The sequence below is a fragment of the Cupressus sempervirens genome, chromosome 5 (assembly GCF_028749045.1).
Source record: "Cupressus sempervirens isolate cs-2001-9-10 chromosome 5, ASM2874904v1, whole genome shotgun sequence".
Classification (NCBI taxonomy): domain Eukaryota; kingdom Viridiplantae; phylum Streptophyta; class Pinopsida; order Cupressales; family Cupressaceae; genus Cupressus; species Cupressus sempervirens.
In genome coordinates, this window is record NC_143122.1 from 925,305,904 (window position 1) to 925,377,992 (window position 72,089).

Genomic DNA, 72,089 nt, shown 5'->3' on the forward strand with positions numbered 1-72,089 from the left:
TGATGGTCCTGATGGTGGCCACTATTTAGCAAGAACCACTGCAAGGAAGATCATGAAAGTTAGTTACTACTGGCTATCCTTATTCCATGACTACCATAGGCATGTAAGGAAGTGTGAGAAGTGTTCTCAGGTAAACAGAGACTCCACTTCACCCCATCCAAGTCGATCAGCCTTTTGCTTGGTGGGGATTAGATTTTATTGGTCCTATTAATCTACCTTCTAGTTTTGGTCATAGGTGGATCTTGGCTACAATAGATTACTTTATAAGGTGGATAGAGGTAGTAGCCTTAAAAGATTCTATAGAGGCTTCAATCGTGGAATTCCTTAATGGAATTTTTACCAAATTTGGTGCTCCTTCCACTATAATATCAAACAATACAAAATCATTTGTAGGAGCTTAGATTTGTGCATGGACAATTGATCATGGCATTTACTTAAGCACATATTCTGATTACTACCCTCAAGGTAATGGTTTGGTTGAGTCATCCAATAAGAATTTGATTAGAATCATCAAGAGGACTATTGAAGATAATCTAAGGTGTTGGCATCAGAAATTGAGGACGACCCTGTGGGCTGACAAAATAATGCCTAAGAGGGCTATTGAAAATTCTCCTTTCATGTTAGTATATGGCAAGGAAGCTAGACTTCATATTTCATTGGAGTTTCCTGCCCTTGAGATGGGTCATCAATTAGAACTAATTGAAAATGATGTTATGTCTATAAGAATGATAGAACTAGTGGAGCTGGAAGAGAAGAGACATCAAGCAATACAGACTTTAGGAATACATCAGCAATAGATGAAGAGAAGCTTTGATAAGAAGGCTAAGGTTAGAAATTTCAAGGAAAGTGATCTTGTTCTCAAATGGGATGCAAACACAGAAAAAAGCAGGAAGGCACTCAAAATTTGATGCCTTATGGAGTGGTCCATATGTAATTATCAGTTGTAAATAGTTCAATGCTTTCCAATTAAGCAAACCTAATAGTGAAATTATGCCTATTCTAGTAAATGGAATATATCTAAAACCATGTTTTTAAAGAAAAGAGGAGGTTCCATGTACATAGTTAGAGTAGTTGCATTCTTTTTGACCTATTTTCCAAGAAGTGTCAAGCGTATGTTTTGTTGTAGAGAGTTTTGGTTCCAATTTTGCAGAGTTACAAAGGTAGAAGGGCATGTTTTATGGCTTAGAATGTGGCAAAGGTGATAAATTTAATGATTTTTCATGGTTTTAGAGACTCCATAGCCCAATGGATCTTTTAATGGTCATTGGTCATATGCCAAGCAAGTTTGCATCCCCTCTGATTTGCCAGAAATGTTAACCAAAATGCCCTCCCGCTAGAAAATCAAATTTAAATGATAATCCATTCAAAAGTCACCTAGGCTTTTTATGAAATAATTTAGCATTGGCTATATCCTATTTCATGTTATGTCTTAGAACATTTCAAGTTGCAACCATGTGATTTTCACAGTCGTGGTGGGTTAAGGCTCAACCAAGGTCAAGGTGGTGAAGGTGTGATTGTATTGTTTCGCAAGGTGCAGTAGGTTAAGAAGAAGCTAGGGTTAACCTTGTGATCTAGCAATTTTCTTTGTTTTGCTTGGTCGCAATGTAGTGCCTCTTGTGTTTGTAGTTTTTACCTTGTCTATTTTGATTCAAGAGATACTTGATACTTTTATTATATGTACTTTGAGATGACCTAAGGGTCAAATGTTATACTTTGATTCAGTATCATAGATACCTTACTATTATGTTGTTTAATTTATCATATTTGCATGTTGATTCCATTTTGAGATGACAATAGCTATGATGATATCTGATTATTTGGTAGTTGGACATATTTTCTAATTATGTTATGTGATGGATTTTATACTATGGTTATTTACTTCATTCTTGTCTCTTTATGTTTTATGCGAATGTGAGTGATGTAAATGGATTAATTTGGTATTTAATGCATTATTGCTTTGGCTATGATATTATATGCAATTGCACGTGATCACATATTTTAGTGTGCAGGAATTATATGTCAGAATGTGTAATTTCCCCCTCAAATGAAATGAAATGTAAAATAATACTAGAGGATTCTAGAAACTCTAGCTAGATTACCAAATAGGGTTAGGTAAAATTAATATTTAATTCTATAAAGTTCTAGAAGTCATTGTGTAGATAGGTCTAGAAAATTCTATTTGTTCTATGTTCATTAATTTAGATGTTTCTGGAAACAATCAAAGACCTCTATAAAAGAATGGTTTTTTTATTGATCGGGCAATGAAATCATTGTATAATTTCTATAAGTGCCTATAGTGTGTATTATGTGTTTAATTATCATTGTGGATGCAATCCATGCACCCCCATCAGTTTGGTATTAGAGTAGATTTAAGATCTTGGTCTACCTCCTTCAAATTGGTATCAGAGCTAAGGCAAGAAAATCTTGTCACTATTTGTGAGAAATGAATTAGAGTCAAGTTAATTGGGAGCATCTTGTCATTATTTTTTTGACAGAAGCAAGTAATCATTGGATAGTTGAAGAAGGAAGGAATTTATTTGTCACCATTTGTGACAACAAAGACAATTTTGTTTTTGGAGAGCAAGGTTATTTGGAGAACCCTATCACCATTTGTGATAGATGAAGCTATCAAGGGGTAGCTAAAATAAGACATGAATTTGATCAAGGTTACTAGTGAATCCTATCACCAACATTTGTGATAGATGAGGCAAGATTATTAGTGGATCCTGTGGAAAGAGAAAACCGTTGGCAGCCAATTGCTCACAAAATGTTTCTAGAAATTAAAAGTCGCAGCCTTGGGGGACACTATTAATGAAGAAATTAACAAATACGAAGATTATCAAAAAATGGCATTTTGGCATCAGGCAAAAGAAAGGATTTGGATTTGTATGGAACAACATTTGAGGTTGAAATTAGGGGGAATGTTGGAATGTGTAATTTCCCCCTCAAATGAAATGAAATGTAAAATAATACTAGAGGATTCTAGAAACTCTAGCTAGATTACCAAATAGGGTTAGGTAAAATTAATATTTAATTCTATAAAGTTCTAGAAGTCATTGTGTAGATAGGGCTAGAAAATTATATTTGTTCTATGTTCGTTAATTTGGATGTTTCTGGAAACAATCAAAGACCTCTATAAAAGAGGCACAATGTAATGGTTTTTTTATCGATCAGGCAATGAAATCATTGTATAATTTCTATAAGTGCTTGTAGTGTGTATTTTGTGTTTAATTATCATTGTGGATGCAATATTATATCCCTGACAGTGGCCTATGGAGTTAGTGATTCAGCTATTCACATTTTACCAATGTTGTCCCTATATGGTCAATCTCTCTATATTTAATTATTTAAATTAAACCTTTTAGTGATTATTAAATCTGAACTCATTTGCATTATGTGATTAGACCAGTAAGTGTGTCTGTACATTTAGAGGTTCACATCGTCGCGAAAATTGTTAAGTGATTTTTTGTGATTTTGAGTTTTTGGGCTTTAAATCTTATTGGATTTTATTTTTGGTAGCTTTGCCTTAGGTAAATTATCATTGCGAGGAATAACCTATTTTCATTTGGGTCGATTCAGAGTTTAGCTAGTCCAATTGGCTATTTGCCCTAATTGACTATTCACTTAAAAAGTGAATAAGTTTGGAAAGAGGAAATTAATTCCTCACTTTTCGATTTTACAATTGAGAAAATTGGAGAGCTTTTCTAAAATCCTCTTCTTAAAGGATTAGTTTTCTGCTCATTCTAAGAGCTGTGAGTGTGGGATTTTCACAAGATCAGTCTCATTGGATCCAACTCGTGGAGACCTTTCTTTATCGTGATTTTTGGCAGCAACAGGTGATTTATTTTATTGTGTTGTTTTCAGTTTCAACCCCTTTTGCTGTCAAGTAAGGCTTTCCCATTTTCTTGTTTTAGTTTTGTTTCAGGTTTTTTTTTTGGTAGCTATTTGTCTAAAGATTAAGAACTAGTGTTCTCTCCATTTCCATTTGTTGGTTCTGCCTAGTTGGTCGGGTATGAACATTTTTTCCTATTTTTGGGATGGGGGTTTGGGGTTTTGCACCATTATGTTGGTCATTTTTGCATATGGTGTCCGAACCCAAATATTATTGAATTTTTTGGAGGTTTTGTACCCAAAGGTCAAATGGGTTTTAATTTCAAAGTTTTCCAATTTTTGGAGTTTTTGCCTCATTTTGTGTGTTGTCCTATTTTCTTGATTTTTCTTGGCATGAGTTGGGTCGTGGACCTAGATTATTCGTTTGGATGTCGGTCAGACCTTTATTGCACTTTTATGTTGCATTGGGATGCATGCCATATCCGTCCTCCCAAGTTTTCTTTTCGGTTGAATGACTTTCTAGTTTGTGTTCTCATCTAGTCCTTGTGTTATAATCTTTGTGATGGTGGTGCACCACACATGAGTATGTGTGCGTACATTTCTCAAGTGACTTGCAAGGCCCGATCTTCCATGTTACTTTCAAAAGTTATGATCATTGGGGTTGGGTTGGGAATTTGCATGCCTATGGGCACTCATCGTTGGATGAGCATGGGTAAGGTAGGGTAGCATATGGAAGGGGCTTCTATCTCGCAACCTGGTGATCATTGTGCCCAGAGGGTTGGTAGAGGAAGTTGTTAATCAAGTGATAACTAAATAAAATACTGGGTGATAATAAAACTTAAGATAATAAAATGTGTGTGTGAGAGCCTTTCATTGAGGAGTTGAACCACATGATCCAAGCTTGGGCTTGTCGACACCAAGCAACTCTCTATGATGTCAACCCCTACTTAGTATCGCACTAAGTGTCTGACTAGGACCTATAGTTTATGCATTATCTATGTCTTGGTTTCAGTCATCATACTTTCTGGCGTGTGTGTTAGCCATGGATGTTTGCTTGTGTGTGGCTGTGGTTGGATCATTATCTCCATCAGCATGGTGGGAGTGGGCCTACAGGTTCCACGTGGTTGGGAGGCGTAGCTACCTATACTCCTGCTAGGGACCAGTGTACAGAGATGGTCTCTTGTCCTAGTGTGACATTACTGGATGTTTTCACTTGGTGCTTCGAGTTCTAGAGTATGATTTCTTATGATTTATGCTTTCATTGGGATGCTTGTATATCATGTTTAAATGGTGTTATTTATTGATGCATTTCCTTATTACGATTGTTAGCATATGATAGATGATGTTATCTATATTTGTAGGATTATCTTATGCTTTACTTCTAGCATGTTAGATTTTCTTATACTTATGTTCTAGCATGTTTTAGTATTGATGTCCTTATATGATAGTATCGATGATCTGATCGATAGCTTGGGATGTTATGTGTGCGGGATGGCTAAAGCACACAATGGTCTTATGATGCTATTATAGTTGGGAGGAACCGCATACTTAGTTTGGTTGTACTGTTCATTGCGATGTTATTTTTGTTTATTGCGATGTTGTTTTAGTACACTACAATGTTTCCTTTTGTACTTTCCCTTCAATGCTTGTTAAATGGTTAGATGTGGATTCTGTCTTTCAGTATTGTGTTCGAGTGTTTACACCTTGAAATGTGGATCTGGTACTCCCCCCTGTGGAGGAATTTCATTCCTTAGCTTTTTACCTTTTTGTTTTCTGGCTTTTTGTCTTGGGTTCTCACACAAAATTGTACTTTCTCGTGTGAGAATGTAAGATCTTGTGTGGGGTGTTGGGTTTCTTCACATGGCATTTGGCACTTTCTCGTGCAAAACCCAATGCCAATTTTAAGTGTCTTGGTTGTTTGGCCAAGCACTTTCTTGCACCATATGGTGCACATCCTCACGCAGAAGGTATTTCTTCGTGTGGCATGTTGCACATCTTCATGCAAAAATATATCAGTCTATGGTTCTCACACGAAAAATAGGGGGTATCTCCATTGATTTTCAAGGATCAATTTTTGGTGATTCTAGTACCCTTTTGGTTTACTTAATTTTTCATGCCTTGACAGATCTTTGATTCTTAGTATTCTTATCGTTTTGGATTTCTATTTCCTATTGTGAGTGTGCCAATTCGGATAGTGACATTTGGAGATTTGTTGGTTGTTGGGATGGTGGTTAAGTCTTCTGTTGCGATCTATGTGATCCATGTATGATGTTTTCATGTGCACTCATACTTGTTAAAAAAATTCTTGCCTTGTATTTCATCCTTGTTCCAAGGATCTCTGGGTGGGGCATTACATGCAAGGTTAGAAGGTGAACCCAAGTTCAAGATGGAAAAGGCACGACTACCTTGTGTTCGCATCGCCACAGGATTAGTTGGCTCAACCAAGGTCAGGGTGGCAAAGGTGCAATTGTATTATTTCTTAAGGTCACAGTAGTTAAGGAAAGATGTTAAGGGTGGGCTGCAAAGCAACGATAACCAATTGGTCACAATTTCGCAAGCAAGAACTATTATTGAAGAAAGGTGGTGGCAAAGTTGCAATCACAGGTGGTCAAACATAAGGTATAAAGTTGAATTTTGACAAAATGGTAGGATGGAAAGAGATGTTTGGTCCATGTGGCAAGGTTTGATGGTTGACTCCAGTTAACCGAATAACACAACTGATTTAGCGCACTTATGACAGCAAAAGCAACACCTTGAGGATGGATCCAATCTTTTTTATCTCTTGCAACCACTTTATCATTCCCTAGGTTTGATAAATGCAAATAGACACTCCATCGTCACCTATTGATTCATCTATTCAATTAGAGGGTTAATGGTTGTCATTCTTGTCCTCTTAGAGATTGTTTAGTGGATAAGTGATCTCGTGTCTAGATTTGCATTGTGATCAAATCTTTTCCAGTTTTCACAGTAATTGTTCACTATAAAGTTGAATGTAGTGGTTGAATTTTATCTTAGGGTGGAAGTTATCTGAGTTATGCTTACACTATAAAGGCATATGTTGTACTCTTTCTTAGAGTCAAATCTTCTTTGTTTCTCTAGTATTGCCTTGGCATGCTACTATAATTTCGCTCTTTGCCTCTGAATTATATGGCATCCTGTCTTATCTCCTTCAACCACCGATGTATTGTGCAAGCTTTGTCTGCCTCTCTTCGATGTATTGTGGATATCTATAATCTACATTTTTGTATCTCTTTTGGCCTATGAATGATAAAAAGTGAAGTCTTTTTCCTTGCGTCACTCATTTGGTTCTCTGATCTATATGTAGCTAATAGATTAAAGCAAATCTAAATCTTTATATCTTTGGATTGTCATGATAAATGTACTATACATGTATGGACAGAAATTGGTATGAACACCCTATTTTGGTGCATCAGCTCCTTAGAATAGATTAGGTAGTTACTTTCATGTATTCCTTCTTCCTTTCCTCTTCAAGATTAGTTTAAGTGCTTCCTGATAGTAAAGGAAGCCAACCTTCTCCAGAGACTAAACCTCATAGTTCAAGTCCCACAGCTTAGAGGTTGTTTCCATGTTTCACAAGGTTGTCCTTAAGTAAAAACTTTAGACAAGGGTGCAAGCTTTTGTGACAACAATTATCTAATTAACCTTAATGAAAATTTCTTCAAGAGTTACAGACAACTCATGCTAGGATAGGGAATTCAAATGAGTTGCGAAAAAGAGAGGAAAAATGTGACTAATAATTGGAAGTGGAGTAGCGAAATAATTATGAGATCTTTTTGCAAGCTTACAAACAAGACTAAGCAAGATCTTGTAAAAAATATTTTAATGGGATTCCAAATAAACCTCATGTTGCACAATCTTTAGGGAATGTTTGTATTTATGATTGATCAAAGAGGTAGCAATACACGTGTGGTAGCCTTGTGGACAAGGAATGAAAAATTAATGACCCTGCCTAGTTATAATTATGGCAACTTGAGCCCTTTTTAGAATGACGAATATGTAAGCTACTTTATATTGAAGAAGATTTAAAGTGTTATTTTTCTTTTGGCGTAAATATTTTAAGTCTACAAATCTAGAGTTTTTGATGTGCTCTAGTTCAAAGGAGAAATGGGTGGCAATATGGTTAGAGTCTAGCCCACTGACATTGAGGACAATGCAAGGAAGCCTTTCACCCGGATCATGTTGAAAGGAAGAAGGTCAATTCCCTTTATGGAAGCTATGGTGGTTTACAATGAGAATCACCCTGAGCAACTTGTTAGTTCCTATACGAATAGGAGAGTGACGATTATTGGGATTTCTTTTCAAGTGAATGAAGAGATTATTGCTATGGCAATAGGGCTTTCGATGGTAGGGAGAAAATGGCAAAAAAATGACTTAAGTATTAGACTTAATAGAATCTTCAGAGATAATGAGGAGCCGGTCAGACATACGGATGATTTCCTTTATGGAAAACTCCTAAAACCATGGAATGAGGTATGTCTAGTTATCATGAAGTACCTAACTCTAGAGGGTAGATTTGGGGTTTACTATTATTATCACTTTCCTTTGTTGGATCATTTATATAATCATGACATTTTATCTATTCCCTTTTTTCCTACTTCATGAGCTTGAAGATACGCTTTTAAATGTTAGAGAGAGAGAGAGAGAGAGAGAGAGAGAGGCCATGAATTATGTCATTCTCCATCAAGGTCTTATTCTTTGCATTTATAATTTCCATCCTTCTCGTTGCCCACCTAGGTGTGTCATTGTTGAGAATATCTTGACCATACAAAATCCTCTCAAAATTGGTTGTCTTGGAGAGTTTAGGGCCCCCACCCCCAGCCCTCACCTTCCTTCACCCTATCAAGTAACTCTAAGAAAAATAAACTTGTCATTTCTGGTAGCAGGTTGTTCATAAAAAATCCAATATTGAAAAAAAAATGTAGATGTTGATCTTGGGGATTTGGAAGAGGAGAGTGGTGGCGGAAGTAGAAGGTGAGGAAGATTAGCTAAAAGCTAAGCTAGACAAAAGTAGATAGTGAATAGGTATCTAGACATGGAGGAGGTGTCAGGCTCTAGAAATAGTGAGAACAAAAAACCTAGAATAAAGGAGAAGGCTAGAAGGAATTTACAAGGGAGGTGAAGAGGAAGAAAGAGATGTGAAAACTGGAGAGGAGACCTCGGAATTTGAGGTGAAACAAAAAATGAAGTTAGTTGTGAGAAATGATCCCACCCATGTCTTTGTTAGCTTCACTCTGAAGCCTTAAACCTTTGTCCCCGATTCCTACCTAGGTACCCGAGCCTCTAAAGATGTCTCACCTATGACTACCTCCTCTCCTAGGAGGAATGATAAGAAAGAAAAAGATAACTTTTTTTATAATCCCCCTATGTTGCTAGTAAAGGAGAATGATCCCTTAAAGGGGAATTGTGTTTTTTGCCTAAGTTTACCTAAGAATGTGATGGATAGCAGCAGTGAACTAACCCTGGGGTCCCATGGGGGGGGCTTGGGCTCTATATTTAAGGAGCTGCAGGTCCCATGATAATATTTTGGGGGGGCTAAAGCTTAATTTGAAATCTTTTCCTATTAACTAGGAGCCCCTACTTTTTAGTTGAGCGGATGCAAAAGGTGGGGGGCTGGAAATAGCCCCTACTGTTTAGGGAAGAATTTTGCCACTTGGCAAGAACCTACCTTCATTTTCCCTCGAAATTGAAATCATCCCACCAAAAATTCTAAAAACAACAATTTATATTTTTAATATTTCCTTCAATTTAGGAGCTAATTTTTTTACGCAAATTTATATGTAATGCCCATGAGACCGCTCCCCTTTAAATGTTCCTAAAAAAGCTCAGCAACACCCGCTCTATTTTTAAGCAAGCGGGTGCCCATGGGACCCAAGCCTAAATGAGCTCAAGGCTAGGTTCTTTGCTTTAGAAGAGAGCTTTAGAGCCCTCTCAAGCTTTCTTGTGAAGGTGACTCATGTTGTGGCCATTACCTTGCAGTTGTTACAACAAGAGAAGAGGATGGTCTTAAGATGGAGGACTCCAAGTTGTTGTATGGGTTCCTTGTTGAGGCTTGGGTCAAAGTGTTGTTGGTGGGAAAGGGGAAGAAGGCTAAGATTTAGGCATTTTCATGTTTATGTTTTATTTTGTGGTTACTCAATTATGCTTGTTCCAGCCTTCAAACTTTTTATTGGTCTATATGGGTTAATATGTTATGCTTTTAAGACTTCATGTGTTAAGTAGGTTAATGCGGTAGTGCTACTTTTGTAACTCTATTTATAATAATTGATGTTGGTAATGTGGATGTTATGTTTACTAGTATAGATATCTTATATAAATCTATTTAAAGAAATGCCAATAGATATCTATTATAAAAATGATTACAATTTAATTTACTAAATCCAAAAATAATTTTATTTTCATGTTATCTCGATTCTTTTTTTACTCAAGTTTCCTATTTTATTTTTTAAATGATTAGTTATATTAACTTTAGCAAATATTTTATGTAATATTTATTAAATTATTGTTAAGAAATATACCACATTTATAATAAGTATTAAAATTTTGACATGTAGATGGTTGTCAAATTCAACCTAAAAAGTAAATGTTAACATTAACACACTCACACCATCCCACTAGACCCTTTCTGCATTGTAGAATATATTATCGACATTAATGAATAACCTTGTGCTTGGGGTTCTTGGAGGGTTAATTATGTTTTCAATGCCAAGAGTTAAGTGTGGTTTGGTAATGTACTTTTAATCACTGGTAGTTTGTTATTTTGGACAGCTACTGTTTTGTTTAAGGGTCAGCCCCCTAATTTTGACTGCTCTAATATCAAAAACGTCTTTGGTGAAATCAAATGTATTAAATGTATGTAGCAATGTGGTGGATGAAACTTTTCAACAGATAATCATTAATCACTTTATAGGAACGCAGATGTATTGCTGTATTTACCAATTCTACCTTCCCTCAAAGCGTCATTATTTAGAGGCTTTATCATCGTCCTTATCAACTCTTGTTGAACTATCTAAAGGCCAACAAGGAGCTGGTCCATTAAATGAAGATAATCCAGACTTCCAAACACTTGGAGAAGAGCTTTCCACACACAAGGAGAATATCATCTCCAATCTGCTTGGTTTTCGTCCTTGTAAAAAATGAAGAAAAATTAAAATCGGTTATTTTCTTGTAAATCAAAAGGGGCCATCTGTGATTCAGACCATCGCCTTTAAAATGGGGCTAGAGAGAACCCCTCATTGAAAAATGCAGTATTTTGAACAGCTGTTTTTTTATCATTTTCTTGGTTTGACAAGAATTATGGTAATCCCCTTGTTTTGTTAATCATTAAGCCAATTCTTATGCATCTTAATCCTTTAACTGTACTGTACTCTGTGTATGGTTTTCCTTTAAACTTTGGTCGGCCACTATTTATTTGCGGCAATGCTATTGGCCATAATCTTCCATTGCCTAAAACGTTAGTTTGTTCAGTCATGCGGGGTAACCCATTACTTCAGTTGCAGTCAACTAACTCAAAATAATAGAGGTTCGTTTCTGAATTAAGCCTTTTCAGTAAACAGAAGTGTAATATGTATTTCGATTGGAATGTCTGAATTTTCACCAACCACAAAACGTTTCTCTGATCAAATTTAATACGACCTTGCTACATTGTTATTTAAACGCTTGACCTGATACAAAAACAGAAGTCAAAAATTATCACCAACTATTAGAGACTAATTATAAAGATGGCCATCAATTTTCTCAATAATAACTTAATTTGGATCACCAAAGAGAATAGAGAAGTCACTATCTGTCAACTAAATAAGTTAAATTAGAACACGGTTAACTTAAATTTCGAACTGAAATTCTCATGCAGCCAAGCATCATACAATCAGTATGTTGCAGAAAGTACTTCATGGTGGTGTTCTGCAATTTTGTAAGCCCAGCACAGATGAGGAGATAATATCTCTATCGCTTTATCAGCATTAGAGGAGCACATTTATATTTCTTGAATGACCTGCTTTCGAAATCCTGTGCAGCACTTGCCTCAAATTGTGACCATCACATTATCTGTCGGAAAGGTTGCAAGCTTAAATACTTTTAGGTTCATTGTTCATGCCTGCAATGAATCAATATTCTCTTTTGGAGCTTCTGTCATCCCAGCCTGAAAACCTTCTCGTGTCTCTTTCTTGCTTTGACATAAAGCATGTTCTTCCAAATATTCCTTGCTGTTCATCTCTGTCAATCTGCCAAGAGAGAAATATAACTTAATAACTAACTAGAACCTTAAGAATAAATCCCTTGGTCATCGTTCTTTGGCAGCTCCTACTTGTCTTTAATATTTCATTAACAAATCAAAGCAAGTGTAACTACGAGCCACGTACATCTTTCCCTATGAAAAAATTACTTGAATGTAATTAACTCCCAAATACAAAATGGTATGATGACCCTATAAGATAAGAATTTGAATTGAACTTATTTCCTTTGAACCAGAAAAGACAGGAAACATGTCTTGAAGAAACTAGTCATTTGATAAAATATCCATTTGTTACAAATTGGTCTAGTGATACAATAACCAGATGAGACAGCAAATGTCTGTTATCGTTGTGGAGAACAATATATATCACAATACAAAAAGGCACAATATAGGCATTCCAGTGTATTAGTATGGCAGCAATTTAGCATTGAATGGCTATAGTCATCAACTGAACCGTCAGATAAATCTAAGAGAAAATGACTCAAAACAAGGTTTGTTCCAACTAGTAAGATTATGAGCCTCAATTATGTCAAACGAGCAACTCAATGTCTCTCTTACAAGTGACCTGCAATCAAACTAATTTTCTAAGTTGATGTGTAAATATGAGTAATACAAACTTACATAGAGGCCTCATATTTTATTTCACAAGGATGAATCAGTATCGACCTTGCTGGAAACAATTTTTGTGAGACTAGAGATTACTAGAGGCAACTATGATCATGTGTACCATAGTTCACCTATATGTTGTTATAAATACTAAAATAGGTAAGAAAAGTCTGGACTTACCTGAGATATCAATTGGTGCAAAAAGCTTAAAATGTGTACCTGCTAATGGTTCGATCTTTTGCAAATCCCAATTCATTGTCAACACAGATATCGACATCATCATTCTTCCTGGAACGTGATGAAGTTCTCGGTGCAATCCTTTTTGCATCAGCAATTGTAACAACCCGATCAAAGAGTTCTATTGGAGATGCCTCGGCTGAGCAGAGAAATCTGGCCTTGTTTTCATACATGACCTGCATCAGATAACATGAAAAGTTAACCATGCCTGCAATTATACTTCTAATTAATATGTCAAAATATCAATCCAGAAACTTGCAGCCACAAAATGAAGGCATGTCTTAGTGAAGCCTTTTCTCCAGAATGCAGCTTTGTGCTATATGCCTTGAATTTCTTAGTTACCAAAACTGGTAGCTAATCTGCATTACTTGACATATCCCCAATCCTTGGTAGATGTACCCATATAATCAGTACCAGAGGCAACAAGAAATCTGTCGATGAATTCTACTCAGAGCTGAATTCATTTAAATTTTTAATTAAATTTATTTGTTTAAAATTGACTGTTCTGCATTTAATACAATGTGTGGTTTCCCAGACGATGCAACGTCTTAAATAAGAAATCTAGAATGGATTCCAATGAGTACTAGCTCTACTATTGCAGGCAATTGAGCACTAGACATACAACAGAATCAATTACTTCCGACATTTTTTACTTTTTTGAGAGGATAAATTTCGGCATTCTGGATGCATGCAAAGGTACAGGTACAATCATATACAAAAGGGCACAGATATGTATACATAGTCAACTGTACACACTCACAGCCAGAGTTATTGATGCACTCATGGCCAGAAATTAGACTCTGGTAAAACACACACTCATACCAAGCATACTCAAAATTCAAAAAAGACAAACCTTAATCCATAAGGCCATGCCCATCTACCCAGGTGACCATGGGATTCAGTTTTAGCCTTTAGGCATAAAAAGAGCTACTTGTGTCGAATACAATATGTCAAAGAATTGAACATGCATGGGCCTCCTTCCAAGATAATAAAAAAATTGATAAATACAGAGACAGGAGATCAATTAAAATCAAACAATTAGTCCAAACCAATTCATATGACCTAAAAGCCAAATGAGGTTAAACATTGTCAGTATCCTTCATCACTGCATTTTGCGTTTCATAGACATAATCAGACATATAGAATGAGCTCGTATTGTATGTTCAACTCTTCCGAGAAAGTAATTGCATTCAAACTAAGTCACAAGGTTTGAATTCGAATTCAAGTTCACAGATCATAAAATTCGGACGAAATTCAGCAACGGTAAAAAAATCCAGGAAAAAATCAATATAAATTTTAACTTTTATAAATTTATTTATTTTTAAATTTAAGTAATATATCCACAATATTGTCAAAAGAGTTTGACATTGCTAAACAATTAAACTAAATAACTCAATATTATTAAAATAAAATAATATTATTATAAACAACAATTTTATATTAAATATCATAAAATTCAGATGAAATTCGGAAAGAGTAAAAATTCACTGAAATTTGAACTTCGTAGATGAAATTTGGCATATCCTGTGACAGCATTCAAAGATAAAAGAGAGAGAAAATACATCAACTAATGTGACGAATCGATAAGCTTCTGCCCTGTTGTGTGCCCCAAATGTAGGTACACCTTCAACTGCAAGAGTATGGAAGTGCTCTGCATACAACCATCCTTAGCATCAATAGGCTAAAATTGAGAAATAAAAGAGCGGCAACATGAAAATAAACATAAATAGCAATATTTTATAATCAACAATTCATAGGATTCAATACTAAATAAATAAAAATGTCTCTCCTGTGAAAATCCAATGTACAGATTTTTAAAACTATTTGACCTACGGAACAAACTACTCACTGAAAAGTCCAAAGTAATCTGCTGCACCCAGAGGTTTCCCACAGAGATCATTGAACTGAAAGTAAGCACAGCCGTTTGCTCCAAATGGAATCTGACAAATGGATAGATGAGATTGCATCAATGTTCAAGCTTCAAATACCAATTGCAGTCAATCAATGCTCGGTAATAATAATCAGACAGTGCAGAGAAGTACATAAACCTATCTGCCACTACAGCTACAGGGTGATCAATGGGTGTAGAAAACATAAAATTCAAAATATGCTTTCCAAGATATTAACTCAAAGATCATTATCTACAAATCCAAACCTGTAACTTTCGCCCCATGACAACTTCTACACTTGTTGGGGTGGCAATGCATCCACCTATCAAACCTCGGAACTTTTCTCTCAAAAGCTGAGAGGCTCCTTCACCACAGAAATAGAATCCTTTTTCAGCCTACACCAGACCATATAATTAAGGTTAGAGTAAATAATTATTTATTAATTATTTATTCTATTTACTTAAGCTTACATAGGTAAATGCATTTCATTTATTAGTTGTAGTCTAGGAGTTAGTTATCTCTCACCTTGTTCGAAGACTTTCCGCCTTATGCTTAGTTATCTCTCACCTTGTTCGAAGACTTTCCACCTTATGTGGATGTATGCTTAATTGTCACACTTATCTCCTAGCGCCTTCCAGCTTGTTCTACAAGCTTCCATGAGGCCTTTATAAACAGCCTCTCTCTCATTGTAACTCATATTGCATATTGTAAATACATATTTTCTTGTGTTTGCATATTTTCTCTCATGTCTGTTTAGGGTTTTTCCCTTGCTCCATGCTCTTCCTTCCTTGGCTTTCCTTTGACAGGTTATTCGCATGTAGGTGATCTTGGGCATCGTCAGAGTTGGATTTCATCAACTCCAACATGGTATTAGAGCCTTCCTACTGCTGCTTCGTTGAAGGATTTTTGAAGTCGTGATTTGAAGTCACAAACCCTAGTTTGTTTGTGCATTTTTCCTTTAAATCGGAGGAACAGCGAATTTTCGAAGCACATTGGGCCCAAACGGACGCTGCCATTGGATTTAGAAGGCATTTTTCAACTAGGATCCATATAAAATTCGTCGATTTTGGAAAAAGGGTTCCAAGAGGCAAAAAAAATTTAGTTGCAGGAGGTTTTGCATGACTGTACGAACAATTTTGTGGCAAAAAAAAAAAATTAAAATTAAAATTTCGAGTGCACCGCCCAGCGGCCACTGCCGCCCCGCTCATCTGGAGGCACCTCCTGCACATTCCTCCCCAGCAGCTCAATTTTTGACTGCCGCCCGGCCACCTCCTCCACAGGCGGCTCCACTTCGAACGGCACCTCTTCTCTAGCGAACCACCGGAGTCTGCTCCGCCCGCCACCAGTTCGCCCAATCCCCCTCTACACACTTGGCATAGTCAGTTGCACGCGTGGCAACCTGTTTCGACGTTTGAGCACAGTCAACAGCAGATCAGCATTTTTTGCCACTTGGCAAGCATGCAGGGTGACACATGGCCTGGGTGCCACATGGCACTCTGCCACGTGGTCCCGCCACATCACCTTGCCACATCAAATTTTGCCACGTGGCTTCTTTTTTGCTACGACGGCCTTCAAGCCGTCAATTTTCAGCTAGTGAAATGCTGACGTCAACACTGCATCATCCACTTCTTGCACCTCTCCTCCTAGGTCCTTTTTGACCTACCTTCAGTTTTTTGGCCATAACTTGAGCATACGGAGGTATTTTTCCGATCCGAAAGAAGCGTCGAAAAGCTGATTCCGAGACGACGACATTGGTGCAAGTATTTTTAAGTTTTGATGCTTTTTTTGGCCTATTTTTTCAATTGAAGTCCGAAGTTCTCTTTTTGACTCCAGCATGCATATCTTTTGCGTCCCATGTCAATTTTTTGAAAACGTTATATTTTTGGAAAGTTGGTTCTGTCATCTTTTCAGAAATGTAGTTATTTTCCTTAGATTTTGGCCCATGCTCTTTCTATCATATTTTTAGCATTTTTGCTCTATGGTGGATATGTTGGGTGTTTCAAGTCCGAGGATCGTTTTCTTGGTATGGTTTATTTTGTTTTTTGCTGTACTTTCTTTTGTGTCAGCTTTTTCCTTGTTTTGATCATTGTAAACATCATTTGTAAGCACTTTTGTATACGCACTGAGATAAAGTGTCACTTTTGCATTTCGAATTCATGAATGTTGTTTTTGAGTCAATTGTACATGCACTATTTTTATAAAGCACCATGGGGGGGGATGGTTGTTAGCTATTTTAGGCCTTCTCTCTTTGTCAAGTGAGTGTCCCTTCCACGACATTAGCCCCATGCAGCGTCATTGTGATCGTGTCTTTATAGGTGTTTGTACCTCTTCCTCTCTCGTCGTTCTTGGTTCGTCTATAGGAGATTTTTTGGCCCACCTTCGCAGTTGCTTGTCATCTCACCCTATCTGCATTAAGAGGGGGTTTATGCTGTTGTTCTAATGCATCCATGGTTTGATGGTTCAATAGTGTGAACTATGTATTCAGTGGTTGATCCTATATACACGGCGATTGCAGTGGTTGGCTACTGATGCATTTCAGTGAGATGGATCATCTACCATATAAACACGCTCGGTTTGTGCCTTCTTCTTCCTTGGAGGTTCTTTAGATCAGCAATTTTCTTTTTGATGGCAGAGATTTTGCAGCTTCTACATACTTCAGTGATGCTTCTTCATGATCACTCCTTGTTCCTGTTTTAGGAGACATTCCCCTAGTTGGAGGCTTCTTCAGTTCTTCACTAAGTTCTTACCTCTTTTTGGAGGAGGGTTTTTCCCACATGGTTTTCTCTCTTTTCCCGTTTTCAGAGGTTACATCTTTTGCATTGTACATGGGTACCTAACATGGCCTTGTTGCCGGGACCCATTTATGCATTTCTTAGTTTTGTGAGCTTAAGGCATTTCCCTAAGTTGCACTTAAGGGGGGGTGTTAGAGTAAATAATTATTTATTAATTATTTATTCTATTTACTTAAGCTTACTTAGGTTAATGCATTTATTTAATATTTAGTATTTAATGGTTGTAGTGATGAGTTGTTGACAACATGGGAGTTTGTTCCCTTCTAGCATATTCCACCTTTTTGTGAATGCTTGGTTTTCAACCTTATCTTCTACCACTTTCCAGTTTATTCTACAAGCTTCCATGAGGCCTTTATAAGCAGCCTCTCTCTCATTGTAACTCATATTGCATATTGTAAATACATATTTTCTTGTGTTTGCATATTTTCTCTCTCATGTCCGTTTAGGGTTTTTCCCTTGCTCCACACTCTTCTTCCTTGACTTCCCTTTGACAGGTTGTTCGCATGCAGGTGATCTTGGGCGTCTTCGGAGTTGGATTTCATCAACTCCAACAATTAAGATTGCAATAATGAAAGTAACAAACACAAAAATTAAAAGAGCAACCTTCTCTAGTAAGTGCCATGTAGTGCAGATATTTATATGTTACAAAAGCTCAACCACCCTGCCTAGGAAGGACCTCAAGTTCTATTTTGTCTGATTTAATAATTGTTTACCAACCATAAGACCAACCCAAAAAACCCCATATGTGGAATATTTTTCTATGTGCTATGCTAAATTTATTAGTGGAATTTGATACAGAAAGAATAATTAACTTTAAAAAACTTGATATTACATGTTTCAAAATTTGAGAGATGCAAGAACCTTACTGAAGTGAGCTTTCTGTAGTCAGTGGATGAACCAATTGGATGAACTACACATTGCTCCTAGAACAAGAAAACACAATAAAAAACAATTTTAAGAGTGACTTCCAAGTATCAGAAAATAAATTAAAAGGTTTGATTTTATATTTAGTCTGAATTATACAAAATTAAATGGTTTAATTCTATATTCAGGCATTCTTTGTTCAAAGTTAATCTCCTTCTCTGCACCTTCAACAGTGAGATGAAGGGTAAGAATAAATCTCTCTGCAGACCACCCTCGTATAGCTGATCAGGAGGCCTATTGGAAGTAGCAACCAATATCTGCAGTCACAAACAGATCATCTTCAATTGGCATATGATAACTTCTAATATACAAGTTAACATTCCACTAAGACAGAACTAACTGTATCTATTCATGAAAAACAAAGGAATTCCTTTATTGAGTATTATAGTTCACTTCTTGACAGCATAAAAGGTAAATTGGAAATACTTACAATTCCTTTGTTAAAAAGATGTCTGAACATTCTATTCAATATCAATGCATCAGCTACATCGTTTACCTACAATGTTGAAAACTGAAGGTAAGGAAAAACATTTCTCTGGTTTCTTTTGTGCAAGTAATGGAATGGAATAGTAATAGCATATGCTAATTATTTGCCATCGAATATCTGGATGTTAGGAGATCATCTAGGATGAGATTATTACCATGAACTCATCAAGGCACAATAAAATTGCTTCCCTTGAAATCTCCTCAGCAACAGCATCCAATGGATCACTAACACCTTTATGTCTCTGCAGTCATTATCTGAACCATGTGAATTCTACCAACTATATTAAATCCATACCAGAAAGAAATTAATGCAATAAAACCTCATTAAGATTGTAGCATATTAAAAGATATGGCATGTTTCATTATCAATATGAATGTATAGATACTAAAAGGATGCACTTGAATAGTTCTTTTTTAGAAGGATACAAATCTTACTTGCAAGCGGCTATGTACACCCAACATAAAGTCATGAAAATGAATTCTTTTCTTTCTCCAAGTTTCAGGCCTGTGAAAAGAATAAATTCAAACCAATTTTAGGAAGATTCTGTAAAAACTGTTCACAAAAACAACTAATTAGCTTCTGCTCAATATATATTTTGACTGTCCTCCAGCAATCACAGAGATGATTTTTTGTTTAAATGTCATTGCCATTAAATTTTGTCAACGATAACCAGAGAAAATTTATCTTCCCCACACCTACTCGGATGACAACAGACCATTTCACCATAGAAAAATATTACTCATGATTCAGATGACTGAAAAAATTCTGAGCCACTCATTTGCTAATATGTTACAATTATTTATCATTATCACTCCCTATAGCTTCTAGAAAGCATAAAAATTCTCCGATAAGACATGCTAATGAGTTTGGTCATGGCCATTACTTGAGGAGCTGTACTGATTTAGTACATTGTTCATCTTCATTGACATGAGAAAACTTATTTATTTTAACATCCACATATCAATCGCAAAATATAAAAATAAATTTGAACAGTTCAGGTACAGCCAAAGCAAGACATAAATGAAAATTTGAGCGGAAGGTTAACTGAAGAATTAAAGAAATGCCTTCTTACAATTGCTCATAAAACAAGTCCATTAGCATTGTTTTTCCTGTGCCGACCCCACCATATAGATATAAGCCATGAATACGTGACAAAGAAGTCTTTGGAATGATGTTCCAAAACCAGCTCCTACAAATTCCAATATTGATTAGACCGCAGTAAAAGAACATAATAAAACATCTTTTAAGAAAGATGTATGAATTTGTGTTTGGATTCACAAAGAATGCACTTATCACTATGGCTGACCATGATTTTAAAATTTCTTAAGCATGGAAAGTGCTTCTAAATGGCTCTAATAAACTTTCCATGATAAATGATTGGGGAAATGCATGAAATCTTCCTGCAACCACAGGAGCACTTCAATTTCAAGTGTGCTACCACCTTGTTAAAACAGCTGCTGTTCCTGCAATCTGCCTCACCTGCCAGCTTGACCAGAGGATGCAGACCTTTCCAATCCACAGGATTCAGCACCATCCATCAGCTCATCATACAACCTCTGAAGAACTCTGAGGGTCTCTTCCTACAATTTTAATGAAAAGAAGATTCAGTAAAAGCATAGTGAAGCTGCAAAGCAGAGAAACTTGAAAGAAAAAAGTTACAAGTTCTCTGTACAGGATCAATACAAGTTCATTAAATTTGAATTTGTGAAATCAGGAAACATGACAAGATTTAATCTAAAAAAGGCCTGAAATTTACAGAACTAGAATCGTTCTATAAATTTAATAAATTAAATTTTGGTATCCAAAGATCAGCGATCTTCTCCAAATGAATTATAATATCATGGTACAAAATACCTGATCTTTGTCACCTGCCATAAGCTCTCCTGCTGCTATTCTCCTTTCATACTCTACCAAGGGACCCCTTCTTTCCATATCCATTGTTGCATCAATTAAAGCATCTGTGGCAGCCAAGATATACTATCAGAAGCTCTGACTTCCAAGCAGAGTTTGTTGATTATAAGGACAAAAACATTTAATCTCTCTTGCTCCTGAGTGTTCTCTGCTTATGATCAGTTTTCTAGATTGAGGAACATTAACAAAGTAAATAATGAATCAAAGAGATACTATGTATTGAAAAGTACAGTAGCCTAACTGAACCTGATGATCTACTGCAAAATTCACACCCAGCAATCATGTCAAATAAAAGTTAAAACAGAAACTGTTGCATTATTTATTTCATTGAAAATTCTGCAGACCGCACAGAAGGAGCTGACATTCACACAACATCCTATTCATCAAAGAACAACTATAATTTTAATTTTTGTTTCTGGACTTGATTGTGTATGTGTTTTTAGCATCAACAATTTGGATCACACTCCATGATCCATCATCAGGCTTATCTCACTATTCTTGCATTCTCTCATACTGATGATGGATCATGGAGTGTGATCCGAAACGTTGATGCTAAAAACATATACACAATCAAATTCAGAAACAAAATTTCTTTTCGAATGGGTTGTGGAAATCTGGTAAGATTAACTATAATTTTATTAATTTCCCTTATTTACTTAGCTTCCAACTGGATTCTGTTAAGTAATTCAATAAAATTAAATTAAATGTTATTTGGACATATTGTTGATTCTGGTAAAGCAGACACAAGTCGATTAAATTAAGGTCAAATGAAAAGAATAAAGGTAGAAATGGTATTTGCAACACATTCTCTTTGACACATTGAGTGATCAGCTTGAAACATGACAATATAAATCCAGCTAACTGATCTCTAGGATTGACCTGAATTGTGAGGGTATTTGTTTCCATCTAATACCCCATCAAACCTGTTGAAGAATTAAAATGCAATACTGACTAATTATTATGATTTAATAATCACCCAATATAAGTATAATGTAGTGCTGATAATAATTTTTAATCCAATATTTCCTGTACTGTCTTGTTTTTAGCCTATAGTTCCTCTGTGTATCTATCAAAATTCATCAAGGCTTGAGGTTTTTGGTGCAATGTCCACTTTGTCATTTCTATGTAGCATACCTTTATTATATGAATAAAATTACAGGCATTGTGTGCCTTTTATTTAGAAAAACAATTAAATATATTGTGATTTAATCCTTGTGGCAGTAAGACTTATTCAAATAAAGTTTTCTAATTGCCAAATAAGACTGTCTTACTCATGTCTTACCACTTTATGCTCAAATAGGCTTCACACTTACTCAAGCAAATGCTCTTTGTTTAGTTTATTGGGTTGTAGATGCTATAGGAAATGCTTCCACTGTTGTTACTACTCGCAACATTAAGCTGTAGATAATAGTGACTGCTTTTATTAAAAATTTATGCTTGCTGAAATTTTTAACAAAACACTAATGTTCCCCACCCGCCCTCTGCCCCTTCTCACCCTTGTGTCCAAAATGTAACCCATGAAAAATGAGTATTCACAATACTAATATGCAGGAATAAATCAGAATCTAAAACAAGACAGACACCAATATAATAAATAAAATCGTTGAAGACCTACCTCTGCTATAATTTTTGACTGCAGATAACAGTAAGCTCCGTGAAATTTTAGCATGTTGTAGACCAATACTGATTTGTTTTTCCAAAACAGGGCCACATGGCATAGAATATGTTAATGCTTTCTGCAGCTTGACAGAAAATCTTCCACCCCTGCTTATGCACCCATCAAATGCACCCTCTTTTGTAAGCCGGTAAATTGACCTCGAATTGTTTGCTGCTCGGATCACAGACCTCATTGTTTACCAAAATCTGCAAATCAGGAATAGAATTAAATTTCCTTTAATAACAATATAACAGAAGAGTAGTCTGCGGAGTGAGAAAAGATGCCAAAAGAGTAATACACCTTGAAACAAGACCTTAAAACAGTTATTCACCTTCTAAATTGCAATCCAAATAAAACCTAAATCATGAATATTTACCGCTACAAGTAGTTTGTGTATTTAAAATCCTTAAACTCAGAATTTTGCAAAACCTTGCATTCACTAATCATGGAGAATTTAATAAGACTGTAATATAACTCATCACTTGTGGATATGGGCCCTTAGATCAAAAAATCAATCCCAGTGTTGATCAAGATCCCATTTTCGTTAGTTATTTAATCACACATGCACCTAGAGTTTCAGTACAGGAATTTTTACATTGATATTTGAAGATAACAGAATCCATAACTCACAACTAGATTCAAAATATCTAAAGTGGGGGCTTCTTATACATATGTTAGGCGTGATGATAAAGGTGTGTATACACTTTTATTTGTAACATGTTCATATCCCAAGAGGTAGATTGGACATTTATTAACAAAATATGAGGTTGATCGAAAAACAATCCCTGTCGATGCATATTGAGCGTGCCCAACATCGAATATTCACCCAATTCAAATTGTCTATAAAAGAACCTAATTTACCTCATGATTTCTTCCAAAAATAAAACAAAATAAAAAATAGTACATGTTGCATTGTTACCAAAAAATTCTGACCATTAAAAATCCAGAAAGCCGCATAATCTGTCATTCAATCTTTGCTTTGATAGCCCTGCCCGAACTTAGCCTTCTCATTTTTGAGATTTTGGGAACATTTTATTATCAGAGACTACTGAATTTGTTATTGCCTTGTGTCAGAACATAGTACATGTTTAGCTTTCTATCAAAGGTCAAATTTAATTCATCTATCTTCAATTCATAAAAGGCGATATTTCCCAAATAAATCCCAGTTGAGACCAGAATTAACTTTGTCGTTGAGATCTCAAAACCTAAATAAAAGTCGAAACTTGCAGAGATCACAGAACAGTCTACGACGAAATTACAAATTTAGTTCAAACTATGCCACAATATAATTGACTCTGCGATAATAAACATTAACCCTTGCCGCAATGAAGTCCCATCAGTTGTATCCTATGACCTCAGCAAGAGATCAACAATGCGATTACAGCAATACCCAAAAATTTAATTACGTGTATGAAGAATGATTGAAAATGCACATGTCGACGCAAATGCATGTACAATTCTCTCAATTTTTTTAACCAAATTGAGACAGAACTTAATTGAATACCTGCAACGGAGACAATTCTGATCACAGTGAAGAACGCCCAAATACGAAAATAGATCGGCCTTCGCTTATTTGTAATAAAAGTCGAAACCTATTAAAGTATTTTTTTTTTTTGCCCCCTCCCTGTTTAGGCTAGGTATGAAAAGAGATGAAAGAGAATACCAGTGTAAATGAGTTAACAGACTCGAAATTCTGCACGTATAAGAAAGCTTTCTGACAAAAATACGACAATGAAGAAAAATGTATGTCTATGTGTTTTTCTTGGGGAAGGCAAATTACCTAAGCTGGTGTAAAAGATTTGACAGAGTATTGGTTTTTTTAAGCTTGTAGTATAAATTAGTCTGTCCGTATTTACGGTATCGCCTTTGTGTACAGTGTCTTAATGACGGGATTAGTGACCCCTCCAGAATATAACGTCATTTCTTCACGATCAAGCGGAATCTTTTGAATTTTACCGTCACGAATGACGAAGGAATATTTCCCGTCAATTGCCGGAGTCTGCCCGGGGAAGCATATACCCAGAACATTCCTGGTCCTAATCGCGGCTATCCTTCTCTTGCCAGCGTAAATTCCGATATTTTTTTTTTTTATTGCTCTTTATCGTGTGCTGAAAAGTCCATCTTATCCTGCACGATTTAGAAAAAATCTATTCAAAGGTTTATCATGCATCATTTAGAAAAGTGGGCATATCATGGTGACTGACTTTAAATGATATTTATTATTGTTATTGAATCATATAATAGTGTTTTTATTGGTGCTTTTACTAGTTTAAATGAATCTTATTGATGTAATATTTCCATAAAGTTTTGATTATGAGCATATTAAAAAGAAGTGGTCTTCCAATAGATCGTTGGATATTATTGATAAATAAAAAATAAATAAATTATGGAATTTTTTTCTTTTTAACCTAATATATAAATATAGTACAATATGTTTTAAAAATATTATTAGTTTCATGGGCAGGTAAATTAATTGAATACTGCAATTCAATAAATAATTATTAATAATAATAAGTTGTAAATAGGCAAATTAAATGTTTCGAGATTTTTAATTTTTATAAAGTTTAAATTTTTGTTTATATTTAATAATGAAAAAGAATTATTTATTAGTTCTGTCAAAAGTAGGATACTATTGGTTTCATTCAATTCAATTTTCCAATTCAATTAACCAATCAACTCATAGAATTTAAAAGATTAAAAGAAACTTCCAATGTTTATATCTTTTTCACATTTTTCATTATTTTATAAATTACATTTTTGAGATCATGCTATTTTGGTAAGGAGAAAATTCAATTTTCTTCAACAAAAAGACAAATATTTTCTAACAAATCTAAATGCTTTAATTACAACTTTAGCTTATCCACATTTGTGACAAGTTAATTAGATTTTTCAAAAAAAAAAATCATTTTAATCTTCGTAATCAATATTAATTATCACAATCTATTTTTCTTACCAAGTTCAAATATAGAGTTAAATGTTTTATATTTCTTATTTTAAATATATTTATTAATTTTAAATTGATGTTTTTTTTTTGTCAATTGTAAAATGTTATTTCTTTAAGTTTACACTATGTTTTACTAGCTACTATTTTACAATCTTGCTCTAATTTTTTTAATACCATTTTTACAAATTATAAAACTAATACTACCCCTCAAACTTACTAGATATTTTGGTAGTTTGAATTAAATAATCAACAATTTTATTTTTTAAATTAAATATTTCAACTTATAATTGAATTGGTAGAAATAAGTAGTTCATTCATATAATATAATTTTTATTGTTATTTATATATTTCTGAAAATAATATAATTATTAATATTTTTAAAATTCCCTTCAACTCTCTCTATCATTCTACCTTTACCCTTATAATAACATACCATTCTCTCTTTTAGGTCTTTCATATCCTTCATTTCTAGCTATAAATCTCTATTTTCCTTTTTTCCAATTATTGGCAAGAACTTTGACGCATTGTGTTTCTTGTTTTTAACCTTATTGGTTGAGCTCAAAAATAGCAAGGAGAAAAATATTTCTTTGAGATCAAAATTGAAGAAAATGTAAAAGTACAAAGTTTCTATATTGTTCCACATGCAACATGCCCTCTATTTATCAAGCCACGTCTATTAAGATCTTTATATTCAAACTGGGGTATTGCTATATCATTTGAACTTTAGAAAAAATAGATTTGATGTGCAACGTAACTAGCCTTGCTCCAAATCCCACAACAAAAGGAGAGAAAGTGGGGAAGGCAGAGGTTGAAGGGGCATGGACAAAAGAAAAGATTCCAAACAACTAATTCCAACCACAACTAACATAACCCAAATGGGAATGGATGCCCTAGACCAAAGGGACTTTATTAGGGAGAATCAGGGCCTCCCATAATCCATAGTGTCTGAGGTCATAGGTGAAATGATAGGTTGCATACTATTGTTGTAGTTACAAAGAAGGTATCTTACCCCACAGTATTGGACCTTGTCATCTGCAAAGCAGTTTTGATACCTATTTTATCTCCTCTAGCCCATGGCCTATTCTAGTCCCATGTATAGCTCCAAATTTGGTCTCAACAACATTGGATTAAGTTATATTTTATCCAAGCAATCCCAGAGTCAAAAGGAGAGGCATGAGTAGTAGGAAGCAAAAAATCTATTACAGAAGCAATGCAATAAATAAATTATATAATATGAGAAGTATATTATGTATTTACATTATAATCTACACACACACACACTCACTCACTCACTCACTCACTAATGGCTTAGGGGGGGCAACTAAAAATAAATCATGAACCTTAACATATGAATTTTATAGCTTAATCAGAAAACAAGTATTCATGACTAAATGTATTTATCCTAATTATTTAGAAGGCAATTCCTCGTAAATATTTTATAGAAAATTGAATTGTTCTGAAATCCATTAGTTATCAAGGGATGGTTTAACTAAGGTTAAGTTAATTGGAGATGCAGATGTAAGTGTGGCATCATGTTTTCTTTTCTAATGGAACTTTGGAAAACTATAGACTCTATAAGTAACCCTTAAATTGTGAATAAAAATGTATAAATATGATTTTGGTCAACTAAAAACTAGGAAACAATTTTTGGAAACCTAAGACATTGAACTAGAACATGTAATTAGTGAACTTTAACAATAGAAAACCAAAATGAGATTCTCTTAAACATCCAACTTGAAATTTCAATTTGAACAACATAAATGTACAGCTCAATTATCAATATAGTTGCAGTTCAATTTAGTTAAACAGGTAGTTAAGGTAGTTTTAAACTTGATAGAAAAAATTTGTTTGTGTATTTTTGTCTGAATTTTGAGCATGGTAGCAGGAAGCAAAAAAGCTATTAGAGAAGCAGTACACTCAATTTCAATAGCAACACCACTAAAATCAACAAATCGAGATCAAGAGACAGTATGGGGTCAAGTTGATGCCATGACAAATAATCAATTGATCCCTATTAGAAGAGTAGAAAATCTATACCTACATATAGAATCGATGGATATGTTGTGTAGTGCCTCTCCCATTTGACTTTTGTAAGTCGTCCTGATGGATGCAACCTTGCTGATCTTTTGTTGTGATGGGATCATGATTGTGACCCTGAGTGGTCTACACCGTTAAGGTGTTTGGATTTATGTTTCTTTATCAGTTGCTTTGTTTATGCTTTTGTCTGATCTTTGAGATTATGATGTGATTCTTGGTTCACTGAGGTTTGTGCCAGTGGTTACCAGGATCAATGTGGTATCATGAGGTTGTTCCGTGATTACCTTGAGATGTGTGCAGAGATTGCACTATGTTCTTTTACCATGCTACACTGGACTAGGTTCTTGTAGCAGTGGTTAGTCATGTTTTTTACTGTGTTTGCTTATGTGTTTTAAATGCCTTTTAATGCAGAGTAATCAATCATTATTAAATGTGTAAGTAATTAGAATGGATTGTCCATGTTGATTTATTGGGTTATGTGATGAGGCATTTACCTTGTTATATTTCTGATTAGAGAGATATTTGTTACTCATGTTATGTTTACATTTGAGAGGACCTGAGGGTCAGATGCTACACTTTGATTCCAGTATCATGGATTTTAGACTACTATGCTGTCCAATTAATCATATTGCATGATGATGCCATTTTGAGATGACAGTGTGTTTTGTGATGTTATCTGGTATTTGGACATATCTCTTATTATGTTGTGTGATGAATTTAATGCTATGGTTATTTACTTCATTCCTGCATTGTTATGCTTTATGCGAACGTGAGTGATGTAAATAGATTATTTTAATATAATTAAATAAATGGTTAAATTAGGTGATTTAATGCATTTATTGCTTCGACTATATTATTATATGCAATTGCACTTGATCGTGTTGTTTAGTGTGTAGGATTTATATCCCTGGCAGTGGCACATGGAGTTAGTGATTCAGCCGTTCATATTTTACCAATGTCGTCCTTATATGGTCGACGTATCCTTTATTAAAATGTTTAATTTAAACCTTTCGGTGATTATTAAATCCGAACTCATTTGCATTATGTGATTAGACCAGTAAGCGTGTCTGTGCATTTAGAGGTTCGCATTGTCGCGAAAGTTGTTAAGGTGATTTTTGTGTTTTTGAGTTTTCGGGCTTTTAATTGATTTATTTTAATTTCTGGCAGCTTTGCCATAGATGAATTCCTATTTATAGGAATAGCCTATTTTCGTTTGGGTGGATTCGGAGTTTAACTAGATTGGCTGGTTAAATGCCCTAATCGAGTATTCACCCGAAAAGTGAATAAATATCCAAAGAGGAATTTAATTCCTCACTTCTCACTTTTGAATTGGAAAGTTGGAGAGTAAAACCCAAAATCCTCTTCATGAGGATTTACTGTTTTGTTCGTTGTGGGAGCTACGAGCGTGGAATCGTCGCGAGGTTAAGCTCGTTGGATCCAGCTCGGGGAAACCTTGGATTGCCGCGATTTTCAGCTACTTCTGCGGGATATTTATTTTATGGTTCAGATTCCCGTTTTGCCCTTTTGGCTGTGAGGTAGGGCTTTCCCGTTTTATTATTTTTGCTCCGTTTCAGCTTCTGTTTTTGGTAGCTGTTTGTTTGGAGGCTGAGAACTAGTGTTCCCCTCCGTTTCTGTATGTTAGTTCTACCCGGTTGGGCGGGTATGAACATTTCCCTGTTTTTTGGGATGAGGGTTTGGGATTTTGCACCGTTATGCTGGCCGTTTTTGCATACGGTGTCCGATTTTAGTTATTTTTGGATTTTTGGGGTTTTTGAACCCAAAGGCCAAATGGGTTTTAATTTTGAAGTTTTTCAAATTTTTGGAGTTTTTACCTCGTTTTGCGTGTCGCCTTGTTTTCTCAAGTTTTCTTGGCACAATGTGGGTCGTGGACCTTGATGATCTGTTTAGATATCAGTCAGACCACTTTTGCACTGTTATGTTGCATTGGGATGCGTGTTGCATCCGTACTCCCGACGTTGTGTTCGGTTGAGTGATTTTATACCTGGTGTTATGGTTTCCTTTAGACCTTTGCTTTTGTTTCGTGAACGCTAGGATTCATGTAGAATCCATACTCTCGGATTGAGGCCGATTGAGTGAGTTCATGATGTTTGGTCTTGTTACATCATTGGGATTTGTGTAGAATCCATACTCTCGGATTGAGGCCGGTTGAGTGATTTTATGATGTATGGTTTTGTTGGCTTTGGGATTCATGTAGAATCCGTCCTTCCCGTGTTGCTTTCGATTGGGTGTTTTCTTTGCATTGTGTTCTCATTCCTGTCCTTGTGTTATGATCTTCGTGATGGTGGTGCGCCACACACGAGTACGTACGCGTACATTTGTTGGGTGACTTGCGAGGGCCGATCTTCCGTGGATTTGCCGGAAGTTATGATCATTAGGGTTGGGATGGGAGTATGCATGCCCATGGGCACTTGTCGTAGGATGAGCATGGGTAGGGTAGGGTAGCATATGGAGGGGGCTTCTATCCTGTAACCTGGTGACTACTTCCCAGTTGGCAGAGGAAGTTTTATATAAGTGATAATTAAATTAAAACTTTGGGTGGTAATAAATACAAGATAATTAAAATGTGTGGGTTGTGCGCCTTCCGTTGTGAAGAGTAGCTGCCCTAGGTTGTGCGCCTTCTGTTGAGAAGAGTAGCTGCCTATACTAGCTTGGGCTTGTTGATGCCAAGCGACTCTCCATGATGTCAATCCCTACATAGCAGCCTTTTGAGTGTCTGACCAGGACCTGTACTCCTTGCATTGTCTTAGGTTCTTGGTTCAACCATCATATTGTTTGGCGTGAGTGTTAGCCTTGGATGTTGTGCTTTATGTGTGTTTGTGGTTGGATCATTATCTCCATCAGCATGGCGGGTGTGGACCTACGGGTGCCACGTGGTTGGGAGGCGTAGCTACCTTCACCACTGCTAGGGATCGGTGTACAGAGATGATCTTTGTCCTAGTGCGACCGTTGCTGGATGTTTTCACTTGGTACTTCGAGTTTCGGAGTATGCTTTCTTGTGATTTATGCTTTCATTGGAATGCTTGGATATCATGTTTATATGATGTTAGTTTATTTGACGCATTCCCTTATTATGATGTTTAGCATATGATTAGATGATGTGAATTATTGTATTAAGCATATCTGTTGCTTATTGTTGTTTAGCATGTGATAGGTGATGTTATCTACTATAGGATTATCTTATGCTTTACTACTAGCATGTTAGATTTCCTTATGCTTATATTGTTGCATGTTTTTAGTAGTGACCTCCCTATTACGACAGTACCGACGATTTGGTTGGTGGCTTGGGATGTTACGCGCGAGGGATGGCTAGGACCCACGATGGTCTTATGATGCTATTGACGGTTGGGAGGAACCGCATACTTAGTTTGGTTGTTTTGTTCCTGAGATGTATTTATGTACATTGCGATGTTGCTTTTGTTCTCTGCGATGTTTATATTCAGTGTGTTCTATGCTGCTGTAGTTTAGATGGTTGATGTTCTCCATTTTGTGTTGTTCTTGCACTCGAGTGTTCATTCCTCGAGCCTTTGTGGATTCGGTACTCCCTGGTGTGGAGGTTCTTTGCTCTATTTTGGTCCTTTTTGCTTCTGGGAGTGTTTTTGTGTTTCTATGGGCGACATTTGTTCAGCATGGTGCGACACTTTAAAAAGTATCGCACGCCCATGCAAACTATGTCATACGACACTGTAAAGTATCGCACGGCTTCTTGAGAAATGTCGTACGACACTGGAAGAGTGTCGCACGCCTTCTTGAGAAATGTCATACAATGCTGAAAAGTGTCGCATGCCTTCTTGAGAAATGTTGTGCGACACTGGAAGAGTGTTGCATGCCTTAAGGAGAAGTATCGCCCTCCCCTAGTAAAAAGTGTTGCACGGTTTTTGTGAAAAACTTGCGTGTGCCATCAGCGGGCACTTTTCTTCGTGATCCGATCTTTTTGAGAGTGGTTTTGGATACCCTTTTGGGTGTTCTTCGAGCCTATGTTGTTGCATTTTGAATTTAGGAGGTTTCTTTTGAAATTCAGTTTTTGGGTTTCTGTTGTAGTCCTTCGGGGTTTAAAATATATCGTTTAAGTATAAGTTGACGTATATTTACTTATACTTAAGATATATTTTAATATATGCGACAAATCGTTTGAGATAGGTTTCAGACCTCTCAGAGATAAGTTATGGATTCTAGGAAATTTCAGGGCTTCAGAAATCCAGACTTAGCCAATTTTCAGGGCTTTAGAATTTCAGGCTTAGCCAAATTTTGAGATTCTGCATTTTACCCCAGCTTGGTGTTTTGTTGATGAGTGGTCATTTCTTGTGCCCTCATCTTGTTGTTGTCGTTGTTGGCTTTGTTTGTGTGTGTCAGTTTGGTAGTGGCGTTCGGAGATTCGTTGGTTGCCGGGATTGTGTTGAAGTCTTCCGTTGCGATCATTGTGATCCCTGTATGATGTTATCATGTGCATTCATACTTGTTAAAAAAAAAATATCTTGGCTTGATTTGAATCCTTGTTTCCAAGGATCTCCGGGCGGGGCATTACATGTTGACTTCTATTAGTCAACTAGCTAGTAACTATGGGGCACTAGATAAACCCCAACAACTAACTTCAAGTTTTAAAAAATACCATGTATATGCCTCTATCTTTGCCTCTCTTCTTTTTTTGCTGATGTATAATTTAGTAAGGTATAGTCTAGCCCAAGATTGATGGGGTCAAGCCAAACAACATAATGAACACAACAGGAAGGGGGAAAACTTTATTAACTATGTAAATATGCTGATACATTCAGTATAGAGAAAATAGACTTCAAAACATGCCCTAAGGGCTTACAATAGCATAAATCTAGAGATAAATTCTTCTCCCAGTACCTTCTCTCAAACTCCACCCTGAACTGCCTTTTACAATGCTAGAAATGTTCTTAAATAGACCCCAAAGGGTTAAGGATTAGAAATACATTCTAGAAAGTGCTAGTTGGCATCCACTGACCAAATAGAAGGCTCCAGAAGTTGCATTAGAAGTCGGCACAAAATTAGAAGAATCCAGAAACGATAACCAAACTTCCAGGAGGCATAACTTTTGAACCCTAAATCTGATTGACGAACCGTTTACATTTTCGAAAAGCTCTTGAAGTGCTCTATAGCCCTATGGACCATCTTTTCTCGTCCCCCATTTTTTGGCCTTTTTGAGGTCATTTAATACCCCTAACCTGACTTTGAAGCATTCTTAGGAGGTCTCTAGAAACTAAAAAACTGCAATAATTTTCAAACCATGGGGCCTTTTGACTTGATTCTTTTTTTGGAATGCTCTAAATTACAATTACATTCATCTGACCAATTTACACCCTCTAATTTACCAAAATTATGGCTTAATTACATATTCCTATTTTTTTGGCATTTACACATATCCCAAGGTGTTCAAATACTCTAACCTAGAACACTGATAGTGGAACTGTGAGAGTTGGAACCTTTATTTGACCCAAATGGGTATCCAGACATGAAAACACATGAAACAGAAACTAAGTCTAAGTACATTTTTTTGGGTGACACAGGATTGCCCTTATACCTCTGGATGCTCCTGCATCAAAGACCAAACATATATTAGCAAGCCCTACAAAATATCAAATTGAATGGAGTGTAGCACACCACACATCATGGCTCTACTTTACAATTTGAATAGAAAAATATCCTAGCACAATTATTGACATATTGTTTGTACTTTAGTCTAATACTAGTACTATAATCCCATGATAAGATCCATTGTCTTATTTTAGTAAGAAAGTTCCATAACCCATGATGATCACATCCACCACACTTGTTGCACTTTGTAACAACTTCAACCTTAGAAAAATTAGGGTGTTTAATGATGTTAAGATCATCATGAAATACCCCAACTATCAACAAATTGATAAATTGTAGCTTTTTATATTATCTGGAGTTCCTCATCTACATCTCCCTCTTTGTACAAATTAATAAACTCATACCATCTTGCACACATGATATGACACATGATTGTCAGTAAGAAATAGAAAGTGACCATTGTTAAGGTTGCCTAGGATCCAACCAAGCTTTTAAGCTTCTTTTTTATGTTCATTAGAATACTTACCTAGATATTTCTTACATAATTTCAAAGGGATAATATATGTCATGCAAAATGCACTTCCAAAGCTTCTAAACTTATCTAGTGCATGCCCATTGAAGAATTCAACTTGACCCACATACATGATCACCTCTAAGGCACCAATGAGACCATATTGAGGATTTTTCTAGAAGATGATTATAGAGCTGGAGCCATTTGGGTGGCTAACATACCTCAATGTGTATATATCAACTACACAAAGTTATCAGCATGGAAAGTATGCCAATTACTATCCTCGCACACATTCTTTGAAGCTCTCTCTAACCCTTTGGGTTGTGTGTGATTTTGTAAGCAAGAGGGACCAAGATCCTTCTATAGATGAATATCCATGCTGCAACACTAAGGATTTCAAGCATGGACATGCCTGCAAGGGGTATGCAAAAGTCTTTTGTGTTTATGTCCATGTTAGCTCCCTGCTCTACAAACAAGGAGGTCATTTAAGTGTAGACCAGAGAGTAGATGATTGTGCATAGCCAGATGGGCAACATATGCAAGATGAACTTGATCTCATTCACTTGAGTTACTGGGCTACATTGCCAATCAAAGGAGAATATCAGCCAAAATTAGAAACAATGATCATTGTAGACCTAAGTTGCCTCCCTTCTATTAACATGTTGTTTGGATGATGCATAAGTATCTCATTATCCTTTCCTTATGACCTTCTTTGAGCTTCCTATCCCATTAAGAAACATACCAATTTTAATTATAAAATTTCATTTCTATTATGTCTCTCATGTGGCTCAACTTTTAAATGTGTATTGTAACTCAAAAAAGAAAAAATGGCACAAAAAACATCACCATACTTGGCTATTTCAACTCTAAAAGCAATACACGAATTTCTTCTATTAGGAATGTTTGAAGACATTAGCTTCATAGTGAGCCAATACTTTGGATTGTGTTGTAAATCGAGTTGACTAAGATTCTAAGGAATTTTGGTAAGATTAGTTGACGACACACTTCTTTCAAGTTCTATTCCAGCATTGCAAAAATGAAATTCAAGTAGTGAATTAGAAATATAAACTTTCAATGCTTCTTTTTTTGGGTCACAATGATTACTACTAGATATTATTCAAAACTTTATAAACTCCAATCTTCATTCTCATATTCCAATTCATGAGAAGAAACCAAAGATAAATGCATATCATCTAGCTTTGATGCAAATAGTAGCCTACACACTTAATTTTGGCAATAAATAAATTGTTGTGTTGTCAATTGCAGGCAGTAATTGAGACATCCTATTCTCTCTTGCCAATACAAGTCATGGATATATGATATGCATCTCTTATATACAAAGAACATGTGTCAAGCATCTACAACATACACTTACTATGCAAAATTGTGTAAGAGAAAGGAGAATGCATGACAGATTGAGTGATGCATTGAAGGCACCTATACAAGTTTAACTTGTGGATTACAACAACATTTAGAGGTATGAAAGCAAGTGCAATAGAAAATCTTAATTTACTAAATAAATTTAAACAATATGCATAAAGCCAAATGCCACGAACATAAGTATTATTCTTTTTTTTAATCGGTAAATGATCGAAGCCTAGATTCATAATTGTTATTTGTTATAATTATTTATTTTGTGTGTTAAGTAGATTTGAACCCAAGACCTCCCACATGAGAGGCTCACAAGTTACCATTGTGTTGTAGGCTCTTGCCTATCATAACTATTATTCTACTAACATAAAGATTCTACTTTTTTTATGCCAGAATTAAAATATGAACTTGAAAAAATTTCGATTGAATTGACTCACTTTATTTTTTATAATTTAATTTATCAAAGTTTTATATTCTTTATTTTGTTAAAGTTAATTTTATTTCATTTTCTTCTACTTTTAAAAAGCCTCATTCGTTATAAAATGTATTTCCTTTTGAAAACAAAATAAGAACTATAAATATTTAAACTTTAATTACAAATATCATTATTTTCTTTTTTTTAATATATTATAGTTTTTGATGTAAAAATTTTAATTCAATAAATATTATCATATTTTATATTTTATATTTTAAATGTTTTAGAATTTATGCAATACAATCACAATCTTATCAATGAAAATGTAAAAACTAATTATAAATTAATGTTCACTTTTAATGATTAGAATATAGTTTATAATTTTCAATAAAAGTAAGGATTTACTTTTAATATGTTTTTAACAATCAATTTATCTAATAAGTGATAAGAAGTAAAGTCCACACACAACTGAGAGGGTGGGGAGAATCAGTTGTGAGAAATTAAACTGAAGTCCACACTTATTAATTCTAACTCTAATAATTAAAACAACGAGACACAACAAGAGAAAAATGTTGATCATAACACAATGATTTGTTGACTAGGGAAACCCTTGATCAGAGGGAAAACTCTAGTGAGGATGGCACCCACAAGATAGTGTACTAATATGTAAGTTCCTTGTGAGAGGATGCAACCTTGTTAGGAGCCAATTACAATGCATTTAGTACAAAAATCCTTGTTAGAGGAAAAATCTCTATTAGGTGACCTTGAACCTTTGTTAGAAGGTTCTAAACTTGTTAAATGTTAATAGGCAAACAACTAGACCTACTAGCTAAATTGTTCTAACAATTATGAAGATCAAAACTTGGGATAATATATCCAAAATAGTAAATTAACTAATCTGCAACTTACTTGCCAAAATTGCTCCTTTGAAGCCCAATACTATCAACCAAATCAATCTTTCTCTAACTTGATTATCTAGTATTCAAGAAAGCATCCTCTGACCATATACAAGATTCAAGATACATGTGATACATTACAACAAAGGAAAATATCTTTCTTTATACCATTTCCAAATAACTAATTAGGTCGGCCTATTAGAGCTTCCCCAATATACTTATAATTATATAGGACCACACTAAGGCATACATGCCTTCTCAATAATCATTACAAAGTTTAAATTTAGCTTCCCACATGTTATAGTACAATTACTACATTTTATAATGAAGATCAACATGTTTCCTCAACATAGTTAGCTATTAGTAAAACATATTGTATGCTTCACAACAATGACCTTTCCAAAATGATCTATAATCCTTTCTATCACGAACATAGTATCACAAAAATGTCTTCTACCACAATCCAAGCTCGTTGATGTTGAGTCAACCTTGTCGATAAGTTATAGCCAATATGTTGCCAATGCCTCTGTCATTATTTCTTGCATACCAAGTATGCTACTAGTCTTTAAAAAATAAATTGTAACTCAACCATAACTTTATATAAACTCAAATAAACATAGATATGATATCTATATGCATTTGTGAACATAATCCTAAGCTCGTGTAGCTTAACCTTTTGTATGCCAACTTTATTCTGTCAATAATCTTCTTGTGATATATATAATATTTTTTAGTCATGATCACATGAACATATATTATCATCAATACAACACATAAGAAATGCATCCAAGTGTCAGTGTTAATAATCTTCCTATGCTATATATAATCTTGGTTTGTCATGATCACATTAACATATATTGTCATCAATACAACACATATCTATATGCATTCGTGAACATAATCTTAAGCTTGTGTAGCTTAACCTTTTGTATGCCAACTTTATTGTGTCAATAATCTTCCTGTGATATATATAATCTTTTTCAGTCATGATCACATAAACATATGTTGTCATCAGTGCAACACATAAGCAATACATCCAAGTGTTAGTGTTAATAATCATCCTATGCTAGATATATGATCTTAGTTTGTCATGATCACATTAGCATATATTGTCATCAATACACGCATATCTATATGCATTCATGAACATAATCCTAAGCTCGTGTAGCTTAACCTTTTGTATGCCAACTTTATTGTGTCAATAATCTTCCTATGATATGTATAGTCTTTTTCAGTCATGATCACATAAACATATATTGTCATCAATACAACACATAAGCAATACATCCAAGTGTCAATGTTAATAATCTTCCTATGTTATATAATCTTGGTTTGTCATGATCACATTAACATATATTGTCATCAATACAACACATAAGCAATATATCCAAGTGTCAACCAAACTTATGTTCCTAATAATCTCCCCCTTTAGCATTGATGACAACATATCATGAAAACCCATCAATCCAATAATAAACTTCTAAATATAATTTTCTAAGAATCCTCAACATATACAACCTTTCTAACTTTTGGTACTCTCTCCTTGACTTCAATAGATCTTACTTTTGGTTTTTCATTGAACTCCCCCACTTTGACATCAACGAAAAGGTGTCAATATGCAAAATATCAACATCAATCTAAAATGATCCCCCTTTGATGAAAATCCTCATCAAAGTACCTTCACTTGGTCAAGCCAATTTGTAACCACAAATGTGTCAAGTGCCAACAAACAATGTTGAGTAAAAATTAAATCATAAAATTTCTTCAATTAGCTCTTTCTTACTTTAACCACTCCCTCAAAGGAGCAATGCCAAGCATCATGTCTAGATGAATGAATATTGCTTTGATTATACTAGGTTAATGCAATGTTGCATCAATTACTCTATACAAGGTGAGGACATTACTCAAAGAATACCCATTAGGAACTCAAAGGTGTCCTTAGCCAATGATTTTATAAATATAGTTATTATTTGCTTCTTTGTGACTACATACTTTAATCTAAAATGTTTATCTATAACTTTCTCTCTTAGAAAATGATACTTGATTGCAATGTGTTTGGTCTTTGAATGTAAAATAGGATTTTTTGACATACTTGTTGTATTTGTGTTATCACAATGCATAATGGTAAGTTCTAAAAATAATATACCAACATCCTTCAACATTTTCTTTGTCCACATTATCTTATTGTAATTGTTAGTTGCTGGAACATAGTTTGCCTCTGTTGTGGATTGTGAAATACAATCTTGTTTCTTACTCAACCAAGATAACAACCTTCCACCAATAAAGTTTTCTCCTCCACTTGTAATTTTTATGTCATCGACATTTTCCTTCCCAATCATCATAAGTATATACATACAATGTCAAATCACTAATATATGTCATACAACAAGCCAAAATTTATATAGTTCCTTTCACATGTCTAAAAAATCTTGTTATTGTTGCAAAGCGTGTCTATTCATGATCTTCTTGAAATCTTGCTACAATCCCAACTGCATATTCTATATATGGTTATGTATGAATCAAATATTGTAATATATCAATCATAGATATGTACCTTGTTTGCATAACACTAGGTGATTCATCTTTGTTAGACAATTTGCATCCAATCACCATAGGTGTTCCAACATGTTTAGAATTCCCCATACCAAATATTGCTAATAGTTATTTAACATACTTAGTCTAAGATATGAAAATGTCATCTTTAGTTTGTGTTACTTGCAATCCTAGAAAGCATTTCATCTCACCAGTCACAAACATCTCAAATTCATTTTTCATTTCATCTAAAAACTTGTTACTTGCCTCATCATTTCCACATAAAAATAATGTCATCAACTTTTGCAACCAAACAACTGATCTCAATAGGATTCAATTGTTCATGTACCTATGTCAATTAGTTTGTCATGCTTATCCTTGGTTGTTTATGTCTTCTCAATAAAATTGCAAATGATATCCCTTGTGAACAAGTTGTCCAACACTCAACAAGTTGTGTTTCAAACCATCAAGAAAATATACATCCTCAGTGTTAGTTTTACCATCAAGAGTAATGGATCCCTTTCCCTTAATAGGACAAGGTGCATTGTTACCAACTCTAACTACATCACCATCATAGCTATAAAACTCAAAAAAATTATTTATGTCACCTATCATATGATGTAAATATCCATTGTCCATTATCCAATTAGATTTATTTTTCTCAACATGTGAAACAATTGTATTTCTTCCTTAACAAGACATTCTTCCTTTATAGCAATGAATCTAATTGCATCTCCATCATCACTATCTAAAAAATTATTCTTTTTATATTCAATTTCATCAGCACTCACATAGAGACATGTGTTATGAATCTTTGATTTGTGTGCTCTTATGGGTTTAACCTTTGGTTCTCTCTTAGGATATCAAAAAGAAAAATGATCGATTTCTTTGTAATGGCAACAAACAAAAGCATGGTTCTTACTTTTAGGTCCTCATTTCTCAATTAGTGAAACAAGCTCATCAATCTTCTTTTCTTCATCCTAACTCTTTGCCCAATCCCTTGCATAATCTCCACTAGTGCTTGAAACCTTTGTTAGTACTCTTTTATCACTATGCACACTAGTTTCAAAAGCAATCTCGACTCTAGGCAAAGCATCTCTTAATCTACTAGTTTCAAAAGCTTGCAATTTCCCAATCAAAGTTTTTTTCTTAAAATATTTTATAAGAGGAATAAATTCTTAATAGAATTTACCTTCTTGTCATAAACAAGAGTCAAGGATTTCAAAATCTTATAGCAAACTTCATCTTTTGATTAGTTCCTCCAAAGTTTTATATTCATGTAGCAATCTTAGTAACACTCTACACATATGACCTAATTATAGATGCCTAAATCTGATTTCGTCATATAAGTAATCCTATTTAGTCATCTCCTAAGGTGTCATTAATCAGATATTTAATATTTGATTAATTCAATGTCATCCCCTTGTTAATTAATTCAATTAATCAACTATAGCACAATTGATAAAATCAAATGTCAAACCCAAAGTCTAAATATCAATTAAATACCTATTCTCCTATTAATTTAAATAAATGCATAAATCTATTTAATTTAATCCCCAAAATTCCCTTTGATATAATAAATCATTTCAAATGAATTCCCAACCCCTAACTATGCCTAAATCCCTACAATTAGCTAAATCTAACCCATTAACCCATGCTAACCACACTTAACCAACTAATTAACCTACCTCATAAGTGTTAGCCCACTTGCATCCCTCTAACATACCACTTGCACTCTAATTTCCTCCTAAGCTAAGCCTAATCCCTTCCCTAAGCATGTGCACAACTTTAACCAAGGGTTAAGAAAGTTGTAACACCCCACCAAGGGATTCAAAAGAACTAACCTAAACATTTACTATGTTTGCCAAAAACAAAATTTAAATAACATATAACAACAATTATAAAATAGCGGAAGCAATAACATACAATCATACGTAAGCAAACATAACAGATTACATTCCTTAAGGATCCCAAGACATTGAATCACATTTAAATTTAAACAATATGAAGTCCAATAAATAACACATCCACATGAAAGAATAACTACAAGTTCAATCTATTTAAATAATATACATTTGTTCTGAATGCCACTTGGCATTAATTTGGAATGCACAATCATCCATTGTACATGTCACAAGGTATGAAAGGCTAAAAGAATATGCATTTATGAAATAGATTACATCATCCCTTTTGGATCCATGAAATAAAATACAATATAATAAGTAAAATCATCCATCATATAGATATAACCATCCATCATAATACACAAAGATAGAATGAAAGGAAATGTAGCACAAGGAAATCCAATCATGACATCAACAGACAAATCTCAATGGTAAACATAAAAAGCACTACCACCCAACCTCGTGGTAACCCAAAATGGTCCACTCCCACTGCGTTGAGGAGATAGTCTCAAGTCCCAAATAGGATATCAATCCCAAAAATGAAAAGTAATATCTAGGTCAAGAAAAACCCTAAAAGTAATCTAACTAAAGGGTTCCAAGATAAAATGACATCTAAACCCAAAGGAAAACAAAGACACGTAGGGAATCTATAGTATTAGTGGGCAAGTGTCATCACACGAGCCAACTCTGGGGTTACTCGGCTAATCTTTTAATCTTTCAGAGCCTAGTGACCCTATGCAGCACTAGTATCATTTCATGTTGACAAGGAATACTAACGATGCATGGTCGCAACCAAGCATCCTCTCCACTCCCATCCTAGTCTGTACTAGCACTCAAGGCATGGGTGAGGAAAGACAAAGACTCTTATTAGGTTTATTTTACTCTCATCTAATGTAGTGTTTTTACTTATGAACTACTTGCAATGGGTTACCCATCAACCTTTTAAGGGCCTCAGCCTCCATTGCAAGCCACTTCCCAACTTAACATACAAATTACCCACCCTAGGTTCATAAAAGTACAAATCAAAGAATCACAGTTTTCACCTCAGCCTTATACAAGTGACTGAAAAGCATCAAAAGACAATTCACAATAACACCTCAGTCCTTTTTCAAGCAACTAGAAAGCATCCAAAAATAACTGATTGAAAACTCAAAGGTTAGGTCAAAAAGATCACACCATTCATCTCAATTTCAAATAAGAACACTGGAAAGCAATAATGAACAATAGATTCAAACTCATCATAGAGCATACCAGACACATTACCATGGTTTAGTATAAAATATCAAGATCAATTCATCATCATGACGTCACAAAACCAGAATTGTTGAGCCTTTGGTAAACATCCTAAGACTGGTCAACACTTTAGTCAACCCAAACCCAAAACAAAAGACAACATATAGTTACTAGTGTGGTTTCATAGTTTTGTTTGATTTTGAAGACACATAATCTAAGTTAACAATAAGGTTTAAATTTTTGAGTAGATAAGATTTACATACTACCCTTACACCTTAACTCATTTCTCATGTTTGAACATATTGCACAATTACCCTTATCTTATAAGATTACAAGGATTGCAATTAAATCTCCTAAAATAATTTAAAGATAATTATTTATTAAAATAATAAAATAATAATTATTAATTATCTAAAAAAAAAATTATAATTTTATTAAAAATCAAAAGCATTAATAGTAATAAAATAAATAAATATAATCTTTATTAGATAATATTTAATATTAATTAAAACTTAGTTATACTAAAATTAATTTAATTAATTAATAATTATTAAAAATATATATATATCAACAACTTATTAATCATTAATTAATTAATAAATAGCAAAATTTATTAATAAATAATAATTCTATTTAATAAAAATTATAACTAATAAAGTATATATATTTTAAAATGCATATAGTAAAGCATTTTAGGCCAATCGACTGACCTTCAATGGCTACTGCCGCTGTACTACTGCAAGCAACCGCGACTCAAATTATTACTGGGAGGGGAGGTGGAGTATGGGTCCCGCCTCCCTCCCCAATTTTTTTATTTAATTTTTTTGTTTAATATATATATTTAAAAAAAAAAGACCCCCTATATATATATATTATAATAATTATGAATTTAATCTGATAGGGAAACCCAAATAAACCAATCAAATTTTCATTCTAAATTTTGATTTCATTTCAAAACTATTCCTAATTAAAATAATCAACTATTCAATTTATAGAACGAAGGGTTCCTAATCTTTCAATCCTCATATACAGATAGAAGTTTGATAGGAATACCGGTAAATTCAAAATGAAAGATTGAAAGATTCAACAAACATGATGTAGACAAAAATTTCAAAGAACATAATTCATTGGGTGAATAAAACACTAGACTCTGACTCACCCAAAGATTTTGAGAGAATTCTCTTTTCGCTCAAAACGTTTTCTCTAAAAATCCCTTCTCCAAAAATCCTGGTCCCTACGAAATGAACTCTCAATCTCTGATAAGGAGTTCTCTCCTAAATTCAGGGCACTAATTGTGCGATCACCTAAGGGAACTTGTTGATCACAATATTTTAACTCTTTATTTACTTTTTTGAATATTCATGCACACTTTTTGCAATTAAAAATATCTTTAATAAATTAATTTCTCTTTCTCTCTTTAATTAATTTTAGAAGCATTTTTGATAAAATATTTATTAACTTAAATAATAATATTTAGCATTTATTTAAAAATGATCTCCTAAATATATATTATTATTAACTTAAATTAATATTATTACGCTCTAAACTTAGAACTATAATTTTCTCTTTAAATTTAATTCTTTTTATTTAATTAATTTCTCAATTAATTAAATATTGAAATTAGCTTAATATTTTTCCATTAAATTAAATCATCAAATATTCTTTTAATTTGACTTAATTAACAAAAAATTTTTACCAAAGACCTACAAAACAAAATATGAAGACTCATCATAAAATATAACATACAAGATCAAACTCAAGGGTTATAATCACAAATTTATGTCATACGGCAAATTCGGAAGTGTAATCATCTCAGATACTTGTCCTAACTTTCTAGGACAATTGGTTTAAAGGTTAGGATTTGGACTCAAGAATTTATCTCCCCTCTCTTACCATTGACATATTGCAATAGGGTACGCTCATCCTGGTAATTTAGGGAAGTCGATGCATACCCAGTACCTGTAATTTGCATAAAATCCACACATGTACAAACAAATATATTCTAAACTAAACATGCAATGGCAGGAAGAGGGGCATCATGTAGATCTCGACTAGCAGATGATTGTGATACCCTTCCTTAACCACATCAAAAATGTCACATATAAAGAAAACACACACACACACCATACACATGTAGTATGGGGTAAGTATCCATAGAATACACATAAATAATGCATCTAGCTAACATCATTAAATAACTAAAATCATTGTAAATAATCATCATCAATGTATAATCATGCATACATGAACTAACTAGTACCAAAGTAGTCTCATCATATAATCAACTAAGTATGAAAACAATATCCAATAATCTGGAAAATACTATCACTAATCATCAAGCATAAACATGAACTGACCTAAAAGAGTTCGACAATAAAATAAAAAAAGTTAACTAGGGGTAGGAATTACAAAAGTCCTAAACAAACCAAAGTCAAAGTTTTATCCTATCCCTCTTACATTCCTATCCAAGAGCCTTAAAGGCTCTTGCATTACTTGAAGAATCTTTAAAGCCTCTTAAATTCCTCTTCCACACTCCTCCTCATAACTCCCTTTGATGAACTATTTTTCTCATCCCCTCACACTCATCCTCCTTGTGACAAGTGTCTGTCCTTGATTGGTTCCAAACAAGTACAATCCATGTGCTTCCCTTTCATAGCATCCTAGCCCTTCCTCATCAATCCTTCATCCTCGCATCTTGACCCTCCATCTCACTACTCCTTAGCTTATAAATCAAACACTTCCCTCTCACAATTCAAATCAACTTCCATGCAAACTTATAATGCCCCATCAGCCACCGCACCATAGCCATCTACATCCTCACCATGTCAAAATCCATACAAACCTCCATTATTGAATACTTTATCCACCAAACGTGATCACTGACCACTTGGAGCTTGAGCATACGTGAGCACACATCCCTTAATCAATGGACACATCGTCACCATCAAGGTCACACTTAAGGAGCCTACCATTCTTGGTTTGCTTGCCTCAAACATGTTTCCTTTAGCTTATCATGAAGTAATGTTTAATGTCATTTAGTCTATAAATGTTTAGTTAAAATTTTAAATGTTTCTTTGCAAACTAGTTTAAATAAGTGCTACACTAATAGATTCATCTTCTTGCAGCCTAGCACTCTCTAACTTAGATTCTCAATTTTGCAACTTCACTTTTTTTTGTATGTTCATCACCTTCATATAATCTTTCTAATCTAGCTCATTTGTCATAAGTGAGATTAAAACCTTTTACCTCAATGAATTTAGCTTTTGAAAGTGTAGTATTCAGTGCTTTCCTTGTAATCAAATTACTTTGGAAGATTTTTATTTTCCTCATATGTGCACAAAGCTAGATCATTATCTTTCTTAACATCAAATTCTATCTTTGTAATCAACCAATAGTCAATCCCTGTGCAAATCAAATATCTTTGCATATTATCCTTCCAATTATCATAGTTCTCACCATCAAACTTCAAACTCTCCTTGTAAGCTATGGACCTCCACAAGTTATAAAGATTCCTTCTCAAAGAGGACTTGATGCTTTGATACCAATTTTTAAGAATTTTAGTCCACAAAAAACTAGGGGGGGGAGGTGAATTGGTTCTAAACAATTAAACTTAAATGTAAACTTATTAGTTCTAACTTGAACAATTAAAACAATGATGTAGAAGAGAAAACTATTGACCAGAACACAATGATTTGTTGACTAGGGAAACCCTTTTGCAAAGGGAAAACCCTGGTGGAGATGGCACCCACAAGATAGAGTACTAATATATAAGATCCCTATGAAAGGATGTGACCTTATTAGGAGCTAATTACAATGCATTTAGTACAATAGTCCTTTTTTAGAGGACAAATCCCTGTTAGGAGACCTTGAACCCTTATTAGAAGGTTTTAAACATGTTAAAGATTAATAGGGAAACAATTAGAGCCAATGTCTAAATTACTCCAACAACTATGAGGATTAAAACTTTAGGATAACATATCTAAAATAGTGAATTGATTGGTCAACAACTTATGTGCCAAAATAGATCATTTGAAGCCTAATACCATCAACCAAATCAATCTATGCTATACTATAATCATCTAGAACTACTACTTGTATCCTCTAACCACATACATAATCCATGATAAATGTGATACATTAGAACAAAAGAAAACATCTTTCCTTTATACTCTTTCCAAATAACTAATTAGGTCATCCTGTTAGAGCTTCCCAAACGTACATTTAATTGCATAGCACCACACTAAGGCATATACACCTTCTTAAGAATCATTTTAATATGTTTACACTAAGGCTCACATACATTAGAGTATAATTAATACATTTTATAATGAAGATCAACATGGTTCCTTGGCCTTATCCCTAAAATCAACATTTTCTTTTGCCTTTTACTCCATAACAGGATTCTCACAATAGACAATCCAAGCAAAAGAGGTCTTCTTATTCCAAATAGATGTGTCTTGTGCAAAAACCAAGAAGAGTCTGTAGATCACCTATTTATCCACTACTCCTTCACCAAAGAAATGTGGTCTTTTTGTTGGTGTAAATAATTATTCACTATTTACACTTACTTAAGTTTACTTAGGTTAATGCATTGTTTTAATATTTATTTATTAGTCACCTAGGAGTATACGCACTCTTATGAGTTGTCATGTTGACAACATAGGAGTTCACACCTCTTTTATGCACATGGTGTCAACAACACAGGAGTTAGCACACTAATGAAGCACATGGTGTCTACAACATCTCTACTTGAGATACACCTTGTCATTCTTATCCTCTTATCTAGAATGAAGGATAAGATGTGTGCTTAGTTGTCATGCTTATCTTATCTCCTCATTCTTTTTAGAGACACTCGAGGTGCTTCTTGAGAGGCCTTTATATATAGACACTCCTAGTGTGATTGTACATACAATATAGAGCAATGTATGAGGACATGCTTTAATATATTGATCATACTCTTTTTTGGTCTACAGTTGTGCTTGTGTTCGAGTTGTACGATCTTGGGTGAATCTTACCCTAAGAAAAATTCTTACATGGTATCAAAGCTATACCAAATTCTTACATGGTATCAGATCTATACCAAATTCTTACATGGTATCAGAGCTATACCAAATTATTACATGGTATCAGAGCTTGGAGAATTTCTCTACACATAGTCATTTGAGACCATTATTGCTTCAACATCTCAGCCTGAATCCAAAGTATGTAGTCATTGAGAGCATCTAGAGCCGAAGTAGACCTCACCATTATGTCTAGCGCGTCGATTTGGTAAATTTTGACTATAATTTTGCCTACCCTAGGCATAGTCAAAATTGAGGCAATTTTTTTTTGCAAACTGGCACCCGAAGGACTAATTTGCAGAATTGGTATGATTATTTCAGATCTATACATTTAATTTTTAGATATGTATTTTTTTCATCCGTATCTCTGCTATTTTTTTTGGATCTACATTATTTTTCAAAAAAATTTGGCCATCGGGCCATAGGAGAGATTTTTTGCAGGTGAAGATTAGTGCTTGCTGGTGCAAATTAGATATTTGCATCACATTTAGAAGGTCAAAAAACCTCCAAATTAGATTTTGTTTCATCCAAATCGAACATTTGAGGAAAAATCTAGAGCCATTTGATTTTTGGAGGCATGGTGGTGATTCAAAAAAAAAAAATCAGTATCAGTGATTTTCAAACAGTGATATCTCCCTCATATAGACTCCTTTTTGTGAGCAATTTTTTTTTTTTGGTAGAATTTCGTGATCTACACATTGGTGTAGGTGGTTTGAGATCTTTGTTCCTAAATTTTTTTGCAACTCACAAATCTTGATTTTTGCCACTTAAAATAATTAGTATAGGTTCATCTGGACTCCAAATTAGGTTCCCATTTTTTTGAAAGTGTATTTTTTTCTACTTTCTAGATTTGTAATCATATTATAGGTTCTATGGACAAAAATACTACTTTCAGAAATAGGCCCTAAATTGGCAAGTGGCTACCAAGTACCTAAATCATACATTAGAGGGTTGGGGGGTGGGGGGGGTTCTTTGATTTCTTTTACATTTTGGGAGGTTCATTGATTGATCTCATGAAGTTTTGTTTCACATGTCAGCATGGAGTTAGACCTAGGTTGACAAAAAGAAACTATCACAAGTGGAGTGATACACTCCTTGATCATCTAAGAAGAAAGCATAAGGAAGTATTTCCTTATTTATGTTCCAACGAATTGATCTCTGACACTGAAGAACAACCATCTATTAACAGACTTTTGGGTATCATTTATTATAGTCTCTCTTCTTCTAATTTTTATAAGGTCATTGCCAAGTTATGGTATCCATATGATCTTTAGATCTATCTTTGGGAGCTATATGGAGACCCACACATTCCTCCATTCCCAAAATATCTTTTACCTCCAGTTGCAACTGCATCCTCTTCAGATGAGATCACACCTCTAGATGCTCATATTGTTCCTACTAATCATGTTTCAGCCACAAATGCTTTGGATTCAGTGCAGTAGGACCTTTTATGTCTTCCTACTTTACCTTCATGAGACTTCCTTCCTTCCCACCATCACTAGCCTATTCATGGAGTCTCACATTGAAGATGTGGGAGACATCCTAGATGATATTCATCTTCTCTTTGAGGCAAATTCTTCATCCATTTTCATAGTGGCAGATTCATGTACTTCAGCACAATAAGGTACACTTTATCTTCTAGTTCTTGCCTCAAATGATGACTTCTTGGCAGACATTTTAGGTTTTTTCATGGAGTCATACACAGTATATTTTGAGGACTTCTTTGATGATATCCTACTTCTCTTTGATGAGGATGATCCTTCTACAATTGTTGTGAGGGCCCACTTTGACCCTCATGTCTATTCTCTACATGATCAATCTTTACAGGCTGACGTGATTATGGATCCTTATGTACAATAGTTGCAGAAGGTCTCTCTCTCATTTGAGGAGACTGTTGGTTCTTTGAAATAGGTTCTACAACAATCCTTGCTAGATTTGCACTTCTTCTCAATAGTTATGGAAGGAGTCACCATCAGTATCGACATAGGGACACTTGAACAAGTTTCAGAGACACCTTATATCATCAAGATTCTTTCCACACCCAGGGGAAGCATTGTTAGATTATGGTGACTGATCAGGAAAGTACTGTACATACTTCATAATTAGTGGGGTTCAGGGCATCACCTCGAATTTTTTTTTGGGTCATGGCCGACATGTTGTAACCCTAAAATGGTATAAAATACTTGTATAAAAGGGTTTAGGGTTAGGTATTTTCATTATGTTGTGATACAAAATTGCTTCTTGTGGCTGTATTGAGCTATAAGGGATTACGAATTGTAATCAGGTTGTAATCACTAGATTGTAATAAGATCGGACTTGTTGTTTGGTGGACGTAGCCCAGGGATTGGGTGAACCATGTTAAGTCTTGGTGCCTTGTGTTCATTTCTGTGTAATATGTTATTTTTTTCTGTTATTGGTTATATTTGCATGTAGTTTTTATTTATGTCTGTGGTTTATCCTAACAATTGGTATTAGAGCCTAGTTGTTTTTTCAGTTATCCTCTACAGGAAAGTTTCACACTTGAGTGGGAGTCTCACAGTTGAGTGAGAGCAATGGCAGATGAGGGTAAGCTGAGGGTTGATAGGTTTAATGGGCAGAACTTCTAGTTATGGAAGATGCAAATGGAAGACTATATGTAATAGAAGGATTTATGGAAGCCGTTGGAAGGCAAAGCCAAGAATCAAGGAACTATGTTAGATGTTGAATGGGATCTTTTGGATAGAAAGGCACTCAGAAGCATTCGGTTATGCTTGGCACCATCAGTGTCATTTAATATTACAAAAGCAAAGACGACAGAAGAGTTGATGAAAACCCTAGCGACACTGTATGAAAAGCCCTCCACTTCAAACAAGGTATTTCTCATGAAGCGTTTATTTAATATAAAAATGGCAGAAGCTGGATTTGTTGCAGATCATTTAAATGAGTTTAATACTATTACTAGACAGTTATCTTCTATGGGTATAAATTTTGATGAAGAAATTAGGGCTCTCTTAATTTTTTGTTCTTTGCCTGAAAGCTGGAATGGCTTGGTAATGGTGGTGAGTAATTATATTCCTGGATCTAGTACCCTAAAATATGATGATGTGATCAGTGTTGTTTTGAGTGAGGAAACTCATTGGAAATTCTCAGGTGGATCTACATCAGGAAGTTCTTTGAATGCACAAAGTAGGGGCAGATCGACTGAGAGAGGAAGTTGAAAATCGTGGGAAATCAAGAGGAAAGTCAAAGGGGAAGAGGTCTCAATCAAGAGGACCAAATGACTATTGGTACTGTGGGAAACTAGGGCACAAAAAGAAAGATTGTTGGAATCAAAAGAAAAATGAAGGAGATAAATCAGATGGAGACAAGGAGGCAAATGTGGTAAGTAACAAATTCGAAGAGGATGCTTTGCTTCTATCTTTAGAAAGTGTTGATGATTCATGGGTTTTAGATTCTGGTGCTTCATTTCATGCTACACCTCATAGAGGTTATTTCATTGATTATGTCCAAGGGGATTTTGGGCTTGTTTATTTGGGAGATAATGAACCCTGTCAGATTGTTGGAAAGGGAAAAATTAAGATTAAGTTGTAGAATGGGAATCATTGGCTACTACATGAGGTAAGACATGTTCCAAGGTTAAGTAGGAATTTAATTTCAGTGGGGCAACTCGGTGATGAGGGTTGTGTAGTTACTTTTAATGATAAAAATTGGAAGGTTTCAAAAGGTTCCCTTGTAGTAGCAAAAGGTGTGAAAGTAGGCACCTTATATCTTTGTACATGTCATATTGTTCCTTCTACTTTGATTGTTTCATAGAAAAATGAATGTTCAAGAACAATTGCTGCAGTTGAGTAGGGAGAACAAATAGTTGCTGTAGATTCTGCTATAGCGTTGTGGCACAATAGACTTGGGCACATGAGTGAGAAAGCTATGAAAGTACTTCATTCAAAAAAAGTTTTACCAGGTCTAAAATGTGTTAATATGGATTACTGTGAAAGTTGTGTGTATGGAAAATAAAAGAGAGTGAGTTTTGTAAAGACTAGGAAGGAAAATAAAAAGGAGAAATTAGAGCTTGTGCATACAGATGTATGGGGACCAGCTCAGGTATCTTTGCTTGGTGGCTCTCATTATTATGTTACATTTATTGATGACACAACTAGAAAAGTATGGGTTTATTTCCTTAGAAAGAAATTTGATGTATTTCAAACTTTTAAGAAATGGAAATGCTTGGTTGAAAATTAGACTGGTAAGAAATTAAAATGTCTCAGATCTGATAATGGTGGTGAGTATTGCAGTCATGAATTTGAAGATTATTTCTCCACTAATGGTGTTCATAGACAAAAAATTGTTACAAGGACTCCGTAGGAAAATAGAGTGGCTGAACGCATGAACAAGACTATAATGGAGCACGCAAGGAGCATGAGGTTGCATGTTGGGTTGCCCTTACACATGTGGGTGGAGGTCATCAATACTACAGTATATTTCATTAATAGAGGTCTCTCTACTCCTTTGGGTTGTGGTATTCCAGAGGAAGCATGGATTGGTAAGAAGGTGAGTTATTCTTTTCTCAAGACCTTTGATTGTGAAGCTTTTGCTCATATAGACTCTGAAAATAGAACCAAGCTAGAAGCTAAATCAAAGAAATGTGTCTTTGTTGGATATGGCATTAATGAATTTGGTTATAGGCTTTGGGATTTTGAAAATCATAAAATTGTAAGAAGCTGGGATGTCATATTCAATGAGAAAATGTTGTACAAAGATTTGTTGTAGCAACATGAGAAGAAAGAAGATAATTATGTAGTGCTGGATGATACTCCAAAAGCTGATGTTCCAGCCATTCCTCATGATGTGAAACAATTGCAATAAAAAATAACACACACACACCAGTGAATGTTAGACAGTCAACGAGGCAAATTAGACCTCCACAAAGATTTTCTCCCTCTTTGTATTCTATTTTACTTACTGATGTTGGTGAACCTGAAAGTTATGATGAAGCTATGCAGGTGGATACTAAGATTCAGTGGGAGTTTGCAATGAAAGATGAAATGGACTCTTTGCTAAAGAATAAGACATGGGATCTATGCAAGTTGCCTGCAGGTAAAAAGACTTTACAGAATAAGTGGGTTTACAGGTTGAAAGAAGAGGAAGGAGGTTAGAAAAGATTTAAGGCTAGGTTAGTTGTAAAAGGATTTGCACAGAAAAAGGGAATTGGTTTTGATAAGATATTTTCTCTTGTTGTTAAAATGACTTCTATTCGTACTGTTTTAAGTCTTGTGGCTACTGAAGATTTGCATTTAGAGTAGTTGGATGTTAAAATAGCCTTTCTTCATGGTGATTTGGATGAAGAAATATATATGGCTCAGCCACAGGGTTTTGAGGTCAAAGGTAAGGAGAACTTAGTGTGCAAATTGAAGAAAAGTTTATATGGCTTGAAGCAAGCACCTCGGCAATGGTATCTAAAATTTGACAGTTTTATGCATGAGCATGGATATAATAGGTGTCATTCAGATTACTGTGTTTATTTTAAGAGGTTGCATGATGATAGCTACATTATTTTATGTTTATACGTTGATGACATGCTTGTAGTTGGGTCTAACATGGATCATATTAAGGGGCTGAAATGCTAATTAGCACATGCATTTGCTATGAAGGATTTGGGGGCAGCAAAACAAATCATTGGTATGAAGATTTGCAGAGATAGGAAGAACAAAACATTGACGCTATCTCAGGCTGATTATCTTGAGAAGGTGTTGCAACGTTTCTCTATGGAGAATGCTAAAGCTGTCAGCACACCTTTACCTGGTCATTTGAAGTTGACTAAGGAGATGTGTCCTAAGACACAGAAAGAGGAGGATAAGACGTCCAAGGTTCCCTATGCTTCAGCTGTAGGAAGCTTAATGTATGTTATGGTATGTACTAGGCCAGATATTGCACATGTAGTGGGAGTCGTTAGCAGGTATATGAGTCATCCAGGATTTGAGCATTGGAATGCTGTCAAGTGGATTCTCAGATATTTGAGAGTAACATCCAATAAGTGTTTACACTTTGGGGGCTCTACTACTAATTTACAGGGCTATGTTGACTTAGATTTGGTAGGGGATATTGATACCAGGTGTAGTACTACAGGTTATGTCTTTACTATTGGTGGGGTAGTTGTGAGCTGGGTTTCTAGGTTACAAAAGATTAATGCTCTATCCACTACAGAGGTAGAGTATGTTGCTGCTACAGAGGCAACCAAGGAGATGATATGGCTTCAGTTCTTCTTGGAAGAATTGGGACATCCTCAGAAGGATAATTATTTGTTCATAGATAGTCAGAGTGCCATTCATCTTGCAAAGAATTCAGCTCTGCTTTCTAAGAACAAACACATACAGTTGTGGTACCATTTCATTCGATCAGTTTTGGAGGATGGATAGCTAAAGGTAGAGAAGATCCATACAAATGACAATCTAGTAGATATGTTGACAAATGTTGTAACAAGGGAGAAGTTGAACTCCTCTTCAACTTTGGTTGGTCTTTTATACTGAACATGAATCAAAGAACAATAGAGTCCAGGGTGGTTTGATCCAGTGGGAGCCCCATGTGGTAGTGGTATTGCTACAGGATCAGTCTCCAAGTGGGAGATTGTTATTTAGTGTGGAGCCTGATCAGTTCCCAAGTGGGAGATTTTTAGATTATGGTGGTTGATCAGGAAAGTACTATATATACTTCATAATTAGTGGGGTTCGGGGCATCACCTTGAAATATTTTTTTGGGTCGTGGCCGACATTGTAGTTGACATATGGCTGACATGTTGTAACCCTAAAATGGCATAAAATACTTGTATAAAAGGGTTTAGGGTTAGGTATTTTTATTATGTTGTGATGCAAAATTGCTTCTTGTGGCCGTATTGAGCTGTAAGGGATTATAGATTGTAATCAGGTTGTAATCACTACATTGTAATAAGATCGAACTTGCTGTTTGGTGGACGTAGCCTAGGGATTAGGTGAACCACATTAAATCTTGGTGCCTTGTGTTAATTTCTGTGTGATCTATTATTATTTTTTGTAATTGGTTATATTTGCATGTAGTTTTTGTTTCTGTCCATGGTTTATCCTAACAAGCATCTCACCAGTACCTCTGCCATTATTTCTTCCAAAGGGGAGGAACATCATTCAACAGTCATGGATTTGCTTCTACATTGGAGCATTTCTCACTGGTTAGCACCTTACTTTTGGGGGGGCGGGGACTACCTTGTCTCCTTCTTCTTCACCATTTTGGGGGACTTTTTCCTCTTAAGGGGTTTTGTCCTTCCACTTCTCTCTTGTATATCCTTGATTAATGTTGTAATGGGGGGGTCTTGATTACTCCATCCATCCATGCATCTTATCTTTACATATCTCTTTTTGGGGGAGGGTTTTTCCCATAAGGTTTTCCCTCTCTCTCCACTTTATGAGAGACTACATTTCATTATGTACATGGGTACCTAACATGGCCTAGTAGCCAGGACCCATTATGCATTTCATCCTAGTTTTTGTAAGCTAAAGGGTATTCCCCTAAGTTTCACTTAAGGGGGGGTGTTGGTGTAAATAATTATTCACTATTTACACTTATTTAAGTTTACTTAGGTTATTGCATCATTTTAATATTTATTTATTAGTCACCTAGGAGTATGTGCACTCTTGTAAGTTGTCATGTTGACAACATAGGAGTTTGTTTGGACCTCTTTTATGCACATGGTGTCTACAACATAGGAGTTAGCACACTAATTAAGCACATGGTGTCTACAACATCTCTACTTGAGATACACCTTGTCATTCGTATCCTCTCATCTAGAATGATGGACAAGGCATGTGCTTAGTTCTCAGGCCTATCTTATCTCCTAGTTCTTTCTAGAGACATTCTAGGTTCTTCCTGAGAGGCCTTTATATACACGCACTCCTAGTGTGTTTGTACATACAATATAGAGCAATGTATGAGGACATATTTTGATATATTGATCATACTCTTTTTTGGTCTATAGTTGTGCTTGTGTTCAAGTTCTATGATCTTTCCCTAAGGAAAATTCTTACACTTTTTTTAGCCAAGCTTTTGGGATGAGCTGGTGTGCTCCTACCTTGACCATTGAATTCTTCAGGCAATGCGATGACTCTCAAAAGGGATTTGGTCTCCAAGCCATTAGCAAATGGGCTTTGCCTCACTTTGGTTGGGGAATATGAAAGGAACACAATAATCGTATCTTCAGGGATGCCTACTTTGTTGGCTAAAATTGTGTTTGACTAGTAAAATTCTAAATACCCTATTGGAGAATTACATGGTATGCAAAGGATCTAAGGAGATACCAAAAGTAGCAATAACAATTAGAAAAAAAGAAAGGAATGTTAATGATCTTTACCCTCAGAGGTTTGGCATAAAGCTAACTTTGATGGTGTGACTAAAGGAACCTAGGAGCTACAGGAAGTGGAGGAGTGATCAAAAATTGCTAAGGGTATGGTATTGTGGTGGTTACATTCCCTTTGGGATACCAAACTAATCATTTTGCAAAGGCTTGTGTTTCCCTTCAAACAACAAAGTTGGGTAAATAGTAGGTTTAAAAAGCCTTTGGCTTGAGGGGGATTCTAACAACATCATAAAATGCTTAAGGGATGAACATCCCTCGTCTTAGAGTATTAAGAATATGATAGAAGAAACCAAACAAATATTACTCACCTTCAAGAGGGCCTATGTGTCACATGTATACCAAGAGGCTAACATGGCTGCTGATTGGATGGCCAATGAGGTGGTAAGAAGTGACACGTCAATCAAGTGGTCAAGTGGGGAGGGGGCCCTAGCCGCCACAAAAAGTATAATAGAGATTGAGAGAATCTAGGGGAGGACGAGAAGTATAAAGTGCAATAATGGAAGTTAATGCTATCAATCCTATATTTATATTGATGAAATCTTGGCATAGGCTGAAAAAGAGGAATCATAATTGGGGGGTTTTGTGACACATTTTTTGGGCGATTGGTAATTGTTTTTACAATTTATTTTCGAGGGAAAAAGGCAACAATTGTTTTGGTGAGAAAAACTAGTTTTTGGCTCTTTGCACTTGGAGGTTTTAGAATAGTTGTTCTAAGCTCTACAACAACATGGTAGGTGAAAGGCATCATAGAGAGCTAGAGGGAGAAATAAAGAAGTGGAAGAGGAGATTGAAGGTTTGGGAGAAGTTGAGGGAAGGTGACATAATGAGTTTTATAGAGAAACTTCATGGCTGGAATCCTAAGATCATTGATCTTATGGTTAAGTCATGGAAAGATGGGAAGGTAAAGATTGATGGTATATAATTTTAGGTCAATGAAGGGGTTATTACAAAGGTCATTGATTCTCCCACTTAGGGCATTAAATTCTTCAGGGACGAGAAAGTTTTCCTCAATGTGGTTAAAGACTTTGCCAAGGATGCTAAGGAGTTAAAAGAGTTAGTGAATATTGGTGCGTACTATGAACCTACTTCAATTAAGAAACTATGGAGGTTTGTTCTAAGGGTGATTATCTCTTACATAATGCCTAACATTAGGTATGACAGAATCTGCACCCACCATTTTTGTCATCCTAAACCACTTCAGTTACGAGACAAGATTTGCATCCCCTACTACCTTTTCTTCTCTATAAATACAAATATCATGGGTTTTAAGAAGAAAGCATATGCTAACTTGACCTTCCATGAGGATTTGTTGTTACTTATTTATGAGCACTTCAAGGCTCAAACTCAGGGAAGAGCTATTGCCTATAAAGAAAAGTCCTCAAAGGAAATAGAAAGCTCTTACCTTCCTTCAAACACAGAGGATAGTGAAGGGCTGCATTCAAATCACACAGAGGAGGTGGCCAAGATTCTAAATGACATGGGTAGGAAAAAGAAGAAAATGACTAGGAAAGGCCCAAAGGGTAGGAATTTTAAGCTTGAGGTAAATTCAGCAGAGGATTACAATGAAGAGGAAGGGGGGATGGAAATGGATGGTGAGGATGATGTGAAAGAGGTGGGTACCAACAAGGTATAGGTAAGTAGGAAGAATGACATCCTAGCCATAAGGAGGAGGGGACGAGATAAGGAAGCTAAGAAGGTGCATGGTAAGGGAAAGGAGACCTATCCTGATGCTTAGGAGGAGAATAAAGAGGATTATGGTTTGGAAAAAACCACTTGTACACCTAGTGCTAAGGGCAAGAGAACAACTTGGAGTAACTTTGTTACTAGTACAACAAAAAATAGGCCTAGTAAGAGAACATATCCAGTCAGAGGTCTTGGAAGGAAGTGATGGAATGATTCGTTTGGAGGAACTCATTGACCTAGCTTTGGTGATACTTAGCAATAATGCAAGGGAGGTGGGGATGAACCTCCTAAACAATGCCCACAATAGTATGGTGGATAGTTTTTGGTCTATTAAGTGGTTATCCATGAAATAAAATAGATTAAGATTAGGATACATGGGCAAGAATGGAATGAAGGGGAGGATGGGATTGACAAAATTAGCTAGTTAGATGTGAGGGTAATAGAGATGGAAAAAAGAGTGGAAAGAGTAGAGAGCTCCCTCTACAGCTCAGCTAACCAGAGCCTCAATATTATCAAAGGTTTGAATGATAATATAAAACAACTACACTTGATGATGGAGGAAAGCACTAGGGGGAAAGAGGAAAAGGATAATGAGGACATTAGAGTCACTAAAGAAGATGACTACCTATTAGCAGAGAGCCCAAGCAATAGAAGGAGAGAGGACAAGAGGAAGAGGGAGAAGGAGGATTCTCTAGATGACATTCATTTGATGACTATTGTAGCTAAGACTGAGGGAAAGATGGAGCTAAAGGTTATGAAGTTGGTCAAAGATATGATGCCCTAATTGACATTCTTGGTTTTTTGTCTTGCCGCTAGTTTTTGGTGGTTTAAGCCTATCTGTTCCTCTTTGTGACTATTTTTTTGTAGTTTGGTTATGGTGGCATGGTTTCACCTATTGTTATATGTTGTTTAAAGCTTTCTCTAAACTTTAAATTGTGTTTTGTTGTTACTAGTGGGTTTCAGGAATCCCTCTAAAACTTGTTTTACATAATCAAAAAACATGTTTCCTCATTTTAGTTCACTACCCTTATGCAAGGGACATCTGGTCCCTTTTCTTTGGTAAGATTAACCTGAATTGGGTGTTCCCTTACAATGTTTCTGATATTTTCATCCAAATCTCAAGTGCCTTTGGTCCTCTCTTCCTCATTTTTTTTGAGCATCTCGAAAAAATGTAACAACAAGATCTTCAAAGACAAACTCTCAATGCCCAAGGCTGTCTTCTTCAAAATTGAGAGGGACATATTAGAAAATACAAATTGTTCTTGTTATGGATCCCTCAAATTAAACATGTTGAATATAATTGATCAAAATCTTTAACCTACATTAGACACTAGAAGATGTGATAGCAAATGGCTTGTTCCTCCTTCAGATTGGCACAAAGAAAATTTTGATGGGTCAACCAAAGGGAAGCCTAAGATGACTGGGTGTGGGAGAGTGTTAAAAAACCACTACATTCATTCCTTTTTTGTTGTGGCACTTCCCATGGGAAAGTAGACCAACCACTATGCAGAGGATATGGTGGCCCTCCAGGCCATTAAACTAGCTAAAGATATGGGGATATCAAAACTATGGCTGGAGGGGGGATTCAAAAATGTTATAAATTGCATGATAGGTATTACTAAACCTTCTTGGACCATTGAAAAAATTATCGAAGAAGCTAGAAGCACTTTACGAACCCTAGATAACCACTTCATTACCCATGTTTACTATGAAACCAACTCACTTGTTGACTCTCTTGCTAATGTGGTGGTGAAGAACAACTAGAAGATGGTGTGACATGGTGAAGTGTTCCTCCCTAATGTGGTCATTTTGTGCACTAATCATGACTTGATAAGTTGTAAAGAAGGAATTATTTCACAGGATGTCAATGATACTTGAGATTAATGAATGTATGATTATGAGGCCCATTACAAAAACTAAGGACAAATGTTGTAATAATGACATCCTTTATTTGGGTATGTGCACAATCATGGTGTGCCAAAAAGTGGCAATGTGAAAAAAATAGAGTTTGAACACGTCTAAAAGCGCTTCAAAATCCGCTTTGACTTTTTTTCACCTATCCAGGTACCAAACCTGGAAAGTAAGGCCCAAGCCTTATCGGATATCCGATTTGAGATCGGATATCTGATATGAAATCGGATATCGGATCTCATATCGGATATCGGATATGAGATCCGATATCCGATATCGGCGGCATAAAAATTGGAGGGAAAAGGCACAAAAATTAGAGGGAAAAACAAATTTGTAAGTGATATAACTAATTTGAGTTATGAAATATGTAAAGATATAATATATAACCTATAAATATATAATATAATAATATAACTATTATATATAAAATAATATATAATCTATATATTATATAATAATATAATATAATATATATATATATATATATATATATATATATATATATATATATATATGACATAATGTAAAGATATAATATATAATCTATTAATATATAATAATATATTATGTTATTATTATTATTATTATCTATAAATATAATATATATTATTATTTTTACTATATTTTTATTAAATATAATAACGTAATATATTATATATATGTTATTAATACATATTATTGTTATTATCATATATAAATTATAATCTATAATATATTATTATTATTATTATTATCATATGTAAATTATAATATATAATATATTATGTTATTATTATTATAATCTATAAATTATATATATATGATTGTTATACTATATTATTATTATTACAATATTATTTCTAGTGGAGTCATTTATATGGGTCAAAAGGGCTCACAGGATGACCTATGACCCCTTTCGACACATTTCATGACGACATATGCCCTTAAGGGATCCTAGGACCCCTAGGGACATATTAGAATAGTTTATATGGGTCAAAGCGGGTCACAAGATGACCTATGAACTTGTTCGACATATTACAAGATGATATTTGTCCCTATGGGTCCTAGGACACTTAGGGACATATTAGAATCATTCATATTGGTCGAAGGGGGTCATAGGGTGACCAATGGCCACCTTCGACACATTCCACGATGACATATGTCCTTAGGGGTCCTAAGATCCCTAGGGACATATTAGAATCATTCATATGGGTAGAAAGGGATCATAGGGTGACATATGACCCCCTTCGACACATTCCATGATGACATATGTCCCTAAGGGTCCTAAGACCCCTAGGGACATATTAGAATCTTTCATATGGTTTGAAGGGGGTCATATGGTGAACTATGACCCCCTTCGACATATTACATGATGACATATGTCCCAAGGGGTCCTAGGACACCTAGGGACATATTAGAATGCTTCATATGGGTCAAAGGGCGTCATAGGTTGACCTATGACCTCCTTTGACCCATTAAATGATGGCATATGTCTCTAGGGGTCCTAGGACCCCTAGGGACATATTAGAATCATTCTTATCGATCAAAAGGGCTCATAGGGTGACCTATGACCCCCTTCAACCCATTAGATGATGACATATGTCCCTAGGAGTCCTAAGACCCCTAAGGACATATTAGAATTGTTCTTATGGGTCAAAGGGGGTCATAGGTTGACTTATGACCCTCTTCGACACATTACATGATGACATATGTCCCTAGGGGTCCTAGGACACCTAGGGACATTAGAATGCTTCATATGGGTCAAACAATGTCATAGGTTGACCTATGACCCCCTTCGACCCATTAAATGATGACATATATAGCTAGGGGTCCTAGGACCCCTAGGGACATATTACAATCGTTCTTATGGGTCAAAAGGGGTCATAAGTTGACCTATAACCCCCTCTGACCCATTATATGACGACATATGTCCTTAGGGGTCCTAGGAACCCTAGAGACATTTTAGAATGTTTCATATGGGTCAAAAGGGGTCATAGGTTGACCTATGACCCCCTTCAAACCATTAAATGACAACATATATCCCTAGGTGTCTTAGGAGCCCTAGGAAAATATTAGAATCTTCGACCCATTACATGACGATATATGTCCCTGGGGGTCCTAAGATCTCTAGGGACATATTATAATCATTCATATGGGTTAAAGGGGGTCATAGATTGACCTATGACCCCATTTGACCCATTACATGATGACATATGTCCCCAAGGGTCCTAGGATCCCTCAGATAATATTAGAATCATTCATATGGGTCAAAGGGGGTCATAGGTTTACTAATGACCCCCTTTGACCCATTAAATGACGACATATGTCCCTACCAATTCTAGGACCCCTAGGGACATATTAGAATTGTTCTTATGGATCAACAGGGGTCATAGGTTGACCTATGACCCCCATCAACCCATTGAATGATGACATTTGTCCCTAGGGGTGCTAGGGCCCCTAAGGACATATTAGAATCGTTCTTATGGGTCAAAGGGGGTCATAGGTTGACCTATAACCCCCTTCGATCTATTACATGACGAAATATGTCCCTAGGGGTCCTAAGACTCCTAAGGACATATTAGAATCCTTATAATCGGTCAAAGAGACCTATGACCCCATTTGACCCATATTACCCATTCAAATATGTCCTTTGGGGTCCGAGGACCCCTAGGGACATATGTCATCGTTTAATGGGTCAAAGAGGGTCATAGGTCACCCTATGACCCCCTTTGACCCATAATACCCATTCGAATATGTCCCTAGGGGTCCTAGGACCCCTAGAGACATATGTCGTCGTTTAATGGGTCAAAGGGAGTCATAGGTCACCCTATGACCCCCTTTGACCCATATTACCCATTCGAATATGTCTCTAGGGGTCCTGGGACTCTTAGCGACATATCTCGTCGTTTAATGGGTCAGAGAGGGTCATAGGTCACCCTATGACCCCCTTTGACCCATATTACCCATTCGAATATGTCCCTAGGGGTTCTAGGACCCCTAGAGACATATATCATTGTTTAATGGGTCAAAGAGGGTCATAGGTCACCCTATGACCCCCTTTGACCCATATGTATGATTCGAATATGTCCCTAGGGGTCCTAGGACCCCTAGAGACATATGTCATCATTTAAAGGGTCAAAGAGGGTCATAGGTTACCCTATGACCCCATTTGACCCATATTACCCATTCGAATATGTCCCTAGGGGTCCTACCCCTAGGGACATATGTCGTCGTTTAATGCATCAAAGGGGGTCATAGGTCACCCTATGACCCCCTTTGACTCATATGAATGATTCAAATATGTCCCTAGGGGTCCTAGGACCCCTAGGGACATATGTTGTCATTTAATGGGTCAAAGAGGGTCATAAGTCACCCTATGACCCCCTTTGACCCATATGAATGATTGGAATATGTCCCTAGGGTCCTAGGACCCCTAGGGACATATGTCGTCGTTTAATGGGTCAAAGAGGGTCATAGGTCACCCTATGACCCCATTTGACCCATATTACCCATTCGAATATGTCCCTTGGGGTCTGAGGACCCCTAGGGGCATATGTCGTTGTTTAATGGGTCAAAGAGGGTCATAGGGGTGACCTATGACCCCCTTTGACCCATATTACCCATTCAAATATGTCCCTAGGGGTCTTAGGACCCCTAGAGACATATATCGTCGTTTAATGCGTCAAGAGGGTCATAGGTCACCCTATGACCCCCTTTGACCCATATGAACGATTCAAATATGTCCCTAGGGGTCCTAGGACCCCTAGAGACATATGTCATCATTTAATGGGTCAAAGAGGGTCATAGGTTACCCTATGACCCCATTTGACCCATATTACCCATTCGAATATGTCCCTAGGGGTCCTAGGACCCTTAGGGACATATGTCATCGTTTAATGGGTCAAAGAGGGTCATAGGTCATCCTATGACCCCCTTTGACCCATATTACCCATTCGAATATGTTCCTAGGGGTCCGAGGACCTCTAGAGACATATATCATCGTTTAATGGGTCAAGAGGGTCATAGGGACCTATGACCCCCTTTGACCCATATGAACAATTCGAATATGTCCCTAGGGGTCCTAGGACCCCTAGAGACATATGTCATCGTTTAATGGGTCAAAGAGGGTCATAGGTTACCCTATGACCCCATTTGACCCATATTACCCATTCGAATATGTCCCTAGGGGTCCTAGGACCCCTAGGGACATATGTCATCATTTAATGGGTCAAAGGGGGTCATAGGTCACCCTATGACCCCCTTTTACTCATATGAACGATTCAAATATGTCCCTAGGGGTCCTAGGACCCCTAGGGACATATGTCATCGTTTAATGGGTCAAAGGGACCTATGACCCCCTTTGACCCATATGAACCATTCGAATATGTCTCTAGGGTCATAGGACCCCTAGGGACATATGTTGTCGTTTAATGGGTCAAAGGGGGTCATAGGTCACCCTATGACCCCCTTTGACTCATATGAACGATTCAAATATGTCCCTAGGGGTCCTAGGACCCCTAGGGACATATGTTGTCGTTTAATGGGTCAAAGGGGGTCATAGGTCACCCTATGACCCCCTTTGACCCATATGAACAATTCGAATATGTCCCTAGGGTCTTAGGACCCCTAGGGACATATGTCATCGTTTAATGGGTCAAAGAGGGTCATAGGTCACCCTATGACCCCCTTTGACCCATATTACCCATTCGAATATGTCTCTTGGGGTCCAAGGACCCCTAGGGACATATGTCATCATTTAATGGGTCAAAGAGGGTCATAGGTCACCCTATGACCCCCTTTGACCCATAATACCCATTCGAATATGTCCCTAGGGGTCCTAGGACCCCTAGAGACATATGTCATCGTTTAATGGGTCAAAGGGGATCATAGGTCACCCTATGACCCCCTTTGACCCATATGTACGATTCGAATATGTCCCTAGGGGTCCTAGGACCCCTAGGGACATATGTCGTCGTTTAATTGGTCAAAAATGGTCATAGGTCACCCTATGACCCCCTTTGACCCATATGAACGATTCGAATATGTCCCTAGGGGTCTGAGGACCCCTAGGGACATATGTCGTCGTTTAATGGGTCAAAAAGGGTCATAGGTTACTCTATGACCCCATTTGACCCATATTACCCATTCGAATATGTCCCTAGGGGTCCTAGGACCCCTAGAGACATATTTCGTTGTTTAATGGGTCAAAGGGGGTCATAGGTCACCCTATGACCCCCTTTGACCCATATGAACAATTCGAATATGTCCCTAGGGGTCCAAGGACCCCTAGAGAAATATGTCATCGTTTAATGAGTCAGAGAGGGTCATAGGTCACCCTATGACCCTCTTTGACCCATATTACCCATTCGAATATGTCCCTAGGGGTCATAGGACCCCTAGAGACATATATCGTCGTTTAATGGGTCAAACAGGGTCATAGGTCACCCTATGACCCCCTTTGACCCATATGAACGATTGGAATATGTCCCTATATGTCGTCGTTTAATGGGTCAAAGAGGGTCATAGGGTGACCTATGACCCCCTTTGACCCATATTACCCATTCGAATATGTCCCTAGAGGTCCTAGGACCACTAGGGACATATGTCGTCGTTTAATGGGTCAAAGGGGGTCATATGTCACCCTATGACCCCCTTTGACCCATATGAATGATTCGACTATGTCCCTGGGGGTCCTAGGACCCCTAGGGACATATGTCGTCATTTAATGGGTCAAAGGGGGTCATAGGTCACCCTATGACCCCCTTTGACCCATATGAACGATTCGACTATGTCCCTAGGGGTAGGGACATATGTCATCTTTTAATGGGTCAAAGAGGGTCATAGGTCACCCTATGACCCCCTTTGACCCATAATACCCATTCGAATATGTCCCTAGGGGTCCTAGAACCCCTAGAGACATATGTCGTCGTACATATGTCTCTAGGGGTCCTAGGACCCCTAAGGACATATTTGAATGGGTATTATGGGTCAAAGAGGGTCATAGGTCACCCTATGACCCCCTTTGACCGATATGAACGATTCGGCTATGTCCCTAGGGGTCCTAGGGACATATGTCATCATTTAATGGGTCAAAGGGACCCCCTTTGACCCATTAAAGGATGACATATGTCCCTAGGGGTCCTAGGACCCCTAGAGACATATATCGTCGTTTAATGGGTCAAAGAGGGTTATAGGTCACCCTATGACCCCCTTTGACTCTTATATATTAATAATATACATGTCAATATAATTATATATATATATATATATACACACACACATATACATATTACATTATTATATTTAATGAAAATATTACGTTATTATATAAATATATTAATAACATACATATTAATATAATAATATTTATAATATATATTATATTTAATAAAAATATTACGTTGTTATATAAATATTATATTATTATACATATTAATATAATAATATATAATACATATTACATTTAATGAAAATATTACGTTATTTTATATATTAATAACATACATATTAATATAATAATATATAATACGTATTATATATATATATAAATTACGTTATTATATTTAGTAAAAATAATAATAATATATATTATATTTATAGATTGTAATAAGATTAACATAAGATATTATTATATATTACTAGATTATATCTTGTATGTTTACATTACGTTATTATATATATATAATATATTAAAATATGCCTTTACATATTAATATAAGTGAAATAATTTAAAAATAAAAAACTAAAACGTTTAAATCGAATTTCCCTCCAAAATTTGAAATTTTTTGGAATTTGACTACCGAGCCATATCGGATATCCGATGTCAAATCGGATATCCGATCAGGCTTGGTATTTACCAAGCCTGCCCGGTCAACCCCAAAGACGTATTTATAGAGAGTTTTAGTGATACTCAAACTTCGGGTAGCCGCCTGACAATGTTATTTTGATCGAAATTGAATGAAACGAAATGAGTTTTTTAATATCGCTCTGTAGATTCCATCAATATAATTTCTGTCAAATTTTGAGTTCAATAAGTATTTATTAGTTAATTATCAATGAAGATTATTGTAAAGTGCTGATTGACATACTGAATGAAAAATAGCTATAACTTTCAAATGGTATAACATTTTTTAAATCTAAAAGTTGCGTCACATTCTATACTTCGCCTAGTATAAGAAAAAAACAAAAAAAGAAAAATTTGATCAAATTTTCTATTAGTTAGGGTGGTCAGACACGAGACTTTTTTAAATCCGAAATTTTTTTGGTACAAAATTCATATTTAATTATTTATTTGGAATAAAAATATCAAAAAATATGCGTCACATCCGGGCATGAGTCTAGTTTTCATATCTATAATTATATTAAAAAAATATTATGATTTGATTTTGATTAAGGTGGTCAGACATACACCTAATTTTTATTTTCGCCTTGAAATTTTCTTAGTACTGCATTAAAATTCAAACTTTTGACCAATCAATTATTTTTTTCTCCTGATAAGGCCTAGTAGTTTAGAAACTAAATTCAATTTTCTACAAATTATTTTCTTACAACTTTTTGATATAAAGTCCATAACCACTTCAAAATTATGTGTCAAGTTGACATAAACCTGATTTGCTGATTTTTCACTGCCACTTAAGGCCATAGTTTGGTACACCATGATCTTGCACATACCCATTCACACATTTTTTGGGTCATTTTAACTGCTACATTTTCTTTTTCTAGCAATAACTTGTTCCTATGTAAGACTGTTTCCTTTCATATCTACTCTAACACCAATCTTGAGCAGGAAGCCCTAAGATCCAAGATAGGTGGTCAAAGGTGAAGAAGAGAGCCTCCCAAGTGTGATAAATGGAGAAAAAGAAAGAAGGTTGGGAGATTTTGGAAGCAGGAGGATTAACTCTGTATATAGAGCATTTACATGGGGTAAACCCTAATGTTTCCAAATTCTTTCATAAGAATTGGGATGAGGTTTCTCTCAATTTCCATGGTCAAGAGGCTATTGTTATGGAGGAGCTTATTTTATAGGTGATGAGTATTCCAATTATGGGAAATAATTTCTACAAAGACAAGAAGGTTTACCAAGAAGTTATGACATTTTGTGCTTGGAGCCATTATACACTATCTCTTTGGATAATAGATTTTATCCTATTTGTACACATCATTATATTCTTTTGAACCATTTCATACACAAAATGAATATTTGCATTCCTTTTTATTTGTATTCCTCATTGAATGCTAGCATCAATAGCATAAGAACTTGTGAGGTTACCAACCCCCCTCTGCATGACGGTCTAATGTTGTTAATTTATGAGCATATTAAGATGCATTATGTTGGCAGTTCCATTGAGGAAAAAGATGTTTTGGGGGATGAGCCTAAATCTTTAAATTCAAAGATTGGGGATAGTGAAAACTTGCACTCAAAAGATGATGATGTTACCCCTATTAAAGTCAAAGGAAAATGCTCTTCTTCCAAAAAACCCATGAAGATGGTGAAAGGGGAGGCAAAAAAGCAAAAAAATACTAAGGTTATCATCTCCTCTAATGATGATTATGATAAATAGGAAGAATATATGGACATAGACAAGGAGGAGCCTATGAGTCAAAAGAAAGAAAAAAGCAAGCAACCTTTAATCCAGAAGGAGAAGAAGTTGAGGAAGACTACTCTCAAACCCAGTGTAGATTTTGGTACTAATAGTGTTAAGAATATCCTCTTGAGCCCTCCCATGGTTCATGTTTTTGTAATGTCCCCAATTTTTGGCACCATCAAAGTTTTAGAGCTTAGCTTATTTTTGTGATCCTTGCAAGCTAATTATTGTGAGTAGAGGGTCTTTTGAGGTAGTGGCTTGGCTTGGGAGGGTCTTATCTTCTCCACAATTCAGTGAGCTTCAGTTTGGTCTTCATTTGGCTTAATTTAGACATCATTTTCTCTACTTGCTATTTTTAGTAAGTGTTGAATCACTGAGATGGACCTCTACTATTTTTAGAAATGAGGTATGGTCATATGTGCTTGGTTGCATCAACCCCAAATTTAGACAACATGTGACGATGGTGAGTTATAATGGAGATGTTAATATTTATTTGGCCAAAATAAATATTAAATTTTGAGCTTATATTATTAAGTTATAATATAATTAATTATATTATAACTTAAGTCACTTAAAATTTTTAAAATTGGAACTATATCTTTTATCCCACATTAGGGAGAAAAGTAAGCAAGCTCCCACAAGGAGAGAATAAAAGGGTATGAAAGGCTCTATTCTTATCATCTTATTATTGTCATTTACATTTGATGAGTTGTGTGGAGCCAAGGGTTTCAACATTTTCCACTAGAGAACATAGTTCTTTTGTGTGCCACCATTTGAGCTAGTGAAATACCTAGTGAATTTGGTATTGGGAGGACATCATACAGGTGTTCTATTCAAGCATATGGGTGAAAGATCTGTTAAGGGGCTACATTGTTGAAGAAGACAAATCAGTCTTTCATTGTGTCAAATTTGTGGCCTAGGGCTAGATTTGTGGAGTAAGATCGAAGGAATAATTTGCATGTTGCTACAATAACTTGCTATGGTATCACTGCTATAGCTTCGCTGTTATAATAACTTGCTATAGTATTGCTTCTACAATAATGCTGCTACAGTAACTTTGCTACATTACTGTTGCTACAATATTGTTTATACAGTGTCACTACTACAATATTATAGTGCCTTCCCTCGTTCACATTTTTTCTGGACACATTGTTGCTATTATTGTCGGACTATGTTAGACTAGTTTTATGTTGATGATTAGTAGTATTGTTTTGAGACTATCAGATATTGTGCTATGGATTTAGTTGATGTATGATGAGATTACTTAGACTCTACATTTCATATATGCATCATGATTATTACATTATTTCCAGTTATTGATGATGATTATTTAGATGGTTTATTATCACATGTTTTTTTCTTATGGATACTTACCCCATACTTGCATGTGTATGGTGTGTGTGTTTGTTTCTTATGTATGGTGTTTCTAATATGGTTAAGGAAGGGAGTCGTAGTCACCTGCTAGTTGGGATCTACATGATGCACCACTTCCTACCATTACCTGTTTAGCTTAGCATATATGTATATTGTATGTACATGCATGGTTTTTATGCAGGTTGTAGGTACCGGGTATCGACTTCCCTGAATTGCCAGGATGAGCATACCCTATCGCACTATCTCAATGGTAAGAGAAGGGAGATAAATTCTCAAGTCCAAATCCTAAACCCCTAAACCATTTGACCTAGTGAGGTAGGACAAGTATCCAAGATATTTTACCTTTCGAATGTGTCGGATGACATAATTCATGATTTTTAACTCTTTAGACTGATTTTGTATGGATTGTTCTATGATGGGTTTTCATATTTTATCTTGGAGGTCTATGGTGACTTCTCTATTAATTAAGTCAAAAATTTAAAAAGATTTAATTAATAATTTAATTATTTGGGAAAAAATAAAATAATATCATGATCTTTTAATATTTTGATTTTGATTAATTAAATGGGAAATTAATTGAGATAAAGAATTAAATAAAAGAAATTAAAATTAATAATAATAAAAATAATAATAAAGTAATAAATAAATAATAATAATAAAAGTAATAAAAGAATTAAAATAAAAGTTATAAACTTGCCTAGGAGTAAACACACCTCTTGAATTCACGTATGTCAACAACATAAGAGTTAGCGCACAAATTAAGCACATGGTGTCTACAACCTTGTGACTCATCTAGAATGTTGGAAAAGACTCATGCTTAGTTGTCAACATCTTCTGGTTGTTTCTAGAGACATTATAGGTGCTTCCTGAGAGTTCTTTATATTCAGGCACTCCTAGAAGCTTAGAGAGCGTTTTTGGAGGACCTGGGGAATGTTGGACAAGGAAGGAGCTTGCTCTACGGTTCTGAGGAGAAGTGATTTAGCATCAGTGTCTAGGTAGACACTTGTGATTTTGACTTATGATATTTGGCTTCTTACACTTCCTATCTTCTTTGTGTCTTCTGAATATTTTCTAAGGATTTTCATATCTTGGTTGTATGCATTTGTCATAGGTAGTTAAATTCCATATAAGAAACTTTCATATGCGTAGATCCGATGAAATTATGGAGCTAGGGTTAAAATTTATAGTCAAACCTATTAGAAGAATTAATGGGTAAATTTAGGGAACAAATATTTTATAGAAAAATTCTTAAAATTGGAAGCCCTTTAAAGAAAAATTGTGTATATGTTCTCTGTAGAAATATACATGTTTATATTTTCAAATCTGCACACACACACACACACACACACACACACACACACACACACACACACACACACACACACACACACACACACACACACACACACACACACACACACATATATGTTTATTATAAAAATGTTGTAGTGCTTAATAAAACTCTGGGAGTGTATATATATATATAGACATACATATATATGTATATATACATATATATATATGTATGTGTATATATATATATATATACATATATACATATATACACACACACACACACACACACATATATATATATATATTGAAAAATCAAATATTAAATCGCAGTGGAAAAAATATATATATAATTCAAATTGCATATGGTAAAAGCATTTTTAAAATGTTATTTTTTAAACAAATTAAATTGGGAGGGTGAAGCCCATACCCTGTTAGCAATGAGTGCCGAGTACCTGTGTCGTAGGTACTGCGACGACAGGCGGTACTCTTTACCGCTGTCGCCACAGGCCCTGCGACCGTAGGGTACTGCGGACTGCGTCAACAATATTATTATTATATGTTGGGAGTTAGGTGTTTGGTAAATCGACTTTTACATTTCAATTTTTTTTATATAATGTTTTTAAAAAAAATGTTATTATTATTAAATGTTTATAAAATTATATATATATTTATGTATGTATATATATATATATATATAAATATATATATATATATATATATATATATATATATATATATATATATATATATATATATATATATATATATATATATTTTATCAATAATTAATTATTATTATATTTGATAAAAGATTTGTATTAATGGATCATTTCTTTAAATAATAAATTATTTTGTAATATTATAGTCTAACAATATAGGTTTAATTTAATTATTTAATTAACTTGAATTATGAAAAAAAAATGATAATGAAAAGAATTGGTAATTTCTCATGTTAAAATCTACAATGCGAAATTCTATAGGGGTCTTTTTCAAATAACGTTTATATAAACAATATATCATTAGAATAATTGGAAAATTGATTCTAGAGTTATGAGAAATTTTAAACTATTACATGGGTTAGGTAAAAATGTACAAAATTTCTCCACTTGATATCTAAAATTGAAAACGAAAACTGAGACCTCCACACTTTATTCAATTATGCAATTTTAAACAAACTTGAACATGTGCTTGCATTTTGTGTTTTCTCTATGCTTCTGTTTTGAGTTTTGGGTTGACTAGCTTGTTGACCAATTATAGGACATCTACCAGAGGCTCGGGAGTTATGATTGTGATGTCATGATGATGTCTTTTGATCTCGATCTTTCAAACTCAACCATGGTTATGTGATGGCATGCTGATTGATATTGTCTCAAGTCTTCTTGTGTAAGCTGTGATATATGTAACCTTTTTATGAGTTATCGATCAGTTGTATTGGATTATTTTCCAGTTACTTGATGGGTTTGACTTGTTTATCTGATCTTGATGATGTCATGTTGTGACATGTTTTGACTCAACCATTTTGGAGTCTTCGATCAGTATTATTTTGAGATGCTTTTTTCCTGCTTATTAAGAACTAATGATTATTGTGATTATCAGGGATACCTTCAGTTATTAATAGAGAACTATTGTAGTCATGATTATCTATGGATGCTTTTTAGTTGACTCATGGAGATTTGATGTTTATATTGTGGATTATCTTTTGGTATTTTGTGATTTATGATTCCATGAGCTTAGGGTAGGTTATCTACTTGTAGTGTCAGGAAGTGGCTTGCAATGGGGGCCGGGGCCCTAAGAGGCTGCCAGGGTAACTCATTGTAAGTTGTTTTAATAAGTGAAAACA

General features: G+C 35.3%; 1 protein-coding gene across 3 annotated transcripts; it reads right to left on the reverse strand.

The window, feature by feature from the left end:
• Window positions 1-11,581: 11,581 nt before the first annotated feature.
• LOC149558989 (uncharacterized) lies at window positions 11,582-24,485 on the reverse strand. 3 transcript variants are annotated; one of them, XM_089832933.1, is made up of 15 exons: window positions 24,366-24,485; window positions 22,544-22,791; window positions 20,872-20,975; window positions 20,497-20,597; window positions 20,090-20,206; window positions 19,452-19,521; window positions 19,172-19,258; window positions 18,961-19,026; window positions 18,695-18,787; window positions 18,473-18,529; window positions 15,081-15,209; window positions 14,775-14,865; window positions 14,488-14,576; window positions 12,908-13,101; window positions 11,582-12,071 (listed from the first exon to the last, which is right to left on the reverse strand). In XM_089832933.1, the coding sequence occupies exons 2-15, from the start codon at window positions 22,776-22,778 to the stop codon at window positions 11,939-11,941; spliced, it is 1,566 nt and encodes a 521-aa protein (XP_089689059.1). In that variant the 5' UTR covers window positions 22,779-22,791; window positions 24,366-24,485; the 3' UTR covers window positions 11,582-11,938. The 3 variants fall into 3 exon arrangements, with proteins under 3 accessions (XP_089689059.1, XP_089689058.1, XP_089689060.1); XM_089832932.1 differs by having other exon boundaries at window positions 24,090-24,412; XM_089832934.1 differs by having other exon boundaries at window positions 24,249-24,378.
• Window positions 24,486-72,089: the final 47,604 nt, after the last annotated feature.

Coding starts and splice junctions, on each gene's coding strand:
- LOC149558989 (XM_089832933.1), bottom strand. CDS start 22,778: ATGAGGTCTGTGATCCGAGCAGCAAACAATTCGAGGTCAATTTACCGG. Junction 19,027..19,171: donor TGTGCCTTGATGAGTTCATG/GTAATAATCTCA, acceptor TCAACATTGTAG/GTAAACGATGTAGCTGATGC. Junction 18,530..18,694: donor CCTTCATCTCACTGTTGAAG/GTGCAGAGAAGG, acceptor TTCTTGTTCTAG/GAGCAATGTGTAGTTCATCC.